We start from the raw sequence: 72,089 nt of genomic DNA, 5'->3' as shown, positions 1-72,089 counted from the left end.
GCCAAGATCTCCTTCAGCTTCTGCTAGTGCATGTGCAGCTCGATGGTGAAGGGGACACCTTCTCTTGTACGTCTCCCACCACACTGAGGTTGGGGTTGTGAGAAAACAGACTCAGATGCTAGTTTGCCTTTCCTGTTGTCCATATCCATCTTTCTTTCCCAACAGCTAGACTGGCTGACCTAAAGCAATTTTAGGTCTAACACTAGATCCAGAAACATTGGCCTGCATAGACTACTCCATTAGCTTCCAGAATTGCATGAGGTCTAACCTCCATAGTAAGTCACTCATAATGGCTCTGCTTCTCTGGCAAGCCCAAAACGGTATGCCCTATCTGCCTGGGCATTTTTTTTTTTTTAAAAACCCAGAAAATATTTAGGATCATACAATGTCATGTGTCTTGTCTCATTAAGTTTAAGGTAGTTCATTGTCCTCCTCCTCCTCCTCCTCTTCCTTCTTTTGTCTTTCATGACATTGACATTTTTGAATTTGACCTTTTGAAGATCCTGGGTCAATTGTTTTATAAATCCTCAACGTAGATAAGTTGTTTCCTCGCAATTAGATTCTGGTTAAGGTTTTTGGCAGCAGTACTGTGGAAGAGGTGATGTTTTCCCCTCAGTGTTCACCTCAGAACACACTCGATTCAGAGTCTCATTATTGCTGATGTCAAGTTTGATTTCTTCATTAAGGTGATGTCTGCCAGATTTCACCTTTGAAAAGGTAACTTTTTCCTTTGAAATTAATAAAAAACCTACTGGATGACATTATAAAATTGTATACATATCTTGTTCCCTGGTAGTCTTTCACCTAATGATTTTGGCATCCACTGATGATCAATTATTACTATGGAGGTTACAAAACAGTGACTTGAAATTCCATCATTTTTTTTTTATTAGGTGGTGTTCTTTTGTAAAGAAGAGCTTTCCATGCTTCTCACACTTCTTTGTTAACATTTTTGCTATCAGCATGTCATTTGTCATTTTGTGTTCAAAATTGTTGTAACTGTAACCAGAAGGTATTCCTTCCAACAAGCAACTGTGCTCAATAATATTCTATAAATTTGCTGGAGGGAGTGTATACGTCTTTTAATATATTTAATTCTAAGTTCTTACTCTTTTGTATTATTTAAATCATATCTTTTAATTTCACTTCATATGATTATTGCAGATATGTAGTAGTATACCATACAGTTTTGTATATTTAGATTATATTCATCAATCTTGTTAGATTCTCTTATTAATTTTAATAAATTATAACTAGATTATTTTGGACTTTGTGTTTACTCAACTACATTGTCTGAAAATATGACAGTGGTGTTAGTTCTTTTTAATATATATATGGATATATATATATATATATATATATATATATATATATATATCTTCTTTTTCTCTCTACTTGTACTGGTTAAAATCTCCAATAAAATGTTACATAAAAGTAGTGCTAGCAGGCATTCTCATCTCATTCCCAATTTTAAAGAGAAAGATATTAATATTTCATCATTAGAAATTTTTGCTGTAGGGTTCGGTAGATACCTTCTACCGGATTAATGAATTCCACTTTTATTACTAGCTTGTCAAGTGGTATTTAAAAAAATATATATATATATACATATATATATATGAATGCCGAATGTAATTAAACATTTTTAATCAAATGAAATACTCATGTGATTATACTTCAATTTGTTACTTCTGATAACTTGCATTTGTTTATTTCCTAGTGTTAGATAAATATAACTTTAGTGGGTTAAACTTCAATTCTTTATGCTCTATATTCTTTTTAAAGATTTTTCTTACTATGTTCATAAGTTGAATTGACCTTTTTCTTTCTGGTAGTGTGCTGATCTGTTTTCTCAATGAATGTTATGTTAGCCTACTAAATGGATTTGGGGGATCTTTTTCATATGTAAAACTATGCGTAAGATGAAAATGATTTATTCTTGAACATTTGATAGAACACACCATAAAAGTCATATGGGTGTGGGATTTTTTGTGTGTATGTGGAAAAGTCTTCACTGATTACAATTTCTTAGAAGAACTGTATAAGAGAACTGTTTAAGTTTTCTATTTCTTCTATAGTCAATTTTAGTAAGATGCATTTTTTCCTAGTAATTGTCTATTTGTCTAAAATGTTAAATGTATTGGCATAATTCGTTTCTAATTTTTTCTTATTAACTTTTTAAAACGTCTAGTAATGCCTCCCTCTTCATTCCTGATGTAATAATTTCTGAATTCTGCCTCTCTCTCTCTCACTCTCATGCACACACACACACACACACACACACACACACACATATACACACACACTCACACATTCACATTCAGCAGTACTAGAATTCTGACTATTTAAACTTTTCGAAGAACCAGTTTTTGGTTAAGTTGATCCTCTTCATTATACATTTTCTATTTAATTCATCTCTGTTCTTATCCTTGTTATTTTCATCCTTCTCCCTTTTTGAAATTATTTTACTTGGATTGTGTCTAACATCTTTTTTTTTTTTAAAGATATTATTTATTTATTTGACAGAGAGAGATCACAAGTAGATGGAGAGGCAGGCAGAGAGAGAGAGGGAAGCAGGCTTCCTGCTGAGCAGAGAGCCCAATGTGGGACTCGATCCCAGGACCCCGAGATCACGACCTGAGCCGAAGGCAGCGGCTTAACCCACTGAGCCACCCAGGCGCCCCTGTGTCTAACATCTTATAAGAGATACTTAGGTCATTAAATTTTAGCTTGTATTTTGTTAGCATACACACTTAAGGTTATAAATTTTCTTCTAAGAACAAGTTTAATTACATTCTACAAGACTTAGAAGTGACCCATTGGTTGGTAAAAGGATATTTCTTAATTTATAAGCATGGGACTATTTTAGATACACATTTTAAAAAATGACATCTAGTTTGTATGATCAGAAAATATTAGAAAAATACATTTAAGATTATTTCTATAGTCTTTTGAAATGTGATGAAATATTTTTATGGCTCCATATATGATCAATTTTTGAAAATGGTTCATTTGTGCTTAAGAAGACTGTATATTCAGTAGTATTTGAATTTGTCCCCTAGGTCAATTTTACTAGTCTTATTTTTCAAATCTTATACTCACTCATTTCGTTTTTCCATTATTGAGAAGTATACTAAAATCATGCCTTATAATTATTGATTTTCTTTTTATTTCATTTAATTATTGTTTTGAAAAATGGAGTTTGATGTTCTATTATTAGTTGAAGACAAATACAAAATTTTTATATCATCCTGGCAAGTGAAATTTTATAATAAATATGAAGTAATCATCTTTTCTCTAATAATGCACTTTGCTTTAAAGTTTGAAGTGTAAGTACTTCCATTTCTTTTCTTGTATCTCTTCATTTTCAAACTTTTGTATATATATATCTGAGTTATATTCATTACAAATATCATGCAGTTGTATTTCTTATTTTTCTGACAATCTTTGTCCTTTGGTTCATTCTGTCTAGTTTTGTTTAACAGAATTGTTGCTGGTATACCTGGTGTAAATTTAGCATCTTCTTTTGTACTTTCTACTTGTCCCACCTATTCTGTTTATTTTTTCTTTTTCCCAGTTTGCCTTGGGATTGATTGTGTGAGAGTGTGTGTATCTAAATTACTATGCATTCTTTTTGATTACTTGTTTGGAATTTATTCACTCTTTCCCTCTTCCTTTAGTGGTTGCCTGAGAAATTTTAAAATGTGTACATGAAATCAACAAAAAAGGTAATGATTACTTTTACCTTGCTTTCAGACAATCCACAATTTTTAGAACATTTTAACTCACTTTACCCCATCCTGATTCACGTATTTTAGCTGTCATTTTTTTTTACTTTTATCTTTTAAAAAGTCCATTATTATTATTATCATTATTACTTTACATTGTCACTGTTCATATAGACTTACACACTTACCTTTATCTACATTCTTCATTCTTTCCAGGACATAGGCCTATTTCCCTTCTGCCTGAAGTGTACCCTTCATAATTTAATTTGGCGAATGTCTCCTGGTAGTAAATTTGCCCAACATCTGTCTGAAAACGAATCTTTTTGCCTTTGTTCTTAAAATATATTTTCACTGCGCTTAGGTTGAAAATCACTTTCTTTCAGCATAGTGAAAATATAATTTCATATTTTTAACTTCTGTTATTACTATAGGAAAATCAGTCTACCATTTTTCTTTTGAAGGTAACCTAACTATATTGGGTTGAATGGTGGCTCTCAAAATCTCATGTCTATCTAGAACCTCAGAATGTGACCATACTTGGAAATATGGTCTTTGCAGATGTAATAAATTCAGAATCTCAAGACGAGATTTAGGGTAGATCCTGGATTTAGGGTAGATCCTAAATTGAATGTCTTGTTCTTAGAAAAAGAGGGGAGGACACATGGAGACACAGGATGCTGTCTTGTGAAGTAGGAGGCAAAGTTTGGAGTGATGCAGCTGCAGGCCAAGGAATGCAAAGGACTTCCAGCAACCACTGGAAGCTGGAAGAGAGGCAGGGAACAGATTCTCCTGTGGTGCCCCAGGGGGAATTAACCCTGCCAACACATTGATTTCAGACTTCTGGTCTCCAGAATAGGAGAGACTAAATTTCTGTTGTTTTAAGCCACCCAATTTGTGTCAATTTGTTATGGCAGCCCTAAGAAAACTAGCATGTGTTAATTTTCCTGATTGCTTTAAGAATATTTTTCCCTTGTTTTTGGTGCTCTACAGCTTCAGCAGGATATGTCTAACTATGGGCTTCTTTTAATTTATCCGGCTTGGAATTCACTGGGTTCCTTGAACATTCAGGCTTCCCATTTTTTATTGGTTTTGGTTTCCAAGTTCTTTACCCATTTATTGTCTTTTCAGTGTTTTAAAGACATTTTTAAAAATTTTTCCAGAAGTTTTGGCTGTTTTTAGTGGCAGAGTTGTATAATTATCCCAGCTTGGCTTTTTTTTTTTTTTTTTTTTTTTTAAACCCGGAAAAGATAGCTGCCTGAGAAATCTTCTAATAACCAAATCAGATCATGTCAATATTCTGTTTAATATTCTCTGATGGCTATTTACCATCCTTAGGATCAAATCCCAAATCTCATCTCTGACCTTGCTGGTCATGGGTGTGTCCAGCTCTTTGTTCTCCTAGAACATTCTCTCTCCACCATGTTGTTACAGACATGGTTCCCACTATAGGAAGTAATTTCTCTCCTCTCTGTTATGATTTTCTCAGCTAAATCTTCATCAGATTTCATTTTTTAGTATTAGGATTCTAGGACATGCAAGAGGCTTTATCAGAGGAATTAAGAATAACTGGGAAAGGGGCACCTGGGTGGCTCAGTGGGTTAAGCCTCTGCCTTTGGCTCAGGTTATGATCTCAGGCTCCTGGAATCAAGCCCCACATCGGGCTCTCTGCTCAGCGGGGAGCCTGTTTCCTCCCCCTCTTCCTGCCTCTCTTCCTGCCTCTCTGCCTACTTGTGATCTCTCTCTTTGTCAAATAAATAAATAAAATCTTAAAAAAAAAAAAGAATAACTGGTAGAGTTACTATTTCAGGGCAGAAAAGTTTTATCTGTATCTCACATACACCATGTAAATAAATTTTTTCTACCTCATTCAGTGCGGTTCTTTTCAATATGTATTTATTGAGAACTTCTATATAACAAGTACTGTGCAGGAATGGTGGTTCAAAAATGAATATGACATCCTTTTACCCCAAGGATTTCACAATTTGGTGGGGAAACAGATAATAAGAAAATGATTTTAATATCTTTTTTTAGATAAAGGTCTGCAGAAAGTGTTATGGATACCCAGAACAGGGGTCCTTAGTCAAGCCTGAGATTTCAGGGAAGGCTTTCTCAGTACCTTTCCACCTGTTTCTGTGTGGTTCAGCGTCCCTAGAATCTAGAGAAAAGTTTTCTCTGATTAAACAGCCTAGCAGGAAAGGTAGTTTTAGAATTAAAGATGGCTTTGTCTTTTGGCAAGACCATGATCATTTATGTGACTTAATTTAGCCAAGAGCTTTCTCTTTACACACAATAACTAATGAGTTGTCCGTTCTGTCTCAAAATAGCAACTTGTAAAATAATGATATTAAGTCTATTGACTGGAAAGTGGACTTTGATCAACTTACAAAGCAAAGCCCTCTTCATCTATCTCAGGAAAGAACACTCTCCTGACAATAGAGCAATAATCTTCAAACTGGAGCTTGTGTACACCTGGGAGCACCTGGAAACTTTCCAAGGCCTATATAAAATCCTGTGATTTTTAAGGAAATCAATTTCCAGATCTTCAACTTTATATATATGCTCCCTTAAAACTGCTAAAAATTTCTTCTGTGCTTTCCCATTTTCCAATATGCTTTTATAATCCCCCATGACCCACCTCTCCTGAACTGAATTGATTGTTTTATATTTTCCCTGGTTGAAAAAACTTCAGCAATTAAAAAAAAAAAGGACAATTTCAAATATTGGTTAGTGGTGTTGAGAAGGTGAATAATTCAAATGATTGGTTAACAAATCCTTCTAAATGAGAGGTTCCCTTTTAATTTTTTTAAAATCAGAATTCAATGAGAACCTGAGTTCTTAATCAATAGATCATTATAAATGAATTTTTGATGATAGACCAGTATGGATTTTTGTTATGTAACTCAAAGGGAGTTCAAAGAATTGAATAACAGGGCCATAACAAATTCTTTCACAGTTCCATCTACTTATTCAGGCAAACTGTTTCTCAGTGCTTACATCTATAACAATGAATACTGGAAATATATATTTTTAATAATAAGTAATATTCATACATAAATAAAGTCTCATTTATTTCATTACAAGATTTATTTCCAGAATTTTGTTAATGTTTATGCATATTTATCAAGATTTATAACAAATGCTGTTTGGCTCAATTATACACTAAAAATCATAATTTTAAACAAAGCCTCTGTTCATAGCATTTTAAAATTTAAGTTATATACATAAAGTGTTAGAGACTAATACAAGATTTTCAAGAATAAGTATCCATTGTAAATATATATGTTAAAATTCTCAAGAATTAGAAGTACATTTTATTTTATTTTATTTTTTATTTTTATTTTTTTTTAATTTGTCAGAGAGAGAGGGAGAGAGAGCAAGCACAGGCAGACAGAATGGTAGGCAGAGACAGAGGGAGAAGCAGGCTCCCCGCCAAGCAAGGAGCCCGATGAGGGACTCGATCCCAGGACGCCGGGATCATGACCTGAGCCGAAGGCAGCCGCTCAACCAACTGAGCCACCCAGGCGTCCCAGAAGTACATTTTAAAAGAGAAAAAAGAAAGATTTAAAATATCTTACATTTGGGGCACACTGGGTGGCTCAGTGGGTTAAAGCCTCTACCTTCGGCTCAGGTCATGATCCCAAGGTCCTGGGATCGAGCACCGCATTGGGGTCTCTGCTTCGTGGGGAGCCTGCTTCCTCCTCTTTCTCTGCCTGCCTCTCTGCCTACTTGTGATCTCTCTCTGTCAAGTAAATAAATAAAATCTTAAAAAAACAAAATAAAATAAAATATCTTACATTTTATGGGTGCCTGGCTGGCTCAGTCAGTAGAGCACGTGATTTTTTTTTTTAAGGAACTGAATCATTTTGTTTATTTATGTATTTATTATTATATTATGTACTTATTGTTTAAAGTTTTTATTTAAATTCGAGTTGGTTAACATGTAGTGTAAAATTTGTTTCAAGAGTAGAATTTAGTGACTCTTCACTTACATATAACACCCAATGCTCATCACAAGTGTCCTCCTTAATACCCATCACCCATTTAGCCCATTCCCCTATCCGCCTCCTTCCCAGCAACCCTCAGTTTGTTCCCTATAGTTAAGAGTGTGTTTTAGGGTTTCCTGCTCTCTTTTTTTTCCCCTTACGGTCATCTGTTTCATTTCTTAAATTCCACTTATAAGTGAAATCATATGGTATTTGTCCTTCTCTGCCTGACTTAGTTGGTTTAGCGTAATATACTCTAGCTCTAACACTGTTGTTGTAAATAGTAAGATTTCATTCCTTTTTATGGCTGAGTAATATTCTGTTATATGTTTTATATATATATGTATATTCTATAATAAATGTAAACAAAATATTCTGTTTATTCTGTTATATATATACATATATGTGTATGTATATATAATTCCACTTTTATATATGTAAATATATATACATTATATATATATACACATTTTGTGTATACACACACACACACACACACACACACACACCACATCTTCCTTACCCATTCATCAGGCGATGGGCATTTGAGCTTTTCCCATAATTTGTCTATTGCTGATAATGCTGCTATAAACATGGGGATGCATGTGTCCCTTCAAGTCAATGTTCTTGTACCCTTTGTGTAAATAACTGGTAGTGAAATTGTTGAACTGCAAGGTAGTCCTATTTTTAAGTTTTTGAGGAATGTCCATACTGTTTTCCAGAGTGGAAAGCATGTGATTCTTGATCATGGGGTTGTGAATTTGAGCTCCATATTGGGTGTGCAGTCTACTTTAAAAAAAAATGAAGGGGCACCTGGGTGACTCAGTGGGTTAAAGCCTCTGTCTTCAGCTCAGGTCATGATCCCAGGGTCCTGGGATCAAGCCCCGCATTAGGCTCTCTGCTCAGCGGGGAGTCTGCTTCCCCGCTTCTCTCTGCCTGCCTCTCTGCCTACTTGTGATCTCTGTCAAATAAATAAATAAAATCTTAAAAAGAAAAGAAATAAAGTAATCCAAGAAAAATAAAATAAAATGTCTTACATTTTAAGAAAGAGCTTGTTTATATTTTTTTACATTTATATGGGTAAGTGAAATTTCTTTGATAAAAACTTATATTGAATACAATTAAGAGAGCAAAGTAACTGTTTTATTTTAAAATGCCAATGTTCTCAATTTATGGATATTCTTTGCATTTAAAAAGACTCATAATATCCAATATAATAAAATGATTTTAAAATATTTAAAAGGATGATGTAATGGTGATTACAGTTAATAATGCTGTATGGTACATTTTAAAGGTACTAGGAGAGTAGATCTTAGAAGCTCTCATCTCAAAGAAAAAAAATCATAACCATGTATGGTCATGGATGTTACCTAGAATTAATTGTGGTGATCATTTCATCATATATACAAATAACAAATCACTATCCCCTACACATGAAACTAATAAAATGCTGTATATCTATCACATATCAATTTTAAAAACTGAAATAAAAACACAAATAGAATGACAATTTTTAAAAAGATAGGAGAAAACATTTGAGGGTGATCAATAGGTACGGTCTCTTTTTTATTTGTTGCTTTTTTTTTTTAAAGATTTATTTATTTATTTGACAGACAGAGATCACAAGTAGGCAGAGAGGCAGGAAGAGAGAGGGGAGGAAACAGGCTCCCTGTTGAGCGGAAAGCCCGACTCGGGGCTTGATCCCAGGACCCTGGGACCATGACCCGAGCTGAAGGCAGAGGCTTTAATCTACTGAGCCACTCATGTGCCCCTGTTGCTTTTTTTTTTTTAATTAAGCTTTTATTTTAAGTCCAGTATGGTTAACATAATATGCTCAGTCTCTTGAGAGTATTGCTGAATTTCAGTGAAGAAAGTCCAGAACAGTTTAGTTCTTGAAGTCACATGCTGAATCTTACATGTATTCACACTACATCAACTCAAAGATGCCTACTCATTGTCCCCAGGAGGACCTGGTTATGACATGGTATTTTCGGGTTAGTTTGTCAACCACAATCCAGAAGTGTTAAATGTAGAATTTTTTTATTTCATTAAAAAAATAATTTAAATTCAATTATATCATAGTCCCACCCTTATCTGCAGGGAAGAGGTTTCAAGACCCCCAGCAGATGCCTGAAACCACAGAAAATACCAAACCCTATATACACTACATTTTTTTCTTATACATACCCATCTATGATAAAACTAATTTGTAAAGTAGACACAGTAAGAGATTAACAATAATAACTAATAATAAAAGAGAACAATCACAACAATATGCTGTAATATGTTATGTGAATGTGGTCTCTCTCACTTTCTCTCTTGAAGTACCATTCTGGACTGTCCTCACCCTTGTGATGATGCGAGATGATAAAATGCCTACGTGAGGACATAGAGTGAGGCAAATGACATAGATATAATGAGGTAATGTTGGGCATCTGTTGACCTTCCAGCAGTTCATCTGAATGATGTAGGCATTGTGACGCAGCATTAGGCTTCTACTGACCTTCTGACAATTCGTCAGAAGGGAGATTCTCTGTGCCTAGACAGCGGTTGACGGGGTGGCTGAAACCACTGGAAGCAAAACTGCAGATAAGGGGCGGAGGAACTACCATAACTCTACAAGATACATTGTTGGATTTGCCTCCTGACAAAATATAAATTCTAAATATACTGCATCATTTGCTTCAATTTGATTAAAGTCAAAAATAAATATCCTGAAATTGCTTCAAAATTTCTTCTTCCATTGCCATCAAAACAGGTCTGTGAGACTTATGACTCGACTCTGAGTGTTATTAAAACAAAAGTAGATTAGATGAGCTAACAAATAAGGAGCAAGCTTATTTGTCATATTAGAAACTGTGTGTAGTTTAAAGTATGTATATTTAATTTGGGAAATTCCTTTTCATTCATAAGTTTTGTTTAGTTACAACTATGAAATGATAACAAAATTAGGAGTCAAATAGTGATTTTCCATGTTAGTCATTGATTTTCACTGAATAATGTGGCTAGTTTTTATAATTTTTAAAAATGCTGTTTTAATGATATTAATTAAAATGTAATTTCATATTTATTGAATCTAATAATAAAAATTGGAATTCTATTTTGTATGTCTTTTTAAATTCGTTAATTTCATTACATTTTCTAATAACTAATTTTTATTGTATTTTCCAAAAATATAAGTCTGTGACTGGGGAAAAGCACACCCCAAAATTAGTCCTTAGCCACAAATGAGTGGATAATCACTGAATTAAGAGGTCTTTTTGATTACCAGTGTCCTCTTCTATAAAGTAAGAAGGTCAATACCTTAGGGGAGCCTGGGTGGCTCAGGTGGTTAAGAGGCTAACTCTTGGTTTCACCTCAGGTCATGATCTCAGGGCCATGGGATGGAATGCCACATCAGGCTCTATGCTCAGCGCAGAGTCTGCTTGTCTCTCTCCCTCCACCCTTTGCCCCACCCCCTCGCTGCTACCCCTATCCCCTCCAACTCACATGCGCTCTCTCTCTCTCTCTAAAATAAATAAAATATTTTTATAGTGAATATTTATTTATAGTGAATATTTATTTAGTTAGTTTTTATTTTGTTATTTTATTTCTTTTCAGTGTTCCAGCATTCATTGTTTATGCACCACACCCAGTGCTCCATGCAATATGTGCCCTCCATACTACCCACCACCAGGGTCACGCAACCTCTCACCCCCACTAAGAATGCCAAAATTTTAGAAAGATATTGTATGATTAAATGAAATCATAAGCAAGACATTCCTAGACTATAAGTCATTCAATAAATGAGAGCTCTTATTGCATATACATTTAGACTATTTTAAAAAAGATATCAATCCACTATGATGCAATGTACTATTTTATATTCTTTATATGTATTAGCTCATTCACTCTTCCCACAAGACCTATGAGATGAAAAATATTATCAGCTCCATTTCATAGGTGAAGAAACTGAGGCCCAAAGTGATTGTAATAGTTTTCAGTAGGTAATGCTGTGATTAAAAAAAAAAAAAAAAACTAACTTCAAAATTCCAATAGCTTATAACAATGCATACTTATTTTTCACTCATATTATATTTTGGTACTTGCATGTCATTTTCCTTAGTTTTTCTTTATGACTCTTCTCAATGCAGACGCTAGGCTAAAGAAGTAGGCAACCCTTAGTAAGGACACACCATTTTTTTAGTAGAGGGAACGAGTAAGAGAGGTGATGGAAACCTATAACAACTCATAAAGCTGCTTGCTAGGTATGGTATACATTGTGTTTCCTCACAATCCACTGGCCAGAGCACACATATGGTCAAGCCCAAGAGCAATAGGATGAGAAACATATCATCATCCTCTCATCAGAAGAGAAAATTATTATTTGGGAAGAATAATGCAATCTACCACAGTTATGCAACTTGTCAGTAGTTGTGCTACTATTCAAACATGGCAGTCTAGCAAGAGTCTACATTCTTCACCAAAACTTCCTGTTTACCCCATTTCCAAGATGGTTGAATCAAATGGTGAAAGGAAAATCCTCATAGTACTCCTCTCCTACAAGCAACATGGTATAAAATCTGGTAACTATATAGAAACCCTGAAACTAAACAAGAGGCCTTAGGACAAGTTCAAGGTCATTCAGGGCTGCAGTGTTTCATCATCAATGTATCTTCAACCACAGGGAGATGCGTTACTTGGAAAGCACAGACAAGATAAATAATAAATGTTCACGTGCCAGTTCTACATTAAGGACAAATGTTAGATGTAAAGCTAACTGTCTGCTAGTCTCATTCTCTTAAAAAAATTTTTTTTCACTTAATTTTTCACCAAGAACATTTGTTACTATTTGTACCATCATGCTTATGTTTCCAGTAGTGATATTATTAACAATACCTAGAAGATACTGTATTAACTATATATTTTTTCACTGCCTAGAATAATATGCATATATGATAGTGTATTTATAATTTTCTCTTTTGTATAATTCTATGTGTAGATTGTTTGCCACCTAGTGGCAGTTGTTTTCAACTCAAACATTAATATTCATGACCAATTTTAATTAGTTTGACAATGTGTGTTTTTTTTTTTTAAGGAAAGATTCCAAAGTCATAAAATGTTTAAAAGTGTTGACAATCACATTATTCTGCTCTAGCAAACTTAAAAAAAAATACCTTGCAAATTTGGTTCATATTTAATCCTTGACAATGACAGATGAGGCAGTATATTCAGAAGTCATTTCCTGTTACAAGAAGAATGTAGATAATGATAAAACGAACATTTCAATTTTTAGCAAATAATACTAGGATGTTCTTTGAATGTGGTGGCTTTCTGTTTTTCATTCAGTATTGCTTAGCAAAATATACACACATAGTTGCAACACTCATAGATTTATCATATGCACATTTTGGCCTGTGTGACTTGAAGAATTTCATGGTTGTTCCTATTTGACTATTTAATACAGTCAAAATCTCATAAAATCCTGGGCAGTAGGGTTGGAATAATTCTCACAAAATTGCAAATAAAAGTGAGGTATTAATTTATGTCAATTAGACTTGCAAAAATTAGAATCTGGCCAATGAAAAGTTTGGCAAGAACGTGGTATTGGGGCGCCTGGCTGGCTGAGTCAGAAGAGCATGTGACTCTTGGTCTCTGGGCAGTGAGTTTGAGCCCCATGTTGGGAGGAGAGATGACTAAAAAAATAAATAAATAAAAACTTAAATAAAAGAGAATGTGGTATCATAAAAGCCTCACTCAGTACCGGTAGGATTGTAGACAAGTGCAGTCATTCACACCAGCAATATGACAACTCTTAAGAATATCCTTATCCTATGACCCAGTATATACCTCCTCCTTGGTATGCACTCCAAAATCTCCCATGGGTCCAAGGGGATATACACGATGATCATCACAGTGCTGTTTGTCGAGGTACGAAGCTGGAAGATTTCTAGATGTCTATCACTGGGGAAGTGAATAGACAAAAATGAATGAATTTTCATGATGAACTACAATGCAACAGTTAAAAGTAAAAAAACAGTGCAGAGTATAAAAGTTAAGACAGAAAAAAATTATGCAACATGTATCATTTTGTAAATTAAAATACTGTAATATAAAACAATCTACAATGTACACAAATGTAAAATCCCCCAAATTTGTATTCAGTGTATTTATATGCATCAGAATGACTGGATGAAGGAAAAGGAATTGGGGGATGGATACAAAAAGGAATAAGCGGAAGAACAAATTAATAACCAACGTCACCAGAAAGGGCCTTGTAAAGACCCTTGATGATGATGTCCTTTAACTGAGGACTCAGTGCTGTTGAAGGTCAGCTTCGTCTCTGAACACAAGACCCAAAGAATAATGTTGAATGTGCCAAATTTAAGAATCGAATGTAAAAGTGATTTTTTAAAAAAATAAAAATTTCTCTCCTAAGTAAAGGAGATATTTCTCCCAGCAAGAGGAGAGGACTTACTTTAGCGATGATTTTTGTTTGGAGCTCATTGTAAACACCCTGAAGTTATTTATATTTCGGGTTCACTGGGCACTGAGATTTTGAATATAGTTATTAAGTGGACAAAGTTTTGAGCTTAAGTGTAATAGTCTGATACAAATACTTGGTGGGGTGTAAGTGGAAAGAGAGTAAAAGCGAACAGAGATAAAAATAGAGATATTTAAAGAGAGAAATAGTTTAGGTCAGCATTTCTCAAATTTGGGGAGGTTCCTCTCCCAAGGAACACCAAATGCTCAGCTCATTCCATACAAAAAGATGGTGCTGTGAGTACCCATCTTTCACTATGCAGACACAGGGAACATGAGCACATGAGAGCCTTAAAGATTTCCCCGAATAAACAAATGAACCTATTGACTTCACCTAACTTAGTGCTTCTCTGACTTACTTGACTAGGCTCATCTTTGCATCTATCAAAAAAAAAAAAAAAAAGCCATCAACATCTGTCAAGTTTGCCATCCACAAGCACTTGGGAAAACACGAGATCAGGCAACTCCTTACCAACATTACTCCATTTTAATTTGTATTTTCTATCTCATCTGAGTCTTTGTAATGCCTGTAACTAATATCAATTTCTTTAAAAATACCCATACACAATGGTAAAAGTAGTACATGCTTATGAAAAATTTTTGAATAATAAAGTAGATTTTATTTAAAAAATGAGATCCTACCATGCAGCCTGAACTGTACCTCACTTTCTCCATTCAGTTAGAGATCTTAGACTGCTCCCCCTTGTCAGTATATTCATATTAGGTATCTTGTGTTTTTTAAAAAGCCATGGAGTATTCCTGAGTGGGGATATACATGAGACCTGAGAGCAGGTTTTCGTACTGGGATGGGGTAGCAGGGCAAACCCAGCCCACGCAGCTAGCCTATTAGGGGAGGGACCAAAGCTGCTCTAGGCTAAGGGACGTGTGGATCTGGCTAGTGTGAGGGAGTCAAGAGGCAGTTTCAAACACAAGTAGGGTGAGGGTCAGGTTGCAGAAAAGGAAAGAAAATGAGAAGCCATGACTATTAGGAAAAGATCAGGCAGGAAGATGACATGTGTGTGGAAGTAAAGCAACATTAAATACAATGTTTGATCATGTGCCATATGCCAGGAACTAGGCTAAATGTTTTACGTATATTTTTTCTTTAATTCTCACTGCCCCTACACACAAATCTTGTGAAATGGGTATTAATATCTCCATTACAGTGATGCAAAAGGCAAAGATTGGACAATTCAAACAAACAGGCAGAGGCCACAACTCCAGCAAATGGCAGGCAGAGCTGATTGCCCCCTCCATCTGGCTGGAATGACAGGCCTCCACTGACCACCACATAGCTCAAGGCTCCGTGCACACACTAGGCAAAACAAGGCAATGCAATGAATCTTACCTGGGGGGGCCAGGCAGCATGGCTTGGGACAAGCTATTCTGGCATGTTGATGGATATTTTCAGTAACATGGCGACGGGGGACCTCAATATCAAGATGGGGAGGATGCCTTCATGCCCTGGCTTTTCTACCTGAAGGTGAGGCTTGTTTTCCAATCTCTGTCCTGCTAAAGCCCACCAAAGAAAGCCACGAAACCATGTGGCTTGCAACCCTTTGAAAGCTTACATTCTTCTGGTACCTTCTCTCCGCTTCCTGAGGAGCCTTCTCATCCTTTCTCAAAAAGTAATCACTGACCCTCCCCGCGGACACCATCTTCAGAAAGAACTTTCTATTCTTCACTTCCTCATCATTGCAGTTCTCTTGGGTCACCGACACCACACCCCAACGTATCTCATCTCATTCCACTGGCGAGTGCCTGGAGTGGAAGTGACTTCACGTCTGCCTGGGTGGTGTTCCCCTTGCCCGGCCTGGCCCGGCGACTGGCATGAGGATAGAGCTCAGAAATGTTTGCAGAATGGACGCTGAGGCATTTTACTGCCTTCAAGGGGGAAGAGGAGACAGGTGTGCGAGATGTGCTTCCTTGGTTTCCATGGTGATAACACGACTGGGAAGGCAAAATAACATGAATGGATATAATGCGAAGATGATCTCCAGGAAAGTAGCTGGAAGATGTACAGCTCACTTGACAAAAGTCTTAGCTGTTAGTAGGTCAGGTATGAAGAGTCCAACCATATATATAAGTATATAGATATATGTAAATATATGTGTATATATGTCTAGTATAGAATACATGTACATATTATCCTACATATGTAATATCCATATATAAATATCTATCTAAAATATACTTTATACACCTCTCAGAAAGTTAATCCTTTGTGTCGAAAAATCCAGCTATTGCTGGCATACGCAGTTATAGTCATTGACATATCATGGTTTTATTTTATGAAACACTTCATCATAAATTAGTCCTTTCCATATCGAGGGAAGATTTCCAGAACAAGAAGTTCTCACAATAGAGATGTTGGTGAGTCACCCCATTTGGGTGACTCACACTCCTTTGGTTTTATAACCTTTTTAGTAATATGATAATAGTAATGCTTAATTTGTATGTGCCTCTACAGACGTCTGAAGATCACATAGGCAGCGCGGAGCAAATAGAAGCTTTAGAATTGTAATGCCAGCTATGCTCCTCCTGAGGTGTGTGCACTTGGGCAAGCTCTAAACTTTTATCTTTCTATGTGTAAAGTACCTAACTTAAACAGCTATTTTGAGGATGAAAGGGAGTAATCCACCAAAGAACCTAACTCAAACTATGTTCTCAAAAATGTGAAATGTATTTTTATCTTTTTGACTCTCTTCCCAATGATGATGAAAGTGTTAGGCAGTAGGCACAATAGGTCTTAACATTCAATTATTTATTTTTTTTTCTTTCAAATATTTTATTTATTTATTTGACAGAGAGAGAGAGAGAGAGAGAGATCCCAAGTAGGCAGAGAGGCAGGCGGGAGGGGGGCGGCGGGGGGAGCAGGCTCCCTGTGGAGCAGAGAGCCGGATGTGGGGCTCCATCCCAGCACCCTGGAATCATGACCTGAGCCGAAGGCAGAGGCTTAACCCACTGAGCCACCCAGGTGCCCCTTAACATTCAATTAAGTTAAACGATAAATTTATATATCTTAGCCTATGCATATTGATTAGCAAAGCGATGTTCAGTTGCCCACCTAGGTGGTATGGGTTAAAGGCAAGATTTGAATTCATGTTCAGTGCCAAGGGATTGAAATGCTGTCTCTTCTGACATCCATCCTTCCCTGTGAGCCGGGCTCAGGAAAGGATGAGAGCAAGAAGCAGAGAACTGCGTATCGTGGGAAATGGCTTCTCATGACATCTTTGCAGGGTAGACCATTTTGTGTAGCGAACAGTGAGGCACAGAGACCCTGAGTGAACTTGCCCAAGGTTATAACAAAGCTAAAAAGCATGAGTGGACAAAATTAGAAAGCTAGTATTTTATATTCCAGAAGTCTCTGTTGTTTCCTGTTATTGTTGTGACTTGTTTGACTTCCCAAGGTTCATATGCGGTAGTGATTTGCAACAATAAAGGGAAGAAGGGAAGACAGAGTGAAGGCCTGTTTGAGCCAGGCTCTGAATATTCCAATTCAACCAACATTTACTGAGTCCAAACTGCTAATGGCAGCTCTAAATGTTTCCTCCATTCCACTCAATCCTTCCCTTACTCTTCTTGCTGATTACTGAAAATCTACCACTGAAATTAAATCTTTGGATTAATGGTTTGTTCCTTGTTAAAATGCAGAGTTGTGGGGTTTGGTTTTTTTTTTTTTTTTCTCCTATTGGTATCAGTTTTTTTTCCACCATTCTAGTAATTTGTGCCTTACAGTGAATGAGCTTGCCAGATCCTTGCTGCATTTTTATAATGATGAGGAAGAAAATGTCAAGGACAGTAAAAAAAATGAAAAAAGAAGGCTGCATAGATGCTTCGTGCAGGTCACAGGACACCCTGACTTGATTCTCTGCTTAACGAGGCTGATTTAGTTCCTTAAAGCCATTCAGGAAAGGATGTGGTACACGTATGTGGTAGAAGATGGTGCAATTGCTAAAATCCCATTTTTGAAGAAAATTTAATATCGTTAATTTAAAATAGGAACAAAAATTGTGCTTATTTCTAATTTTGTAACACATGTGCACATGCGTGCTTTTGTGTGAGTTTGCATGCGTGAGTGTGTGTAAATGTGTGTGTGCGTGTGTGAGAGAAAAGATAGTATTTTGGCCAAGTCCGTGTATGTGTCTGTGTATGTGTATGTGTGTGTGTGTGTGCCCATGTGTGTGAGAGAGAACGATAGAGATAGAGGGAGAGATAGGAAGACTGAGACGGTATTTTGGCTGAGTCAGAGGCGAGATGTGAGCCTGGCTGGTGGCATTCAACCTACCCCCTGCAGAGGTCCTTTGCGAGCTTGGGGCAAACAAGCCTCTGTCTCTCAAAATCTTCCAGGAGCTGTTACTGCTGTTTCTTTTATTTCCTGACAAAATAGAAATAGAAGCACTTCAAAGTGTACAGAGGTTGAAAATAAAAGGGCTCTGAGATCATCTACTTCCTGTCTATATCACAGGAGTAAACTTAACATTTCTGGCTGTGGTTTCCTGAAATGTTGCGTTCTTGTGCGAACATGTAACCCACCTCCATCATTTTTTTAAAAGATATATGGAATTATGGGGCACCTAGGTGGCTCAGCGGGTTAAACCTCTGCCTTCCGCTCAGATCATGATCCCAGGGTCCTGGGATCGAGCCCTGCATCGGGCTCTCTCCTCAGCAGGGAGCCTACTCCCCCCACCCCTGCCTGCCTCTCTGCTACTTGTGATCTCTCTCTCTGTCAAATAAATAAATAAAATCTTAAAAAAATATATGGAATTATACTGTTCTGTCTCATTTCATTTTCTACTTCATATACTTTAAACAACTTTCCATATCAGTATTTATTTTATTTTTTTAAAAATGGTATAATGCTCTCTACTCTGTAAGGGCCAAGCCCTCCTCCAAGCACTTTGCAAACACTGCCTTGTTTAATCCTCATCACAACCTAAGGGATGAGGATTGTTCTTGTGTCTACTTTGCAGATAAGCAAAGTGAGTCATATAGAGATTACGATACTTGCTATAGAAAATCCCAGCTCTAAGTGGTGGGGCCAGAATTCAAATTCAGGTATGGTTCCAGAGTCTGCACTAAGGCACTAAGCCTCTGGGAACTACTCATAATCACTAAGCTAAGCTGCTGCTTGGCATGCATAGTGTATCTAAATCTTGTCATATATATACATGCATAGTGTATCTAAATCTTGTCACATATATATAAGAAGGATATATCATCCTTCTTAACCACTGAGCGATATTTCATTGTATGAATGACCACAATCTGTAAATCTAATCTCCTACATATAAGTAGCTAGGTTGTTTACAGATTTTTATTATACAAATTGTTACAAAAATAATTTATCCTCTATCTCTGTGCAAATGTGCAATATAGCCTCAGTGTAAGTGCTTAACAGTGATGTTGCAAGATCAAAAGGCAAATCCTTTAAATATTTAATAAATAATGCCAAATTATTTCACAAAAGTTTGCGCCAAAGTTTCTCTTGTTAACGGTTTCTGAGAATGCTTATTTCCCTTACACCCTTTTACTTGCCAATTTATCAATAGGGGAAGGAGGAAGCTGAGCTCAGATTCTCACTATTTTAAAAATCAAAAGTGAGACTGGGTGTATTTTTGTATGTTTATGGAACAGTAGTATTTTCTATTTTATTTTATGCTTTTTATCCCTTACCAATTTTTCTAGTGAGTTTGTTTTTTTCTTATTGATTACCATGTGCTTTTTGTTTTTTAAGGTTATTAGCCCTTGTCTGTCATATGTAGTGAATATATATTTCCCTAGATGGGAAGAAGCCAGGGTCAGCTAAGTGAGCATTATGGAATCAGTGGTCCGGAAACTTTTGGCAACTAGGCATCCATATGAGCAGTAAGACATAACGAGGGAGTTAGTCATGGTAACCTTAGAGTATAGAACACAGTTGATGGTGGGAACTCGGAGTATGCGCAATAATGCATCTTGGTGAATCTTCCTAGAGGGACCATGTCATGAGGTTCATCTCAGGAAAAACTGAGCTTCCAACCAATCAAGTGCATTGTAGGAGGCTCAGCACACTCAATTTTGAAGTAATTTTTACTTTTTAAGTAGGCTCCACACCCACCATGGAACCCAAGGCAGGGCATGAACCTACAATTCTGAGATCCAGGCCTGAGCTGAAATCAAGAGTTCGATGCTTAACTGACTGAGCCACACAAGTGCCCCTCAACTTGGAAGGATTTTTAATAAAAATGACACTTATTCTCAGTGACAGCCCAGAACAGTAGTGAGGCACACACTTCCGGGTTAGTTGGCCTGGACCCAAACTGGGATGTTAATATAATTAACTCTGAGCCAATTATATAGTCTCTGCGTGTCTCAGTTTCTTCATTTGTGGTTGGTGGGAGGAGGGTAGCACCTGCCCCCGAGATGTGAGGATGATGTGATGTTGTGTGTGAACTGCCTACGTCGAGAGCTTGCCCAGAGTGAGTGCTCATCTGCGGCATATCCTGTGTGGAGACCACATACTGAGGAGAACTACACCAAAGCATTAGCAGCAGATGTCTCTCGCAGGTGACATAGTGGGAATTTTATTTTTGTTTTTAACTCGTCTGCATTTTCATTAACGAATGTATACTTTTGCCATCTGCATAAAATATTACTTTTAAGAACCCATTCCCTCCTTGTTTATAAACCTCAGCCAACTAAGATTCCTCTCATGTTCCTCAGATCTATCAATTATATCTGGCTGGCTAGCTATCCAGCCATGACCTTTTTCCTCAAAGAATTTAAAGCAGCATACAGCAAATATTTAGAGGAAATTAGGAATTATAAATACTGAAGTAAAAACGGGTCCAGGAGAAAAGGACATGACGTGAAAACACATGTAAGCATATCCTAAAATCCAACAGAGCTGTCATATTTTATTTTGCCTCTGAGCTTCCAGGAAGACAAAGCAAAAAATGAAATAAAAATCTCGTTTTCTTTAGAAGGGGGGAAAAAAAAGATGCCTGAGGGAGAAGAGCTTTCCTCACATGAAGAGCCAGTTGGAGAGAAGGCCAGCAGTACTCTCTGAAATGGTGCCTCATACTAGTATTTCTTGAAATGGCTCTTAGTGAAAAGCAAGGTAATAACATGGGTCAGTGAAATAACATGGCCCAAGCCCCTGACTTTAGGACAGTCAGACATGATTGGAATTAGAATATATAGTGAAATGGAGACATTGCTCATTCTTGAAACGAACCCCTTTGTTGCGGGAAGTTCAGAAATGCTTCGCCATCAAAAACTGGGATTGAAAGGTAATTTATGGCTCCCAATCACTTTGCATATTTAGAAAACACTTCAAATTGATGAGGTGCTATCCTCATCAGACTGATGTTAAAATTTAGTTATTGCTCTGATTTCCCTATATTGCGTGTTTTACATCTGAAATTTAAAATAATCCCCAAGTTTACTTAGGTATGTTAAAAAGCGAGCTAAAATACACGAAGTCCCCCACTTTTAACATTTGGATTGAAACAAATAATCATAAATTGCAACCACTTCAATAACTCATCTTAAAAATGAGCATCACAATATTTTGGAGAAAAATCTCTTCTCTAAAAAGTGGGGGCAAGGAGGATTGATTTTTTTCCAAGAATGGTTTTGTTTCTTTATCTTATTAATATAAATCCAAGAAAAACTGCAACTCCCTAAACTATCACAAATTTGAGATAGTGATTGATTAATCTTTGCATCTTTGGTATGGTGGATGATAGATGGATACATAGATAGGGAACATAGATAGAGTTTTTTTGCATATATTTTATTGCTTGTCACCCTTTCATGAACTGAAATAATGGAGTGTTGTAACATCTTGTATGCTTTACGTATTTTCCGTTGACATGGAAGACTCTTCCACAATGAAAATACCATAGCCTGTGCAAGGCCATATCTGAATTTATGTTGATCGCTTATTTAACTTTGTTTTTTTTGCTTTTATCACATGAGAACTAAAGTAATTGCATATTTGGTAATAAACTTTGGATACTAATAAAAATTCTTTTTACACAAAAGGCTTGCTTGTTAGTCTAGTTCACCGCTGGGAACAACTGAAGGACCTTTCCAGGCTAAATCACATTGTCATGAGGTTTTTCTGCCTCTCTAATAACTAAGCTCCCTTAGAGGAGGACCCAAATGGAGACACATAATGATAAATTTCAACACTGTAGTCGATCGCCTCATCTGAATTTTCATTCAACAGAATGACTGATGTGACTTAAAATAACTTTGAAAGACCAAGATAACAAATTTGAGGCTCTCATGACATTTGCAGCGTATTTTAACAGCTAACTGAATATAATTAAATCATCAATAAAAACAGCTCTTTTCGTGTTTTTCTGAAAGCAGATCCCAAATGAGAAGATAAAGAGGAAATGAAGGCCTCTGTAAGTAGAAAAAAGTTATTCAGAAAATAAAGATCAAGCCATGAGAATGAAAAAAAATCATTACTGCTAGAAAGACACTGAGTTACAATAGTGCACAAAGAGATGCAATAAAAAGATTAATCTCCAAACGATTCCTAAACCGAGTGAATGGAAGGGTCTTATGTAATAAATTTCTGCCACGTTATGATGAGTATGTATTATTGGCAGCCGACAGGTAGTGGGTGTTTACCATAGGACAGGCAAGAACTCTATAACTGAATTCTCACACGAACTGTCAAGAGGTAGGAGCTGTTATTATTCATGTTTTATGGATGAGGACCCTGACACACAGAGAGGTTAGGCAAATTTCCTGAAGTTACGTGGTTATTAAGTGGTAGGCAGATGGGATTTGAACCTGCAATCAGGCTTCATAGTCAAATACCTTAATCACCATATAGGCTCAGCTGGCTCATATCTACATTCATTAGTGGTCTTTGCTTATCATAAATATAAGTTGCTACATGACAGTTAAGGAACTGCGGACCAGAAAGGGTAAGGGAATTATCCCAAGTCTTTGAGTTAGTTAGTAGTCAAGCCAAGAATCCTGGTTTTCCCGTCCACTGTGCTCCTCAAACTGTGCTGCCTCGCAGTTATGTGATATATGAAGAAAGCCAGAAAGTAAATTTAGAAAGATAATCTGTGGCAAAATGACCACAGAATAATTAAACATGACCAAAGTGATTTAATCATTTCAATTTACATTTCCTGTGTGAAGGCTTCTGCCCTGCCATGGTGCCTACCCCCCCCACCCCCAGTTTTCTATTCATCGGGGCATTTAAAAAAGTCTCAAGATACTGACTTAAGTTTCTTAGACACATATAATTCTGCCATAGTTCTGAGTTATGACCACAGAGAGGACACAATTTTAGCTCACTTGTGAATGATGTTATTAGAAGCATGCTATTGTTTGGATCATAGATTAAGAAGGTAGGAATCTTCTGAGCTATTCATCTGACATCTTTTATTAATTTTAAATTAACCTAGAAATTAAACTGAGTTACTTTTATTAGAAAAAAATTGGTTTGATAATTATCTGAATAGTCACTAGTCTGTGTTTTATTCTTAGGTCATGTCTTGAGTTGCTTGTATAACCTTCAAAAAGTCCATAAATCTCTCCCAGTCTTAAGATAAAAATTATGAAGCTTAATTTTATCCTGCTTTCTGCTACTTAGCACTGCCCAATGATGCTCTTATGTGTAACGTGTTCTCCTAAGATAAAAAGCTTTTGCACAGCAAAGGAAGCAGTCGGCAAAAGCAGAAGACAACTGAGAGAATGGGAGAAGATATCTGCAAATGTCTTATCAGATAAAGGGCTAGTATCCAAAAATCTATAAAAAAAACTTATCGAACTCAACACCCACAAAACAAATAATTCAATCAGTAAAGGGGCAGAAGACATGAACAGACATTTCTCCAAAGAAGACATCCAAATGACCAATAGATGCATGAAAAAATGTTTAACATCACTTAGCATCAGGGAAATACAAATCAAAACTACAATGAGATACCACCTCACACCAATCAGAATAGCTAAAATTAACAACTTAGGAAAGGACATGTCGGTAAGGATGCAGTGAAAGGGGAACCCTTTTGTACTGTTGGTGAGAATGCAAACTGGTGTAGCCACTCTGGAAAACAGTATGGAGGTTCCTCAAAAAGTTGAAAACAGAGCTACCCTATGACCCAGCAATTGCACCACTAGGTTACTTACCTGGGGCATCTGCACCTGAATGTTTATAGTAGCAACGTCCACAATAGCCAAACTATGGAAAGAGCCTAGATGTCCATCAACCTATCAAAAGATGAATGGATGAAGCAGATGTGGTATACACACACACACACACACACACACACACACACACACACACACACACAGTGGAATACTACCCAGCCATCAAAAAATGAAATCTTGCCATTTGCTATGAGTGGATGGAACTAGAGGATATTATGCTAAGCGAAATAAGTCTCAATCAGGGAAAGATAACTATCATATGATCTCATTCATATGCAGAATTTAAGAAACAAAAGAGAGGATCATAGGGGAAGGAAGGGAAAACTCAAACAAGATGAAATCAGAGAGGGAGGCAAACCATAAGAGACTCTTAATCATAGGAAACAAACTGAAGGTTGCTGGAGGGGAGGGGAGTGGGGGTATGGGGTAACTGGGTGATGGACATTAAGGGAGGCACGTGATGTAATGAGCACTGGGTGTTATATACAATTGATGAATCACTAACTCTACCTCTGAAACCAATAATACACTCTATGTTAATTAACTGAATTTAAATTTTTTAAAAAGAAGAAAAAGATGGTATGAAATAAGCAGAGAAAACGGACAAAACATGGCTGCACACAATGCAATTTTAACTGGGCTTTTCCCTCTTTCTCCCAAATTCTAGGCCCCAGGTATTGTCCCTATAAGACCCACTGAGGCAAGAACTGGGTCTAAAGGTTTGAAAACAGCCTCACCTTGCCTGTACTGCTGGTTATCAGTTTTACAGTCTTTCTAGAGGAACACTCAGTACCTCATGGATGTCAGGAAAATGTGCAAACTCATGGGCCCAGAAATTCCACTTTTAGTTATCTACCATATGCAAAGATTTATTCATAAACACAAAAGAATCCATATCACAGCATCATTTAAAATAGTACAAGAGCAACCGTTCCAGCCACATTCTTATGTGGTCAATCCAACAATTAGGGATTTGTTAAGGAGAATGAGACTTCCATACCATGTGGTAATTCATAGCCCTCTAAACACAGATTAGTTCTTGGAACATGGAAATGTTAATAAGAATTTACAGAATTGGGGTTCAGGTACAAACCAGTTATAAAATAAATAACTTGTGGGGATGTAATGTACATTTGTGATGACTATATGTTAATGTAATGTATTGCAATTTGGAAAGCTGCTAAGATGGTAGATCTTAAGAGTCCTCATCACAAGAAAAAAAATTTTTTTGTAGTTGTGTGTGTGATGGATGTCAATTAGACTTATTGTAGTGATCATTTCACAATATGTACAAATATCAACTCCTTATGTTGTACACCTGAAACTAATGTAGTGCATCAGTTATACCTTAGTAAAAGAGAAGTTACAAAATATAATCTCTATTGTTACAAAACAACAACCAAAACCATTACATTAATACTCTGAAATTTAACCAAGATTATATCTGAGGGGTGAAATTTTGCGTAGATTTTTACATTCTTTGTGAATTTCCAAATTCCCCTAACTTCCTAAATGAATTTGACACATTTCCTGGTCTTATTTCTTTCTAAGTCCTGACTCTAAGTTACCATTAAATTTGGCTTCTATGTCCTCTGGATTCCCACCCCAGCCAGGCACTGTTGCCCTTGTACCTGTCCTAGGCAATGAGGACCCATCCCTCTCTCGCCTGTTCTCAGTGTGACCTGTTTGGTTTGGGTTTGGTTTTGGTTTCTGTTGTTTCATCATTCTTCTGTTGGTAAGGCCAAGGGGAAATCCTGAAAGAAGTCTTTTTTTCTTTTCAGTAGTCTCTGAGCGTCTTACTCATCGCTGTGAGTTAAGTGATTAATAATTTATTCAAAGCAAAACCTTGGAGCAACTGAAAAATAAGAAAAATCTTTCTCAAATCATTTTTACTAGCACTATATATGTCAGGTGCAGTAAGTCATGGGGCTGACCAAGTCCGTGAATGACCATTTACATTAACATTGACTAAGAGACTGGTGAATATAATAATAAAACTTTCTCCAAAATCTCTTTCTTACATAAGAAATGTGCTGCCCCAAATGAGCAGGCATGAAGATCAAAGTGATCTTGCAATTGAAGGAAGGGACAAAAATTCTTGTAAACCAAGTACTTATTTTTAAATTTTCTGATGGGTAAGTTTAAATCTCAAAGGTACTATTAAACATTTAATGTCGTAGAGAAGGGCACTGTCGTGCTTCTTGGAGGAAATTTTGTTTATCTGAATAGCTTCAGTTTTGCGTGGGTTCAGTTTCATGCAATCAGGTTTCACTTCCTGGAATAGATCATTATTTTTTTACCCCATGATGAAGAAACTATGTGAATTTATACCATAGCAATTAGTTCAAGCTGGCTCAATTTCATTAGTATATCAAGTGTTATCTCACCTGAGGTTTTTATGCAAAACTTCATATTTTCCAGGAATGTCATTGCTATCTTCAAACATAAATATCCTGTGTTGGCACAAAACGTTCTATGTAAATTTGTATCTGTTCAACTATGCTCTGCTGAGTTGTTGGATTCAAGAGCCATTACGGTTGAATTTCACAAGAACACCAGGCTAGAAATGTAAATACAGAGCTTACGGACTTGTTTATGGAACACCTGTCTGCAACACGGCAGTCTCAAAGGGTGTGGTTGAATGGTTCTTTTCATGAATTTTGAATATGCCCAACTCTGTAACAGAGTATCTGTTATAAATCCAGGGGTAGTTTGGTCTCATTTATTTCCAGGTACCTTTCAAATGCTTTGGGTTTGGTAAAACTCAAAAGAAACATCCTCCTTCTCCCACCTGTTTGGAGCTATTCAGACATTAAAGGGTAACCGAATCCTTCGGTATCTGGGAGTGAAGTCAACAGTCAAGTTCTCAGGGTGGTGTTTTATCGTCCCTGTTCAATTTCTAAGAAGTTGCAGAACTTATTTCAGGAACCACTGCTGCTGTTTCTCCTCCTCTCCTTCTTCTTTTAAGTTACTGGAAGGGCCCACTAATGCTCAGCAAAGCAAAACCCAGAGAAATTTGGAAAACTTGGTTTATTTAAACGTGGATTCCATGAGGCTTTGAGTGGTTCTAAATTTGGTAAAACCTGTTCTCTCATTCTTATGGTTAGCTTTTTTTTAGAGTCATCTGGACTTGATTTTCAGAAGGAAGAACCTGAAGTTCAAAATTCAGCTGCACGACTTAACGTCAGCCCAGCACTTTGTGGGAATGTGTGTGTGTGTGTGTGTGTGTGTGTGTGTGCATGCCAGTATGTGTGTACATAAAAATATATGTCTCTAAACGAAAAACAAACTATATGTCAAGCCTAGTGATTATTGAAACCTAGTTTTCAGGATCCCACCCCACACTGACTGTGGGTTTGCACTGGAAGGAATAGTGGAAAATTATCAGGAAAATGGATTCAAATGTTCCAAACTTTTTTGGGGGGGGGGATTTTTTTTTTTTTTTTTAAGGCAGCGATCTATGTAGAGAATCATTCCTTTCTGAAATTTCTTGGTCAAAGCACCAATATCTTTATTGGCCTAAGTTGCTTTAAAAGAAATCCTTCTTTCATTGCTGCTTTTACAAGACTGTATATATAGCAGTTATTCAATAAATTTGAGTAAAATGAGTATTTGGATGAATGAATGGATTAATAATAATTTTGTCTACAAAGATATTTGGAATTTTCTAGGATTAATACAATTTTGTATTCTCATATACAATCATATGTTTTCATTTTAAAAAATAAAATCCTACCTTAAATTTTTTTATTTTAAAACTTAAAAGTATACACAATAGTTACAAATTATATTACCAATTGCTACAATTGATTAATTTTTCTTAACTTTAGTCATGGAAAAAATCTTTTTTTCTTTTGGTCCTTGGGCATTCTGTAGTCGTATTATTTACCCCAAATGTTAGTATTCCATGATATGTGCATTAGCCAGCTTCCAAAATGACCCCATATGATTCTCACCCTTGGTATCCACACCCCAGTAGCTTCTACTCCCCTACTGAATCCAAGCTGACTGGGTGTGACCAATAGAGTACAGAAGTGACAGTGGTGACAGTCAAAGTCATGAAAGGTGTTGTACCTTCCATCCCGATCTCTTCCATCCCCATCTCTGGAGGATGAAGCCCTCTTGGAAGTACATTCTCAAGCCCCAGTCAAGACCTTGGACCATCACCCCAACCAAAATTTGACTGTAACTACAAGAGAGTCCTAAGTGAGAACCACTAACCAACGGTGCCCTTCTTGAATTGCTGACCCAGAATTTGTAAGCATAGTAATTTAGTATTTTATAGCATGAATTTTTAGAGTTCTTCATACACAATCACAGTAAGTAAAGTGATATCTAACTGTCAATGTATTTGGCAAATTTGTAGATTTAACTCTTACCTGTAAGGACATAAAAGTCTACAGCGATTCTAAGATCAAGTACAAACTGAGATCCTCCAACAGTGTTTTATCAAATTCATCTTCTTAGGAAAGTTTCTCTGTTGAGCCTGTTCAGTTCCAGGCCGTTAAGTTCCTTGCCGCCTTTGATATTCCCTAATACTGAAAGCTGCAAAGCAGCCAGTTGCAGGCCCAACTTCTCTACCTTTTTAACTGCTTTAGTGGATTTACTTCTTATCCCTGTCTGAAGACAGGTCCCTTTTACAATCAGTCGCTGCTCGTGCCCCCCGGGGTGTGGTGAACCGCATCTAGCAATGAAATGAATAAAGGGATTAGGGACTAATAGGTGAAAAATACATGAGCCCATGAACATTTGCTGCCTACCATGTATCAGGTACCATGTCGAATGTTTCCGGCTTGTGTTCTGGGCCTCCAATCCCACCACCTCCCCCCTTGAGGGTGTGCAGCACATTTGCTAGTACTTCCCATGCATCTGATCTTCCCAAGAACTCCTGTACTCGGGAAGAAGGTCATCTCAGGGACAAAGGGAGTTTGTTAGCATTTAGAATCTTCCTGACATGATTTTCTTTTTAAAGATGTAATCAGCTTCTGGTGTGGGGAAAGAAAATCTGAGAACTACCCATTAACCAATAGCTTCAGCTTCCCCAGGAGACGTAAGCTCCTGCTCTCAAAAGAGCTTCATTCTTGAGAGGAAACTGATAATCACCAAAAAAAAAAAAAAGAAAAAAGAAAAAAAAGAAAACAAAAGAGAGAAAATTGCCACAGAGCAGTGACTTCTACACAAAGATGCAAAATGGGTCGTCAGATGGCTGCTTTAAAGGACACATAGCCTGAGATCTGGAGGAAAAAAAGAAAAAGCACAAATGAAAGGAAACACAGGTGGAAGGAACAAACTATAAAGGCCATGAGGTGGGGGAGAGCTTGGTGTATTGAAGATGAAATGAAGGCCAGTGGGCAGGTAAGAGTCCACGGGGTGGTACAAGATGGGGTCAGAGAGATAGACCAGCCCAGTCCGGGAGGCCTTTGTGCACTAGAATAAGAAATCAGAACCTTGTGCTAAAAGCGACGAGAAGCCAAAGGAGGATTTTAAACCAGTGATTTGAGTTCTATTTCTAAAGAATCCTTCCTGCTGCTCTGTGAAAACTGGGGTACTGTCTGGGGCCAAAGTCAGAGCAAGGAGTTGTTAGGAAATTGGTACAGTAGGAGAGGGAGGGGCGCTGGCTGTCAACTGCCGAGTGGTCCCAGGGAGGGAGGGAAGTTGATATATGCAAGCACACTCTTGTGGATGGACTGACCGCAGGTGGGGGGGCTCTCAGAGGTCTGGCATCCCAGACCTCAGCTCTTCTGGCCTGGAGATTTTCTGGCCTGTCCACCACTGTTGGAATAGTCATTTTAATCATCACTGGCCTACCCCTTATTATTTCATAAAACGATGCAAATGGAAAAAGTGAAAATGTTGGTATTGGTGACAAAAAGGACGGGTCTCTTGAATGGAGCATCTTAAAACAGAGATGGATATCATTAGGCATTTGGAAAGCAACAAGTTTCAGTGTCCATTGGTTTCTCAATGACATCTAAAGCGGCCAACAGGGTATTCGATGTTCGAGAACAGAAGAAAATGAAAGCTTGTGTAAGATATATTGTTGCATTGTTGAAAATTCTTTCTAAAAGAAAAGGTACACTTTAAAGTAGTTTTTAAAATATCTTTAGTCTGGAAATCTTTGTATCATGTTTAAGTCTATTGGTCAACTTTTGCACATTCTTGATCTTATTTGTGCTTTCAAATGTACATAGTCCTTTAGCAAATACCACATTTTATTGAAGGACTGTACAAATCTGAATGGAACTCAGTATGTAATGTGGACATATTGAGTTCCTGCTATGTTCTGGGAACCTTTCTATGTGCCTTGGTGATAGAAATAAACAAACTAGGTCAGACACAGTACTTGCCTTCCTAGGGCTTACAATCTAATGGGTATAAAAATAAGCAACCAGGTAATCACAATGGACAGCGACAAGATCACGGGCAATGTTCAGGGTACCAGAGAAACACACAGGTAGAAATAATAACTAAGAAGTTGGGTAACTTAGGGTAGGCCTTGGAAGCCTCCCTGGAGGAGGGGACCTCCAGGCTGAGGCGCCCAACTTAAGTTGCAGATGCTCTGGAGTTCATCTGTAAGCATTGGCCACTTTGCTAAGGGGGCAACCAGCCATTCATGCAGCAGCCACACCTCAGCGCAGCATCTTTTCTTTCTCTAACATGGCACATGTAGGAAGTCTGATAAAAAGAGAGAAACTGGGGGCGCCTGGGTGGCTCAGTGGGTTAAGCCTCTGCCTTCGGTCCTGGGATCGAGCCCCGCATTGGGATCTCTGCTCCGCAGGGAGCCTGCCTCCACCTCTCTCTCTGCCTGCCTCTCTGCCTACTTGTGATCTCTGTCTGTCAAATAAATAAATAAATAAAATCTTCAAAAAAAAAAAAAAAGAGAGAGAGAGAGAGAAACTGTGTCTGTTTCTTTAAAAAGGTCCCGGGGGGAGAAAAAGTCAATTGTGAAGGCCAATGATGAAAGAAGTGAAAATGAAGTAAGCTGATATGAGAAATTAATGACTTTGAGCCAAAAAAATAGAAATCTCTGATATATTGAAAAGTGGTGTATTAGGGTTCACAATGGCTTAGCTCTGTGAGGCAACTGAGTTTCCCTGTAGGTTCTATGTGGAAACAAGTAAAAGCAAATTGTAAAACTGATTCAGAAAGTCCCAGAAATAGTAAAAATGTGCTCATTTAATGAGAAAAATAAATCATGTGTCTGAAGAGGTACATACATGTTCCCTTGTGGTTTTATTTTGTTTGCAGGAAAATAGTATATTATGGTGGAATTCATGAATTTGGACATTCACGAAGGGTTCAGGACCTCCTCTCTGGAAACATAAATGTCCCAATCCCCTTTGAATGGATAGATATTTTCTGTACAGAAAGACTTAAACAAACCCAACATTTGCGTCTTGGGTCTCTCTTAACATCTCCTGAGTAGATGCCCCCATTTTTGCATTGCTGTTGGCCCTTTCAAACTCCCCTTCCATGCATATGATATTGCTCAAGTTAAGATGCCAGACGGAGGGACTGTCATCTATTTCAAAAATTATTTCCACAAGCAGTGTACTTTACTCAAGTAATAATGGACACCCCAGCAAGACCTGCTCTATGGATGATTCTCTAGCTCATCTTGCGTTTCACTTCAAAGTTGCCCTTACTATTAGCTTGTTCGTCAGGAAATGAGGTGCTTATGATAGCTCTATAGTCATAAGGACTATGGAAACCTCCCTTCCAGGAAGCAAGAGCCCATCTGCAAAGTAAGGAAATCAGGAACCCCCTTACCCTGAGTTGTTAGCAAATCGGGAGTAGGTCTATGTCTCAAATATCTTTGCATGTGTCTGTGGTATAAGCTTAAATGTTAGGTCTGTGGATTAAATACTACCAAGATGCTCATACTTTCCGATCTGTCTCTACAGAAGCACTCACTGTGCCTTGTGTTCCTCTTCTTTACCTCTTTTTTTTTTTTTTCAGCTAAACAGTGAATATTTGGAAAATGTCTTTATCTACATGGCCACTCTCTAAGCTATTACATGAAAGTAGTTAATAAATAAGATCTTACATGACTGTTATGTTTTCATTTGATCCACCAGAGAAAGGCACTGGGGGGAAAAAAAAAAAACCTTATCCTGAGAACTCTTCTAAGACCCAAAAATATTTAGCACAATGAAGACAATAGAACTGAGTTTTTTTAAAAACATATTTTTCCCATAAATCATTTGTAAATGCTTATAAAGCAACTTGAAGCTTATTTGGACTGCTGAAGTGCCAAAGTTTGTATAAATCTGGCTGTCTTACCTGATATTAGATGTACCAGAAGGCCTTTACAGCACTCTCAGCCCAAGGCTGTCAGCGACTGACATGCTGTGTACTTAAAAAAAAAAAAAAAAATGCTAATAATACATACAGATAAGCACTACCATGTGTTTTTCTTCCAACCATGCTTCAATTACTGTCCTCATCATTGATTTTAATTTCACATAGGTGAGGGAGAAAAATGGCCTGCCAATAAAACCGTCTCAGCAGCATCAGGTGTATTTTCTCGGTATCCATGGGCAGAGAACATATGTATTTCACACAACTACTTGTCCCCGTTTGACTGAGATTTGCTCTTGAACTCCCTGAGCCTAATCCCTTGGAAAGCGGGTGATTATCTGTAGAACTTGCTCGCTGCTCTACAGACAGTCTTCCATGTCTTCATTAAATTACAATTAGGTCATTTTTATTCCTTTTTTTTTTTTCTTATGGTAGTGCAGTTTATAAAAATGAAAGAATTTGGCACAGCTTTGCATCCACCAAAGCACCTCGCATTATTTCCCAAATGTTTTTGGTTGGGTAAAATCTCAAACGCATCTTGCCAAGTGCCCTTTTCTCCATGACTTCCAAATCCATGCAAATTCTGGGAAAATTTAATCCGTATGTTTCTGATTCATTCACTCTTACTCATCATATTGTTGTTTTCAAAAAACAATTTTATATCCAAGAAACCCTAGGGGCACTTTTTTTTTTTTTTTTTTTAGTATAATCTGTCTTCAGTCCAATTTTTTCCCAGTTGGAGGATGGAAGTTGTGCATTTTCAAGGACTAAGCATTGAATTTGAACTTCCTCCCACCCCCATTTTAACTTCAAATTATTCCTCTAAGAGGTAAGTTCCAGTCAGAAGACAACATGTAAAATGCCTGCACACTTCTGCCAGCAGCTGCCTTGCCAGGACAGAGGCTGAGTCAGCCTGAGCCTGCTGAACAAAGCCAAGGGCGCCCCTTAATAGCCCTCAGCGCTCTTAGGTCTCAAGAGAACTTCCCTCAGCTGAGTCACCATTAAAAAAAAAGTTGCACTTGTGGATCACAATCTGCCATTTTGCAAACAGTGCAAGCTGATGCACGTCTGAACTCTTTTGGAACAATGGAGTATCACACTTTGTAATCATTACCTCTGAAATGCACGTTTGTTGGGGGGGCTCTCTGTAGTCCCCTGCATCTACTATAATATTGTTTGCTTAGTTCTTTCTACTTCATTTTAGGGTCATCAAATCACATTACAGAGGACTTCAGATTTCTGCAGAAAGACCAAAATACGTAAAGATGCCAAACACATTAACAAGTAAATAACAAATACATGTTTATGCATTGACTTCTAGTTGAAGCAATCTGGTTGGCATTTTCTCAAGGGAGTTATTTAAATTTTAAATGGAACAACATCTCATTTAGATTTCTGCAAATATGCTAGGGCACAGAAGTAATTTATATGTACACGAAACTCTTCACTGAAGCACCTGGGTACTTGACAATAATTAAAATACAAAGTAGACTTATTAACTTTCCTTCTTTCAAACTTTCTGCCTTTCTGCTTTTTCACAGAGAGGGAGAGGACATTTCTCCAGTAGACTGTCAAGCACCTGGAGGTCCTTCTTCCTACCTCCATGACACGTCTGATTGCAATTTGCTGCCGAATCTCTTTCTGTCGCCTCCTTCAAAAGCTATGCTCGAATCTTCCCTTCTGCGCTCCTTGTCTATTTTCAGAACAAGTGGTTTTATTTCTTAAACATTCAGTCCCTTTTATTCCAGCTGCCAGAGACCCAACACTTATTTCACTTTAATGCGTGCAGTATAATTAAGGAAACAGATGATAGAGAGCATAAAAATGATGGAAGGTGCTGTAAATCAGAAATCCCCACAACATAGTTTCACCAATGACTTGGGTGTGGATAATTCCCACATTTGTGTCGTTGGCCCCAGCCCTCCCTCCTTGCCTCCATCATCGCTGCCTTTGAGTACATGACTGATTGATGGATTTTTAAAGATTTATTTATTTATTTTAGAGTGCAGGATCCCACACAGCAAGGGGATGCACACAGAGAGAGGGAGAGAATCTCCAGCAGACTCCCCACCCAGTCCCATCTCAGGACTCTGAGAGCACGACCTGAGAGTCCGATGTTTAACCCACTGAGCCACCCAGTGCCCCTGAGTATGTGGTTTAAAGTAATGGTTCTCAACATGTGGTACCCAGAAATGCAAGCCCTGGGGCCATCCGAGACCTATTGAATGGGAAACTCCAAGGGCGACTTTCTGCACCTATACTTCAATAAGCACTTTAGGTGACTCTGACGCCCCCTGGAGCCTGCCCAGGCCCTGAAACGTCACCTGTTGACTCCCAACACGTTGCTAGGTTGTTTCTAATTTCATATTTCCTTAATTTCTCCCTCCTTTTTTAAATGCTCAGTTAACAAGCGTATAGTACATCATGAGTTTTTGATGTAATGTTCAACGATTCATTAGTTGTGTTTAACACCCAGTGCTCATCCCCACACGCCCTCCTTTAATGCCCATCCCCCAGTCACCTTATTCCCCCACCCCCTCACTCCCTCCCATAATCCTCAGTTTAGTTCCTGGAGTCCAGAGTCTCTCATGGTGTGTCTTCCTCTCTGATTCCTTCCCATTCGATTTTCCCTCCCTTCCCCTGTGGTCTGCTGCTATTCCTTATGTCCCACATAGGACTGAAATCATATGATAATTGTCTTTCTCTGCTTGACTTATTTCACTCAGCATTCTTATCAACAGCATCACAACCACCTTGGTTTCTTGTCAAAACCTGGAAGCCATTTTTCCTCTTCTTTGTTTTGCCTTCTTCTTCAGCCCCTCTCACTGGGGCTGTCATTTTGTCACCAACGTGTGTTTAGAAATCGAATCTTCTTCACGTATTGTAGATCTAAACAAACTTAAATCCCAGGCCTTTTCCAATAAACCAACCATTATCCTCTCTGTAAGTCTTTGATTCCACACTGCAATTAGAATAATTTTTCCTTCTGTGCTGACTTTATCGACCATGCCGCTGCTCCAGAACAGTGCTATTTTATTTTGAACCAAAATACAATTCTCTGGCTCATCCTTTGAGGCCTCCAGCAACCAACATTCCTCGGTGGCCTCGAGCTCTTTCCCTTTCGGGCAAAGACGCTGTCATTGGCTTGCTTTCACTTCCTCTGTATTTTCCATTTTTCTTTTCTGAATGGCCTCCCTCTCCTTCTCTTTGCTCCAGAGCCCCTTCCTACTGAAGATCCAGTTCACATTCTTTGAGTCAGGGCTCTAAGTTTATCAATTCAGTATTTATTTTAACTCTGTAATCACTGTAATGAATTTGCCCTAAGTTGTAGGTGTCTTTTCCAGGCATTATTTCAAGTTGATACAATGTATCTTCTCTCCAGATGTTTTCCCTTCATCCTCCCAATGTTCTTCCACTCTTTAATGTCCTGTAGGGCCAGATCTGTGGTCAACCAGCTTAAAAGTAGGGAATCGAGAGATAGTGAAACTCATGTGTCCACGTTTACAGTTACTAGTAGCCCTGGCTTAGGTCTACGGGAGGAAATATGGACATAACAACTTGCTGGTGCCAACTGTTTTTGGATTCTGTGCCATAACTATTTAGAGTTGCTGTCCCTTATTGTGACTTTACCTTTCAAACACAGTTGATTACCTAGTAAATCTGAAACAATGAAATCAGTGTGTACTTATGCATGTATCCATATATCTTCTCTTTAACATGGGCCCAAACCTAAAGGAAACTCCATGAAGGCTATAAACAGAAAGAAATTTACCTCAACTTGGGTTGGTATTTCCATGGCTCCCTGAAAGAAAATAGAGCCTATTTGTTCTTAATATGTTTTTATGATTTAGAGATATCCTGTAGAGTACTTTATTTTAATTTCAAGAACACGCTGAACAACAGATGTGGTAGGAGGCCGTGAAAGGGAGAAATGGGTTAGAGAAAATCAGTCAAACTAAAAATATACAACACCAGGCTTCCAAAGCCAAGCTGGCTAAAATAGAAGGAGCAGGAAGCATTAGCGGGAACCAGTTTCATTTAATTCTGGCACTGGGAGCAAAGGAATTGTACTTTTTTTTTTTACTTCCTATGGATAATGTGATGGTGTTAAAGCAGCATCTTCAGCTTCATCATATCATTTAAAATTGTATTTGCAATTCTGTCATCAACAGCAGTCTTTGGATTTTTTTTTCTTTTTGATGATCTTATTTTTAAGTAATCTCTATACCCAGTGTGGGACTTGAACACATGACCCTGAGATCAAGAGTCACATGGTCCACTTCCACTGATTGAGCCAGACAGGCAACCTTCAGTCTTCAGATTCTTATGATTTAATTGGTACTTGTCTATAATTTGTTATCTATCAACCTTAAATTTAAAATTTCTGAAAACTATACTTTAGCATTCTTAGGGTGGTAGAATATTACTTGACCTGAACTAATTTGGTGTCAAAACCTGACATAAACCAACATAAAATCATTTACAGTTTTTGTTTATCCCATGTGGGATGAATATTCATACATTGAGCTGCTCAAACAACGTGTTTGAACACAGAAGGAAGTTCCAGACCCCTTGGGCATATGATGTAATATATTATATGGATTCTATTATCTGCTTAAAATTTTAGATTTTCTGAATTTGGAAACATATCTGGCCCAGAAGATTCAGGATCATGGACCTGAACATATTTTCTCCTCTAACTTTATCAGAAAGCAGCTCTCAATTATGTACCATTGTCTTGAAAATATCTACTTAATACCTTGACTTTTCTGAATGTCTCTACTAGGAAGGAAATCGCTAAGTCGGGTTTCAGCAAAGAACCCTGAGTACAAGTTACACAAAGGGACACGAAGATTACTTTCAAACATGAAAAAATAACAAGGGGCACAAGTCAGAATACAAGAATGTGAAAAGATTTCCACATTTTATTCCTTACCTTCCGCATGGATGTAATGCAATGAATGAATGAGAAGGAATGCACACACACATATACTTATAACACTACACATGGATATATTTTATCCATCTAATGGCAAACTTGGAAAACAGAGTTAGAGCTATTGAGTGTGTGTGTGTCTCTATATCATACTCTCTGCTTATAAGAGATCATAGTAGTGGTTCAAATAAAAGATATTTGTTGTTGTAGGTGTAACCACACACACACACACACACACGCCATCTCCACACAGTATGTTTCATTGGCCACTTACTTTTCCTAGTGTCATTATAGAAGATTAGTACGTTTCAATATTTTAATCCAATGGAGTGGTTATTATTGAAATTCGTGTTGGCTCCCAGTATACAAGGCCAATTTGTGAGAGGATAGGTTTGCCGTAATTACCACAGAACTGAATAATTCTGATGGAATAGCATTGTATACAAAACACTGAAAGTGTTGGAGGCACAGGTCCTTTACTCTGTACTGGGCTGTGACTCCCAGGAAGCTCTCTCTGGGCTTATCAGGAAGAAAGCCTCACTCATTGTTGTCGCAAGCCCGGCAAAGCACAGGACTGGAATAGTCAACCCATGACTGAGGGTTCCCCATTTGCCAAAATCTGAAAGCAGACCCTGGGAGCTGTTACGAACCTACTGGCAGGCAAAAGGGACTTTCTTCTGTAAGAACTCATAATGCAAATAGACGTGCAGGGCACCCATGGACCAAAGGAATTATCTAAGTCCTATTAATACAAGAGCATTGATAATATTAATAATATGTTTTATGACAGTCAAATTTATTTTTTATTTTATTTTTTAAAGATTTTATTTATTTATTTAACAGAGTGAGAGAGACAGCGAGACAGGGAACACAAGGAGGGGGAACAGTAGAGGAAGAGCGAGAAGCAGACTTTCTGCTGAGCAGGGCTCAATCCCAGGACCCTGGGATCAGGACCTCAGCCGAAGGCCAACGACTAAGGACTGAGCAACTCAGGCTTTCCATAAGAAAGGTACAAACCCTGGGCTTGCTAAGACAATCTTTTCCCTTTTACCAGAGCCCACGCTCTTCTGAATGGGGGTATGTACTGCAGAATGTGATTGATTGAGAAGAGGCGAAGAAGGTGTTGGAAAAGGACCCCAAAACAAATAAATCCCCATCTGTAAGTTGGAAGCTGGTGCCAGTCAGAAGATGTGGTGATGGAAGTGAAGGGCTCTTTCCGGAGCCTCAGGGCACAGAGAGGCAGAGCTCCAGTATCACATGTATCCTGGCAATTCGTGAAAACCTGTTACTGATGGCTACAGGCCTTTATCTTACAGCACGAGGCTCACTCTCTTTCTCAACCCCAAACCAGAACTCCTGTATTGCTTTGCCCTGACGTGAAGGGGCAAATGATTTCTTTCCTTAGCAGGCCCAACGCGCGAGAGAACGGGCCATGTTTTAACACGAATGCCAGCAGCATTCTTTGGAGACCATCTCAGGACCTCCTAACCGAAAATCCATGTTTCTAATTTAAGTAGGAGACAGTCATTACTCCTACAGCCAGGGAGTATTTCAAATCCCTGCCTATTTGCAATGCCGTCTAAAAGCAATCAACTCATCTTTCAAACTTGACCAAACTACGAATGGAATGAGGACTCGGTTGTCTCCGAAGGGTGCTTGTCCTGGCACTCAGCAGCTTACGTGTGGCTCACAGATGGCTTCTGTCTCATTCTGTGTAATCCAATCATCCTGCACGGCTGCGTCTCACACTTCGTCTCTGGGAGTAATTGAAAAGCTCACAGCGGCAATTGTCTCTTCTTCCAGATGTCCTCAGTAGGAAGAGCGTGCCTTTCGCCACTTTTCTGACAGAGGATGAGTCCATGGCTCTCCAGACCAGAGTCACTCCGAGCAAGGTAAAGAGGAATGACTTCTTGGCGTTGGCTTCCCGTAACCACCTCGCACTGGTGTAAGCAAATACGTTCTATAAATGGTGTCTCTGTCAGGAGGCAACTCGTTTCACTTTTGGCTGGGAGCTAAGGCAGAAAACATTCTGCAGCCCTCCTGGCATCCTGGGGTGACGGTGACAATCTAGAGATACTGGTGCCCAAGAAAAGATTCTAAAGCATTCAGATAAGGGGCGTTTAGCAGACCTTGTGTCACTCACAGGCAAACCTTCTAGAATGAACACCTGCACCTCAACCTCTCGGGTTCCGAACTCATGACAGTTTGTCTTTCCTCTTTTTGGGGCAGGGGATGGCTTTAATTTTTCCAACTTCTAAAAGATGTGCAAGATTTTAAAGGAGAAGTATTGAAACATTTTAAGCTGGTCGTTTGTTAGTTTCTTTTTCCCTTGAGGCTAGTGTTAATAGTTGTGTTCTGTTTCAGTATAAAAATACCCCTTTAAAAAAATCAAAGCACCTAAAACAAGAAAATTTGCAAAGCCTCAAAGCAGCTGTGTAAATTCATACAGGCTTTGGGCCTATAAAGATCTAGCCTTAAGGGAATGACACTCTGGAAAGTCAGATTTTTACTTAAAAATTAGATTACGTTTTATGAATTAGTGTTCCATTCATTTTAGTAAAATATCAGCTTTGTGTGTGTTTCCTCAAGCTTTTTCTGCTCACTGCCATCATCACAACATACATCATCAGTTAGAAATGTTAAGTATGGCAACAGCTAAGAAAAATTTTCTAGGTCAGTGAAAACATTATTTCAGGGAAAATATTTTTAAAAATTTATTTTTAAGAGTGTTTTAGACTATTCATAATTTATATAGAATTTGGGAATTAAACAAGCAATAATAACTTTTACTGAAGAGAAAAAAAATTAAAAGGTAATACCCTTTTCCTTAAGTAGCTTACATAAAGAATCAGGACTCTATATTTAGTTTGGGCTTAAACACACACACATACACACACACGCTCATACACACACTCTCCTTCCAGTGTAAACATTCAGGTAATTGTCTTCAATTTTTTAGAATCCCAGAGCTTTTTGTGTCGAATCACAGCTATAGAACATTAGGCCAACGGTGAATTCATTCAAAGTTGGTGAGTTACTGAAAAGTCGATCTCATGATACATCCCTGTAAGTTATGGGTTAACTTTCCTTAAGTCCTTGTTCATTGTCAGTATCATCATCTCAGGAACTATCCAGATACTCATAAATTAGTAGTAATAGCAAAGTGACCTTTATCCAAAGAGAATTCCAAGACTTAACAAACATTTATTGAGCGTATGCAATGTGCCAGGCATTGGGCTAATTAAATCCCCCCGTCCATATACTTTAAATGAGAGAAAAGCTGACTCAAGGGAAAGAGCCATGGCCAAAGGCCATTTAATTAATTTGCTGCCTGGGGAAACAGCACAGGAACTGGGAAGAAAGCCCAGGTATGAGGACTGCTAAATTGTTGTTGAGAATACAATGTATTGTTGTTCAGAACTCCAGTAGGATACATTATTTCATAACTACGTTGAACTAAATGTAAAGTTACAACTGTAAAGCAAATGTTGAATTTAAAAATGGCAGAGAAACACTGTGTTCCTGCATGTGACTGTTGACATGAACTAGAGAATTTCATCCATACAGATACTTTCGAAGGGAACAACTATCAGAAGTCTGGATCAGGTACTGTGGGCCTACAAGTGAGAGAGCTGTATTTCATGATTTCTCTGGAATTGCCCAAAGAACTAAAAAGTAAACTTTCACATGGGGAGTAATAGGGCAAGTTATTACCTGTTGAGTACATACAGTAGTCAATGCTAGGAGTTTTACACATGTTCTGAATACAAAACCTCCATGAGATTTTACCTGTGTTTTATGGATGAGTAAAACAAAACACAGAGTAATTGACCAATGTCGTAGACCTGCCAATGAGAAACTGGGAAAGAAACCCTAGTGTTTCTGACCCTGGAATCTACCTGTTTTACAAATAGACTATAGTTCATACTGAAGTGAAATTTCATTATTATTTTTACTTCTTTTCACTCAACATTACTCAAAATATATTTATTGCCCACTAACCAAGAACTGAACAATAATTTTGAGGCTGAAGAATTAAACATGATTAAATCCATGTCTCTCTCTTTGAAAATCTGGAGAAAGGGGAACCTCTCTAAATAGGAATGCTACAAACAATGTGATTAGACCTGTAAAAAATATGCACAATGCTGTGGATGCAGAAGAAATAAGAAAGGATTGATTCTCTCCTACAGTAAGGGATGGAGTCGTGATATGATATATGAACTAGACCTTGAAGAATATACATATATTTGCTCTGTAGAGAAGGGTAAAGCTCTTCTACTTAATGGTAGCATTCTGCTCTGCAAAATCACATAAGGGTTTCCGGTTTTCACAGAATAAATAGAGAAAGTTATTATAAAAGGACTAGACCCAGAATTCCCATAGGTGAATTCCATAACTCCAAAGATCATATGCCCCAATGCTACTTAAATTATTTCTGAGTATAGAAAAAAAAAAAAAAAAAGAGGGGCACCTGGGTGGCTCAGTGGGTTAAAGCCTCTCCCTTAGGCTCAGGTCATGATCCCAGGGTCCCGGGATCGAGCCCTGCATCGGACTCTCTGCTCAACGGGGAGACTGCTTCCTCCTCTCTCTCTGCCTGCCTCTGCCTACTTGTGATTTCTGTCAAATTAAAAAAAAAAAAATCTTAAAAAAAAAAGAAAAGCCACAGATATTTTATGAAACAAGAATTACTATGTCATCTAAACCTTATAAAGATCATACAAAAAATAAACTATAGCTCAATCTTACTTAGGAATATAAAAGTAAAAATCTAAATAACATACAATATGAGCAAGTAATATTTATTCCAAAAATGTAAAGGTGGTTCAGTATTAGATAATCCATTCACATAATTTACTATGTTTGTAAATCTAAGTAGAAAATTGTAGAATCATCTTTATAGATGCTGAAATGGCCTTTGACAAAAGTTGACAACCATTACTGATTAAAACACTGAATAAAATAGGAACTGATTATTTCTTCTTTGGTAACAATATATGTCTATAACAACATACACACAAACACACACGTTGCAGTCCTAAAACCAGTGTATTTCTTGATGGAGGATGTTAGTAGCATTCACAGTAAGGCCAAGAACGAGGAGGCAAGGATACTCACTAACTCCACTACTATTTGAAAATAAAGTATTATTTTTAATAATAAATTTTATTAGAATGTTTAATTTAAAACATTTTTTATTTAAATTCAATTAATTAACATAATGTATTATTGGTTTCAGAGGTACAGGCCTGTGATTCATCAGTCTTATATAATACAGTGCTCATTACATCATGTGCCCTCCTTAATGTCCATCCCCCCGTTACCCCATCCCCCCCACCCCTCTCCTCTCCAGCAACCCTCAGTTTGTTTCCTATGATGAAGAGTCTCATGATATAGAGGTTCTAGCCAATGCAATCAGTTTGCAATAAACAATGGGACCGTAAGAATTGGAGTAGAAGAAGTGAAACTATATTTACAGATGATATTGTAGTGTATTTGGGCAATAGAAGAGGATCACTAAAAACACTAACATAATAAAAAAATTATGTAAATTCTGTAAAGTGATGCAATGTTAAAAACACAAACCAGAAGTCTTTATGTACATAAGCAATAGCTAGTTAGATGATACCACAAGATATATCTTCTGTTAACACTAGTAATAAAAGCAGGATTTATATAAGAACAGACTTAACAGGAAGTGTGTTAAAGGTGTGTGAAGAAAAATTAAAATGCTTTTGAAAGATACAAAAGTAAATTTGAATAAATTGGGAGATCTTGTTTATTTTTGAATAGCAGGAGTGAACATTATAAAGCTATCATTTATTCCCATATTACTAATAAATTTAATATTATCCCCATAAAAATAGCATAAAGTTGTTTTACGGAGCTATTCAAGTAGATTTGAAGCTTATTTGGAAACAAACATAAACATAAAACATAGCTATAGTATCCCTAACAAAGGACCATGGGGGCACCTATATTAAAACATACTACAAAGCTTCTATAATTAAAACAGTGTGATATTGATCTCTGAATAGATAGAAAGAGAAGTCATTGGAAGAGAATAGAAAGCTCACAGATAGGCAAAAATACATATAGAAATATAGTTTAAAGAGGTGCCTGGGTGGCTCAGTGGGTTAAAGCCTCTGCCTTTATGCTCAGGTCATGATCCCAGGGTCCTGGGATCGAGCTCTGCATAGGGCTCTCTGCTCAGTGGGGTCCCTGCTTCCTCCTCTCTCTCTGCCTGCCTCTCTGCCTACTTGTGATCTCTGTCTGTCAAATAAATAAATAAAATCTTAAAAAAAAAGAAATATAGTTTAAAAAGGCACTATCTCATTGGAACATCAGGTTGTGTGACAGAAGACATACAAGGGCAAGGGCATACAAAGAAAATGATGGGGATGTCTGAAAAGAACAGAGGAAATATAAATGCTCAAATTTGGGACAATCTTAGCATCATCAACAAGAAGCATGACATTAGTGTGTTATAACACATGGAAAATAAAGAAACCCCACAAGTTACCAAAAAATAGATGAATAAATAATAAATACACAAATTCAAGGTAAGAAAGAAAATCTCTCTATGAAAGAACGTTTACTAATATGTAGAAGAAAAAAATTTGAGAAAATTACCATTTTATAACACCAACATAAATAATTGATTCAGACAAAGTCTATCTATGGATGCTAAAGTCAGTAAATAGAAAAGTTTGGGGAGAACAGGACATTCACATAATCTCAAGTGTCACCACACAGATTACTTATTAATAACAAAGGATAAAGACTGCAATTAAAATAGATCAGAGCAAAATAAGTCAATCAGAGAAAAACAATTATCATATGATCTCTCCAATATGAGGAATTTGAGAGTCCTGGGGTATTGGGAAAGCAAAAATGAAACAAGATGGGATCAAGGAGGAGACATACTGCATACTGCAAGACTGTTAATCTCACAAAACAAACTAAGGGTTGCTGGGGGGTAAGGGGTAGGGTGAGGGTGGCTGGGTTATGGACATTGGAGAGGGTATGTGATATGTGTAAGCCTGATGATTCACAGACCTGTACCCCTGGGGAAAATAGTACATTATATGTTAATAAAAATAAAAAATAAATAAAATAAATTTAAAAAATAAAATAAAATAGATCAGCAAGCATCACCTTTACCTAGTGATCAAACTGACCATCACCCATGATGAGACAAAATAATACTATGTGTCTCCTCATGAGATACAGTGGGAAATATACAAGATTACCAATTAGAATTCTTCCCCAGAGATTCTTTTTTTTCTTTTATTATGTTCGGTTAGCCACTGAGTAATACATCATTAGTTTTTGATGTACTGTTCAATGTTTCATTAGTATCATGAGGAAATCATCAGACAAATCTCGTGTATGGCACTAAAGAGATATGACAATTGAACTTAACGTGAAAATTTAATTGATTCTAGATTTTGAGGACAATTGGGGAAATTTGAATATGAACTCCATAAATAATATTGTGTATCCATGTAAAATTTCTTGTGCATAATAATAGTTTTGTAATTATATAGGAACTGTCCTTGCTCTTTTTGAGAGTTTGGGGGAAAAAATACCTGAGGTCACTGAAAATTTTGTTTTCACTTTCGGTCCTTGAGAAATAAATATGTTACAATTTCACATTACCTTTTCAGAGCATCCCTATTCAACATTTTTGCAAAGGCTGTAGTTAAATTTTAAGCCACTGAAAGGGGCAAAAATGTGAATATTAATATAAAAAGACTTATTTTGAAAATGTGTATTTCATGTAAAATACTTCGGTATAATGCAGTGTGAGAGATGTGTGTGTAGATTAACGCCAATCTGCATTCTATTAGCTGTTGATTAGCATCTGAAATATCCTTATCAGGAATCCACACTTGAAGCGCTTCTCAGGCAGTAGAAAATTTATTAATGAAACCCATACCAGAGACTTTGTCAGTGAGCATAAGAAAGAACTTATTTTTTTACTGATGAAATGAGCATTGTTCAAAGTATGCAAAATTGAACACGTGTCACTATCCTTACGTGAACAAAATATCCGAATCTGGGAAGCTCGGCCACCTAAATACTATCACAGGAGCACCCCAGATCTAGAACCCATATTCTTGTTCTGTCCCTGCCCTCACCCTCCCACCCCCCCACCTATCCCTTCCCTCAACACACACACACTTCATGAAGAAATTTGTCGACTGATTTGGTCGACATGACTGATCCTGACTTCGGGATATCATTGCGATAGCCTCCAAGTAAATCTGACAAACACGAAGTATTTATTAAAGTGCTGATAGAGAGTGGGAACTCCCTAAATTTTTCAAAAGCAGGTTGTATAAATACCCTGAGGTTTATTGGCTAATACATTTTTGTATATTTGGCATAATTTTAAGAATGAATGACTTGCTATGATTGTAGCATACAATGTAGAATCCTGGTCTTTTATTTTTCATTAGAAATTTATAAATTGTAGAAAAGGAAGAAGGAAATATCCGTGATTTCAGCATCTAAAGACAAACACTCTTAAGATGTTTATAGTTCCTATCAGATTTGCAGGTTTTAGAAACTGAGTCGAGGGTATGGGAGGGAAATGTAAAAGCCTCCACTTACTTTTAATCTCTGGAAGCTACAGATGTTGACAAAAAGAACCTGACAGCTCCGAATAGCAATTTAACTGAGATTTGTTTGAATAATGGATTATGGGTGATTTTCACTTTTTTTGTGCTTCATGTTTTTATGTATTCCAAAATTTCCACAATGACCATTAGGTTCAAAGTCAGATTTGTTTATATTTTTATCTTTTGCACTGAATACTTTGGGGACTGAATTAATGAATGTGTATTATTTTAATAATAGCTAGGATTTAGAAAACCAAAAAGGCAACTGAGGTCCGAGAGTATTTGCGATCCTTTTGAACTTCAGAGATTAGAGAAGTATTGAAGACCGAACTGACTGAAAACTGTTAACCAGTACCTGGAAACCGTTAACCAGTACCTGGAAACAAGAGAATTTGTTTCATCTTCCCCCACCCCCAGAACTACCCCAATCCTCATAACCAACTCTATGGTACTAGTTTTAATAGAGCCTACATCTGAACTTGGCTGCCCCATGTTTATCTTATTCATAGTTTAATAACAGGAAATAAGCCAGCAGCCTTCTCCTTCTGAGAAGTTTTTGGGTGTACTGACCCTTCCCTCAACCCAATTTGTGGGATGCCTTTTACATAGGTCACCATGTTTTGTGCGCGGTGGAATCTCTAATGGGACATCCCTGGTGCTTTAGAGAAGTTCAGCTGACTCAAAGACAGCCACCCATGGTGAAGTCATTGGTGGAATAGCCCCCATTCATTGGGGCTCTATCCAACTCAGGTGCCATATATCAGATAGTGATTGTTTTATCAAATCAGGTTCTTTTTTTGTGTGTTTGCCTATGAGAAAGAAGTAGTTAATTGGGAGAAGAGTTGAAAGAAGAAATAAAGAGAGAAACGGAGACTGGAAGAGGTTCGTCCCGACGGGAAAATCGGTGTTAAGTCTCCAGCACCACAGTGTACCTAACTACCGAGTTCCTGTGGCTCCTGTATGTTGGGTGGTGAAGTGCAGCTGAACAGCTGTTGAGACAGTTCCCTTAATTGATTCCGACACTGTTTCCATTATCACCATTAAGAGAGTGAGCTTTTCTGATCCCTTCAACTAGAGGAGTCTAATGAACATATAGAAATTTGAAATATGACTTAGAGTACTAATGCTACAGAAAATATTTTTAGAGTTTTCAGCATCTGCCCTAGCTGCAGATACGATGACTAGACTGATGGTCTGTAGTTCTTCTAATGGGAATGGGGATACTCTCTCCCCGCTAGGATTTGAAGTGCACTTAGTTAGACTTGGAATTATCCTTCAAGATTACAGATTCTTTTTTTTTTTTTAAGATTTTATTTATTTATTTGACAGACAAAGATCACAAGTAGGCAGAGAGGCAGGCAGAGAGAGAGGAGGAAGCAGGCTCCCCGCCGAGCAGAGAGCCCAATGTGGGGCTCGATCCCAGGACCCTGGGATCATGACCTGAGCCAAAGGCAGAGGTTTTAACCCGCTGAGCCACCCAGGCGCCCCAAGATTAGAGATTCTTAACCTGGGATCCATGCATGGACTTCAGAGGTTCTGTGAGAACACTGACATTGCACACCACATCTTGTGTATTTGTGAGCATATCTATTTTTCTGCATAGTTCATAGTTTACATTAGACATTCCACAGAATAATGAGCCCCCAAGGGTTAAAGACACCATTGCCTTATTTTACAGATAAAAACATTACTCGGAGTAACTTTCCTGTAATCGTATAAGTTGTGACTGCTAGAAACTAGGTCTCCGTCTTCCATTAAAAATTTATAAAATACAGAAAAAAGGGGGAGAGATCATCAATGATTTCACCATGTAAAGACAGACACCTTTAAGACTTTTCTATTTCCTACCAGAAATATGTGTTTAGGTTCGGAATCATACTTTTGAAAACCACATATTGATATATTGCTTCCCATTAGACTTGTACTAAATTCCACTCACACCAGCAGTCTAGAACAAAGTCTATTATATTCACCAGAACAAGTGATTCTTTAAAAAATATATATATCTTGCCGACAGGAGAACAATGGTGTCTTATTGTTGTTTCAGTGTGCATTTCCTTATTATCTGTGAAGTAGAAGATTGTATTGGTTCATTCCTGTTGGAAATCTCTCTCTCATCCATCTTGCCCATTTTGCTCAGGAATCCGGGTCTCCCAGATATTTGTCCAATTCCCGTTTAGAAATTCTACCTGAGGAGGAGACTATAGGAGAAACCCACGTTCTGTTTATCACCTGGACTTGTCCCTACGTCCTCAGTAGTTGTTTGCACTGGAATCATCTGAGAGGATCATTAAAATCCAGTTACCTGAGCTCTACCCAATATCTACAGAATGCTAATATCAGACATGGAGTGTGAGGAATTCGTATTTTCACAAGCAAACACTGGGTGTTTCTTAAGAATAATGACATTTGAAAACCACTCACATACAGGTCGTGTGAACTGATTTAAATATGAAGAGTGTGGACTGTTGTGATTCTTACTAACAGCTCTGTGTCATTGCGCAGCCAAGGTTATCTCCCTTCTGTGAAGTAGTTTTGCCCTCATGACCAGAACCAAAAAACTTACTTTCTGACTTGGAGTTAATAAACATGATGCCAAATTGCAACCTTTCCACCGACAGCTTTGCGAACATCACTTTGTTTCTCTGAACCTCTGTTTCTTCATCTGAAAAGAGGCGATTATTATCCTAGGTCAATCTTACCGTTTATTTTGAGGGGTAAGCTAATCTATACATGTATACTTTAAACAGTCATGTAAATATTGGATATATTTATTTGTTCTAATTGTTTGCTGTGTGTTAACTTTGGCATGATGTCAACACTCCGTAACTATCTGGTGACTGATTACCATCTTATTGTTCAGCCAAGACTGCTCTTATATGACGTGTTGTTCCGTGTTGCCTGATCTGTCATAATGGATACTCCTTAACTCGTCTTCAGGCTGAAAATCAGCCATGCTTCCCTCAACCCTTAATACTGTAATGAGTCAGTCAACTGTGTGCCAGGAACCAGACCATACACTGTGAATACATTAGTGAGCATACGGTATACACCCCGTTCCTCCAGATAAAATGGGGTAAGTATCATAGAACAATTAGACTCCATATCTTTTAGCTAATTCCTTGAAGAAACACCATGAGATATGTGGAAGAGATCCCTCTGGGGTGTTATGAAATGACATAACAAGAAAATTTCAAAAGATAATAATGAAGAGAAGGATGAGAGGTAGCTATTGACTCCAGAAGAATGGAACGAATATGAAATTTTCCTTTTTTTCCTCTTAAAGATTTTCTTTACTTATTTGAGGCAGAGAGGATGGTGGTGTAGAGAGAATCTGAAGCAGATTCTGCATTGAGCACGGAGCCGGATGTGGGGCTCGATTCCACAGCCGCAAGATCATGACCTGAGCTGAAACCAAGAGTCTGACATTTAACTGAGTCACCCTCAGGTTTTCCTTTTCTGAATTAAGCCTAGAGTTAGAAGGTGGAGAAGGAATAGCAAAGTCTCTTCCAGACCAGGCAGGTTCCTTGAGACCGACAATGAAAGAAGCCGCTCTATAACATTCACACTGAGTGTTATGCCGGGTAACCTACGGACAATGGGGATCAGGTGAGTAGCAATCCAGGTGCTACACTGCTATGCGCCACCGAGGCCAGACCTTCACCCACAGACTTTATAGAGCAAAGGGTAGTTATCTAACATGGTGCCATTTGTGCACCAGAGAGGAGATCCAAACAAGCCTTCCCACATTTTGGTCCGAGCACGCTTTAACCTCCACTCCACAGGGCCTGGAACTCATAGCCCTGAGGGAGGTCATTGGGTGGACACGAACAAGACACTGACCCAAAGATGGAGTCAGTATTGTCAGCACTCCTATACCAGTCAAACCAGTTTGGAAACTGGCAGGAGAGTCGAATGAGGTACGCAGCTGGGGCACTCAGGCTCCATGGAAGCTCTGAAACCCGGGAGTCACCACCCGGATCTACTAGTCCTGGTTTGGGCCATTCAGAGACCTCAAACTAAAAGAGTTTTATTCTTTTTTAGTAGGTATAGTCCTTCCTTAATTTCAACTCCTTAAAAACATGCTTTGTCTTTAGGGCAATGGCAGGAAAGCTGGCATCACAATATTTTGCATCAAAAAAGATGGCAGTGTAAAGATGACTTTTAGCAGACAGTGTTTTTGAAAGCAACTTATAAAGTATTTACCATATCCTAAATTTGCACATTTTGCAGACTTATGCATATATATTCTATTCTCAAAATAGTTTTGTTATTATGCATAAATAAAACAACATGGGAGCTCTTTAATAAAGTAATTGCATTTATAATGATCTGTATTTACATATGATAAACCTCCAATCATTGTAACACCCTAAAATATTAACATCATCAGATATTCAGTCAAGTTCAAAGAGCCAAATGTCATATTTTTTATACTTTATTTGGTTCAGGACCCAAATATGTTTTTTGAAGGAAGATTTTGGCACTTGCTAAATATCTAGACTTCTATGAACTCTGATTCTTGTATATTAGTTTTTCCTGAAGTACACAAATAATTGTATCATAATGAAGTTATATATTCAGTCATTTGGGTAGCATTATCTTTCCTTTGGTAGTTGAATACAATTATTTTTCTGTCTCTGTCACTAAATAAATGTATGATGTTGGGCCATTCACTCAACCTAGTCAAGAATCAGTTTCCATCATTTTAAAAAGAAAGTGTTGAAGTAGAATTGCCTATTCAAAATTCTTTTATCAAGAACCTAGCAGGTGAGAGGCAGGACAGTACAGGGCAAAGAAGAGCTTTGACATCCAGCTGCTCTGAGCTGGAGCCCTGCCACAGACAGGCCATTGAGCTGAGATAAGTTTAACCTCTCTTGCCTCAGTTTCCAAATCTGTGAAATGCAGATGATAGTTCCACATATTCAGAAAGGTTTTCATGTGTGCACATAATGGTGGGGGATGGGGAAGGGTGGATGAATTGAGAAATTATGGTGATAGGGCTTGAGACATAGTAATCCAACAATAAATAGCAAATAGAGTTACACTATCAACCATTTGGGACAGGGTTGAGGGGATGAGGTTGGAAGGAAAGGCAATGGCAGTGGTTAGAACTGCCTTGTCTAAAAAAGTGGCTGTTAGCCACACGTGGCTACTGAGCACTTGAAAGGTGGCTAGTCAAAATTGAGTTGTGTTGTAAGAAGTACTCCGAGTTTCTAAATGTAGTATGAACAAAAGCCATAAAATATCTCATTAATAATTTTTAATCTTTAGTATGAGTTGACAGTATAATATGTTGGTTATACTGGCCTAAATACAATATTAAAGCAGCACTCTGTAAATTCCCCCAACCAGAGCTCTCTCTGTAGGTAGCTATCTGTTAACTCATCATTCTTGCCGTTAGATCAGTGGTTCTCAAAGTGTGGTCATAGAAACAGAGCACCCAGCATCCCCTGGGAACTTGTCAGAAACACAAATTTCTGGGTCCCATCTCAGACCTACTGCATCAGAAACTCCAGAACTGGGGCCCAGAAATCTGTGTCCTAGCAGGCCTCAAGGTGAGTCTGATACTTATCTATTTGAAAAACTGCTAGGCTGAGTTTCTATGCTTGGGACCACATCCCATTCACTCTGCATTGCCACTCAGCCCAGTGACTATTTGTCAAATGAAAGAATGGATGAATGAATCCTGATGATGTGGGGCCATCGGAGGATATCCAGCAGGGGAATGTCATGGTCTGATTACCTTTTAGAAAGTTACGTTTGTAAGCTGCATAGAGTATAGATTATAGGAAGAAGTTACTAGAGGCAACTGAATTTGCTCATAGGAAAATTATTATTTGAAAATCTAAATATAGTATTCAGGTGGGAAATAAAGTAATTATTTAAAAAATTAGGCCTTGCTTTTCAAAGTGTTTCTTTTAAAATAACTTTATAATGTGTAATTTTATTTATGTATAGTGTTTTGTAAATTTGGGGGGAAAGTAGACACACCTATATGTAAAATTTGTCAATAAATATGTTTTCCCACAAATTATGATTTCATTTTTAAAAGAATAACTACAAATGTCTTATACATATGTATCACAATTGTCTGTTTGGATTACAAAAGTAAAATTTTAAAGCAAGTGAGTATATTTAAAAATATTTAAATTTTGATATTAACATAGAAATAAAAATAATTTCATGTTTGTATATTAGTATAGAAACTATATATTATTTATCTTATTTTAGATTGAATTAAAATATAGGAATCACCTAGAAATATTTCAACTAGAGGCTATTAATGCTCAAATTAAAAGAAAAACAAATTGATGTTAATATGTAGAATAAAGAGTAAAGCAATCCCAAAGACACATTACCCTTAAGAAACTTTTAAGGCTGTAGAAGCACCAATGTTGTTCCCTATCACATACCCATTTTCTATTGGCAGATTCTTATCCCTACAGTTGGGAATGTGGGCACATTAAATGTGGGCATGGTAGTTGAACCTTCAACTAGGTAAAACTTTCACATATTCTCTTGACCTTTAAATAATCTTCTCTACAAATCAATGTTTCCATATTGATTCCACCTCCTGGAAGACATTATGAGTTGCCTACCTTGTAGTAGACCCCACTCCCCTTTTTCCTTCCTTGCTAATAATCGCTAATAATTTTTATTTTATAGCAGTCGGTGCCAAGCCCCGGGAGCAAAGTCCCAACGTTCTAAACCCGTCATGGTAGACCCCTTTACTCTTTGTCTGTGATTGTTAAGGATGTGAGCACATGACCCCAAGTCATGGTCAATGAGACATATTGGGACATCTGATGGGGGTTTCTAGGAAAGATTTTTATTCTCTAATAAAAGAAAGAGAGCTATGAGAAGATCTCATCCTTTTACTTATTCCCTTAAAAAGGATTGTGTCAGCCATCATGAAACGACAAGGCTATGCAGGTCTTAAGGACAGATTGAGGTGTTAAGGGTTCAAATTTGCAACCAGTAATAAGTCCTAGAAACTGAGTGCACAGAATAAGAAAATATAGACAATATTGTATTATAATCATCAAATTTGCTAACAGACTAGATCTTAATTGTTCTAACCGCAAAAAGAAATAATTATGAGACAGGGTGAAGTGCAAACTACTACTACAATGGCACCCAATTATAGTATATAAATGTATCAAATCAGCATGTGGTACACATTAAATTTACACAATATTATATGTCAAATATATTTCAACTAAAAAAAATAAAATAAAATAAATGGATAAATAAAAGAATAAGGCTAGGAAGAGACAAAGGGTCATGAGGGAGGGAACCTGGAGTGGGAGATACTGAAGGGCAAAAGGGGGATGAGAATGATGGGCACAAGGAGAAGAGACTTGGCCAAGGGAAGACTACAGGCAAAGAGTAGGAGGGTCTAGGGACGACAGGGGTGTGTGGGGGTTGGGGGGCTGGAATCCTGAAGGTGTTAGAACATTTTAGTCCAGATCTCCTCTGGTTCGCTTAGGCCAGACAGTTCACCCATTTTAAATAGTTGAAAAAAGTAGGTTTGTTTCCTGGAGTCCATAGTCTCTCATGGTTCGTCTGATCTGAGGGTTTTAGAGGGGAAGGGGCATGGGGTGTTAGGTGAGCCTGGTGATGGGTATTAAGAAGGGCACGTATTACATGGAGCACTGGGTGTTATAGCAAACCGTGGATCATGGAACACTACATCAAAAACTAATGATGTACTATATGGTGACTAACATAACATAATAAATTTTTTTTTTAAATAAGAGAAAAAAATATAAACTCCACAAGGACAAAAAAAAAAAAGAAGTAGTAAGTTTTGGTAAGTCTGTAAACTTGGTCCATTCAGCCAAATGGTTGTGGTGTGCTCTGTGCTAACTCTCTTCTCTTCTTGCATCTAGTGGAGGGCTCCTCTGTACCCAGGTCAATTAAAAGATTTGATAAATTTGGTGAATTGGTCATTCAGAGAAAACGAATAATGCTAAAGTGTTTAAGTATTGACCAAACAAGAAGACTTTTGAAAAGATAAAAAGAGAAAAGAATACACTGGAAAATTTCCATGTGAAATGCTGACATTTTTATTATATTCATAAGAATATATTTCAGAAGATTAATAGTGAGGTTCAGACATTTTCAATTGTTTATTGGCTTTTTAAATGTTTATTCATGTGAACTGCTTATTTATATACTTTGTCCATTTTTCTCTTGGTTTGTGAGTCTTTTTTTATTTGTATGTGTTTATGTATTGTGGATATCAATCCTTTGCTCCTAATATATATTGCAAATATTTTATCCCATTTTACTTCTTGGCATTTAAACCTTTAATCCATTTCAAGTTTATTTTGGTGTCTGGTACAAGACTGGAATCTAATGGGGTTTTTCTATCTAGAAGTTAGACAATTTTCACAAGACTGTTTGTTAAGTAATCCATCTGGTCCCCATTAATCTGCAATGCTTCCTTCCAAAGTCTCATATGTGGCAGAGGCCATTTTAGGACCATCTATTGTGTTTTAGTCAATAGCTCTGTAAACTCTTGCACATAGGTTCCGTTATTACTGTGTTATTATGTACTTTTTTGTTCATACTTTTCAAAATTTCTCAGCTGTTCTCCTATTTTGACTATTATGATAGCTGTAATTATGATCATTTTGTCAAATTAAATTGTAAATGTTAGCATGTAGGAAGTGTGTTGTGGGAGAGGGAAGGCAAGTGATACGGATTTTTCTACTGCATTAATCCTTGGTGCAAATGTGGACCATGCTAGCCTTTCCAGTCAGAGAAACTTTCCTTGTGGAATTTGAAGTCCTTCCAACCCCATGGGTCTCCAAGCAAAACAAAGCTAGCCAACACCATGGACTGGGCAGCCATCGTCTCTTGTTTGTCAGACTCATTACCAACAACAGTACGAGAAAGCCTAGGCTCTTGGAGCTCACGCTTGTGTTCTCTGCAGCTTGTTTTGCAGAATCTTCTTGTGTGTGTGATCCTTTTCTACACCATGTACTACGCAGTTCTGGGCACATGTGGCATGATGCTCAAGTAAGTTGCCTTCCAACAGAACTAAAAAGCTAAGAGTGAATCTGAAAGGAGTTTATATTTGACCACCTGATGTGCCTTGATGGAATAGAGGGTGCAATGTTTTTAAAATGGTATATTTTCACACCTTTTTAAAGGAAAGATAGCAAATGTGCCATCTTCAAAATGATAAAAGCCACAACCATGAAATGATGTGGTTGGATAGGACCAGACAGGACTGCTCCTCTTCTTTGGAAGATAGTGATGGAAAGAAAGTGAAGCTCTTACTCCCTGAGCTGGTATTGAAACAGAGCAGATTTGAATGAGAAGGGGATTTAGAGATAATCTACGTCCAATTTAAATATTTTCTGATATGTACTGGAAATACCTCTTGGACCCAAATCAGGAGACCTAACTTCTAGCCCATGTTCTTACTAACTTTCTGGAAACATCTTAACTAAGCCATAGAGCTTCTCTTAATTGTCTTCATTTGTCAAATGGAAGTAATTGATCAAAAGAGAGTTACTATGAAGACAAAGTAAAATGTGTATTTTCAGTGTTGTTTCTATGTAAATGTGAAGCATTTTTTAGGGCTTTTTTTTTTTGCCTTTTTTTTTTTTTTTTTTGTCTTGCTATGGTTGCATTTTGCCTCTACAAATTTAGGTCGCCAATAAATTGATCGTCTTGAAATACATTATGTAGATTTACAAATAATTTCTCAGAAGTCGAGTGTTTATATAGTTTAATTTTATGGTGCAAGAAAGGAGTTAGGACCCTTTGATTTCAATATGCAGATTAGTAACCAAAAATAATTATACCAAGTTTTGCAATGGGAATAATGTTTTTCAGCATGCTTGCAGGCAAACCCACTGAGGAAGCATCTGTGCTCACATACAGCCTCAGCTCTTCCCGGGACTGGAGACGGTGAAGCCATGCCTGGAGCAGGGAAGAGCTAAGACTCTTCAGGGCTCTCTGAGCCTGATTTCAGGGATTTGTAGTTAATGTGAGTCAGAGGAGAGGAATTTTAAGTTCTTGGGCCTTAAAGCTCCAGGAGGCAGCTAACTGATTGACCAGCTGCACACAACTACAAACAGGCACCATAGAGGGTGTATATTTATAGACTCAGATTTTACAACGAAAGAGATCTCGGAGATTAACCTTTTCAATTTACAGAGAAGACATGAAAGTTCAGCTTCTAATGGAACTGACTTGCCCGAATTCCCAGTTTCACAACACCATCAGGTTTAGAACCTGGGTCTGGTTGATTTCCGGGCTGATGCTCTTGCCACAGGATTAGGTTACATCCTCTTCCTGTGTTTGATGGAAAGGACTTTCAAGATGATAGCTAAGGGCTAACTACCCCCCCCCCCCACCCAGGGGACTTCACTAGACAAATAAGACAACAGAGTTAAAAAGATTATTTGGCTGCCAGCTTCTACATGTGCCACAATGTGGCTAAAGCTAATGACTTATCATGTGAAGAGCAATATTCAAAGCCTTAATGTGGGAAGTTATGAACTGCCTCCCCTGGAGTAAACTATTTTCATTTGTAACATCTTCAGGGTATATGAGCTGGATGTCCTGGCACCATTTGATTTCAAAACAAACCCCTCATGGCTCAACACAAATTATAAAGGTAATTGGTTTTAATTTCCAATCTTTGTCAATTAGCGAGTTAAATGCCTCAAAAAACAAAATATTTTTTGTTTTGTAAAAATTTACAACATATCAAGCCTTCTTCTCAGCCATCTGTATCTTATATCTGACTTCAAAAATTAATGTGGAAAAATGCCATCCCAAATTTTAAAGTGGCTATTCCTGAAAGATGGGATAGAATGGAGTAGTGGAATAATTGAATAGAATTATTATAGGAATTTTTGTTTGGTGATCTTGTAGGTAAATTTTTTGTACATTAAATATTTTTCAAAGAAGACTGATTTAATATATTGATATAGAGAAATGCTCATGAGATATGGCATGGAAAATGAAGATGACAATAGTGTTTGTGTAGTGTAATTATTCATTTTTGTAGAACAGAGTAAAATACATGGTGTCAGTGGTAAGAAATCTGGAGAATTATGCAACAAACTGTTATCTCCCAGCTGGGATGACAGAGGACTTTCATTTTCTGCTTTGTACATTTCTGCTTAGTTTGATTTTTCTTTCCAAAGTAGGGGGGAAATGTTCCAAAGGAAAAGTAATATGTGAGAGTACACTAAGAAAAAATTTATCTCTTTAAAATTCATAATATTGGTTAAAAATAATTATTAATTAATACCTACTGTATTCATAAGCCTTATATATGTTAATAATAACAGCTACTTGCATTGAATATATGTCAAACTTACTTCTTTGAGGGATTCATGGTGAGTTCGTCCCATCTTTAGAAAAATGAGATTTTAATGTTATTTCTATTATAAAATAATACACATAAATTAATGAAAGCTTATAAAATACCTACAAATAGAGAGTAGAAAAAGAGGAAATTCAATCACAAACTTACTTTCTAAACAAAATTATTCTTAACAGTCTATCAAATTTCTTCCTACTCTTTTTTTTTAATGAATTGTGGATTTTTTAAACATTACAATTCTTTAGAAAACCACTGGACATTTTTTTTTTGGAACAAATATGCAAATGTACAAATATTGCCTCAAGCCAGAGAAACCAGATTTTTTAATATGATTTGCACAAGAAACTTGGTCAGTTAAAATTACTGAATTCAAATTAAAAAGCTTTAAAAGAACCTCCTCAAATGGGTAACCTTGTTTGGTACTATTATCAATTGAATTTTAGATAGACAAGGAATATGTTAGGAAAAAGAGACTTTCATTCTAATGAGACACAAAAGGTCTAACAGTCCATCTTAAGTTTCTCTTTATGTGCTTTCCTATTGAAGATAGAATTACCTTATTTTCTATCAAAACTGTCCACAATTGATAAGGGAATAGTCACAGTAAAGAGTTAAGTAAGAGCTATATGTGTGTTTTTTGGGAGGGGATTGAAAACTCAACTGTTAGTATTTAATTCTTGCCTTTGGGTCAGTCCATGAAGATAGGAATGACATAGCTTATTGGAAAGGCTGTGTTTTTACATAGTGGAGATTAGTGAAGATCCCAGGATGTCTGGCACAGTTTATATTCTTCTCTCCTCTCACAAAACACTAACATTTGTACAAAGATATCAATAAAGCCTTAGCCTATTAGATCTTTAATTTTGGGCTTGGGGAGATAACTGCCATAACTCTTCAAAGTTGTTACTTTGAGAATTTAGACTTTAATCTCAGAGATAAAGTGTAAGAGTAATCTCAGAGCCTTGGGCATGTAGTTAGGGTCAAGTTTCTTGTCTGTTTCAACGATTTTCATCACCCAGGAGAGTAGGTTTAGCAAGGACACTGGAAAGTTTAAGTCTAGTTAAAACATTTTGATTACTAATATCTTTCTTTTGCATAGCAGAAAATAGGCTACAAATTGCTTTCATTTCAAGTTAAAATCCTCCCAACAATTTCTTGAGGTAGATAAGAAAGCACTCCACTTCCCAATTATAGAGAAGAAAACAAGACTGACCCAGAGGTTAAAATTGTACTCAAGGTTTTATAACTCCTAAGCTCAAAGGCAAGACTATAACACTGGTATCCTGACTTTAAATTTTGTATTACTTCTTTTAAATCATGCTTTCTTTCATATTATAAACAAAGCATAAGACTTTTTCATCAATATATGCAAATACAGCTTGTTCAAGACTAAAATCAATGTCTTCAAGCAGCTGCGAGTTAACCTATAAAATCTGTCAATGCTGATAAAAGAGGCATCTCCATTTCCCTATAATAATCTGGAGGCTCTATGAGCCACTGATAGAGGTAGAAGTGGAAACGTGGTGGGAAGAGGTGGTGTCAGTATGATACAGGAATGGAGTTCCTCCCACAGCTTCAATTTTAGGGAACAGGACATGCTGAACCGAACTTTCTTCCCATATGATAAAAAAGGAGTTGGTATGAATTCTCCCTCCAACTTTTTGAAACCCGGTAAGTAAAATTAAATCAAATTGAGGAGGAGTAACTGTAAGGCTTTTCAAAAGGATGGCACTTGGGACTTGGTCACTTGGTTAGTGCCTAGCTCAGCACAAAACAATCCTGGTTTGCTGGTTAATAAAATTATTTATGCACAAAAGGATAGAATATTATTATTTTACCTCTTGCTTTGAAAAATGGAGAGTTTGCCTGTCTAGATTCGTTGATCCCTGAATTATAAGAACATACTAATCATTTGCTGCATTATTATTTTTAAAAGAAAGGTTATTTTTACAGAAAGTCAAGTCATTACAAAGGGACCTTGATAGTATGCCACACATATCTTGCACATGTTTGATGGGTCTCTCCTTCGAAACCACGATAGTCTTAAAGATCCGTATCAAAGCCAAGACGTAAAACATTGACCCTTCTTCACATGTTCAAGGCTCTTAGAGATTTGTGGTCCTGACCTGTAAGTTACTAGCTCTTGATACATGTTGTGGAGACCACTCTGAGACAACTGAGTGGATTTAGAAGAGTGTCTCCATCCATACAACTCATTTTTGAGGCTTCCTTTCATCCAGGGTTATTGGTTATGTGTCCCAGATTACTATCTGAAGGTGCCATTTTGTTATAAAGACATGAAGGAACTCGTTTCCAAGAAAGGCAATAATTGGGACCAAAGAAATGTTATAAGTCATTGAATTCTTACATTTCTTTTTTCATTTCTGAAAACTCAGAACTGAATTTTTCATTAGTTTTTAATATAGCTTAAATAGAGAGTTGCAAATCCAATTACAGACCAGCATTATTGGTTATATAGCAACTTTTCTTTATTGTATTTTACCTTTAAAATGATAAGTACATAAACAATGAATCTTGGAACACTGAAAAAATAAAATTTTTTAAAAATGGTAAGTACAGAGAATGTGAAACAAATTATATACTGTAATTTTTCTATGAGTCAAAGGATTATTAAGGGACAGAATATGTTAAAAAGTTCTTATCCAAATTTGGGGATTGTTAAGAGATGGGATATTTTGGAAATTCTTACCAAAATTTCTTTGCACAATCTTACTAATTGTGTTTCAGAACTGTTAGTTTCTCTAAGTTCCAAATAATTATATTCTTCATTCTATTTGCAGTTCTTCTAGTCTCAACACAGGTCACCTACTTTGTTTGCGGATTGCTCTTCGTTCTAGTTGTAGAAGAATGGGTCTGGGATTATGCTGTTTCAGTAACTATTCTCCATGTTGTCATCACTTCCGCTAGTAAGCAAAATAAAATAAACAAAGAAAATATGTTAAATCTGATTTGGTACCTAAACTGCTTCACAAGAGTAAAACTTTGTTAGCATGGTGTCCTCTGATGGCTTAATCATCAAAACTGATGCTAGTTCTTCCCTCCCTCCCCACACTTCTCCCCAACTAAGTTCTATACTTCCTGGGAGAGGTTTTCATTGGCTGCATCTTCCGATTCAAAACTGTACTGAATGTAGATGTTTCCTATTCTCCTCTCATGTTCAACTTGTCATCAGCTTGTACACAGTTTGCCTCCGTTCGGAATACTTTTCTTCCAGAACCTTCCTTGAGGCAGAAATTGACCAAAGACTGGGAACTGGATCCCAAGGAAACCCATACTGTCAGGCTTGCGAACTTCCCAACAATAGTTATTTTACCAAGAATACTATGTTCTTAAACAAGGGGTTTTATTTCTACCTGCGATCTTTGAAGTCAAAGGAAAATGGATTCAAATTCCAATCCTACCTTTTTATGAAGTGTGTAGTCTTAAGGGAAGTCACAACAGCATTCACATTAGTTGCCTCCTCTATGGAGCAGGGAGACCTAGGGACATTTCCATGAGAATGAGAAATTGTCTGACGTAGTGTCTAAGCGGATCATAATTACTCAGTAAATGACAGTTTAATCCATTCTTTCATTCATCTATTCAAAACTTACTCTTCTGTCATAACTTTTCTCCCTTCTTATCTTCCATTATTTAAAAAAAAAAGGTACTAGTCAAAAGATGGGTGGGAATCAACCATTCAGCTAAAATTCAATGTTATTTTTATTTATTAGCAACTTAAATTACTTTTTTTTTTCAGTGCTGTGGTCTACTTAATGGCTTCATCAGTCTCCAATTTAAGAATACACAATTTCCCAGTGAATTATTACATCCTAGCATCACTATTATTAGAGAATTCTTGTACATCAATCTCCTTGTCCCCAGACACACACTCCCCTTTAGTAACTTTCAGAACTAGTAAACCCCATATCTCAATTTCTCTATTTTACTTTGGGGCTAAGTTTACATGAAAGACGGCCATGGGATATTTGCAAAAGGGCTCTGAGGCATAGGGTGGCTGAATCTTCAAGGTTGAGACAAGGTATAGGTTCCAGACCCAGAAAAGTTACAAGGTAATTGTCTAACACATGGCACATAGAAAATACTTAATAAATACAGCTAAATAGAGTTCAGAGTGAAGTGGCTCAGAACTCCAGAGAAAGTCAGGTGTTGAGAATTCGGGATGACCTTAGGATTATCTGTTATATAACACTCAAATCAATTCTGTGAGCTGACCCAAGAACCTGACGATTCATAACATCCTAACATCTCCTAGAGGAGGAGTTTCAGGTATCTTATTTAATAAATGACTTTGTAAACTATGATCCAAGTATAGCTTTGGGGCTAGCTGATTTCATGAATGTGAAAAAAATTTCTCTTTGTCATGTGGATATGATCTGACGAAACAAATATTTCTTCATGTGTAAAAATTAATGCATTTTAAAAAATGAACAACACCTTCTTTTTTTTTTTCTTTTCCAGTTATGTTGGAATTCCCCTTGACATCACATTGGTGGGCTGCTTTAGGTATATATGCATGATATCCAAATATATTATACACGTGTGTGTATATATTATGTTCAGCATAAAATTTATACGTAAAGTGGGAGCATCAAAATATTTTTACGTGAGTCAGGTAATTGGACTAGAAGACTGCTCAAATAAATAAAAATAAAATAAAATAAAATAAAATATATTTTAATTCTACAATTATAGGCAATAAAACACAATATATATTTGTGACATATTCTTTTGGTTCTCTTTCAACATGAACAGTGTTTCTATTTTTATGGTAGCACATCTCATTTCATTTACTTTTTTCTCCCCACAAGTGGAACAACTGAATTCATCAATTATACATCTAGTAACAAAACTAACCAAGTTGAAGTGGACATTTCTAAAGCTTTTTCTTTAGCTTAAGCTAGTATTGACCACAGATATTTTTACATTTCCCCTTTTCAGTAAATTTAGCAATAGTTTTTATTTAAATATTGTCAAGCTTAATGATGAGAAATGGAAAGGCAACATTTCACAACATTGTTTACCTGAAAGTTAAGTTTTCTGTTTAATAGGTCAGTATTATTTATATTACTCATTAGTTCCCTTCACTACAGGTTAATGTTCTACTTCCCTTACACAGACATAAGTCTTAGTGTGTACTCTTTTCTAATATTGTTTGGTTCTTATAGAAAACACATGTAGAATGTACTGATATTTTATTTTGCATGATGCTTTCAAAAATGCACATTTTTAATGAATCAGAAAGAAGATACCTGAAAGACAGGTTACCAGTATAAGTAGAAATGAAAACAACAACTTATCCCTTGGATTTTCCTCACAATACCACAAAATGTACTAAGCCCTAGGCAATTCAGTCACCTAGCACATGCCACCTTGATGACAAGGAGAGTTGGTGTTGGCATACTGGAGTGGCCAATACAATTTGCTAAAATAGTTTGGTCACTATTTTGGCTTTAAGAACTAGGGTTAGATTACACAGAGAACGGGTTGCCAAATGATGTTTGAGGTAAATTTCTTTGATTTTCTTTGAGTCAAAAAATTTAGATACAAAATAATAGTGACTAAACATATTGGAAATTTTATCTCCTGGTTTCACACTGGATGTACACGTTTATGTGAGGAGATTGTGCAGTCCTGCTAAGCCTCTGATCCACTAGGGGCTCTTACCTCAGGGACTTTTACCTTTCATGGGAGTTATACTGTTACTGCCACACAAGGAATAACAGATTTATGAAAGCCCTGTTAGGCTGGATTAATATTTTAAAAAAAGAAGAATCATTGGGCCAATGAAGTCAGAGCTAAAGGTGTTCTCATACAACCAAACAGCCCAGGTAGGTAGACTTCTGTATTCAAAATCTTTTCTACACTAAAAAATATTTTCCAAGTTAGAGGAGAGCATATCTTCCTTTTATAATTAGAGAGAAAATACTTTATGAAATATTTTTAAATACAACAACACAAACAAATGACAGGTCTGAAGAGCTAAAAGAATTGAGAATTGTAAAACTGTTGGCATGTGCTTTGACTCCATTGCCTTTGAATTCTGAGTTTTAAGAGCTCCTTACTATTAATTTGACAGAACCACACATCTATTCCCTGAAGGAAGTTTTGAATTTCAACAATTTATCGGCACAGAATATATACCTACTGTCTCTTAGCTGAATCTATAAACTACCTTCTTTCAAATGCTGTGTCAGTTTCAGGAACATTATTTTAGTCATGACAATTGTTCTTATTCATAATCTCACCAATGAATTATTCATTATTGGTAGTTAACCAAAACTCCCCTTTCATTACTTGCAGGATCCGGCTTAATTTCAATGATATGTGGAGGCCAGGCTTTTGCATACTGTTTGTTCAAAGACAACTTTATCTATCCAGATCTGGATGAGTTTTAACAGAACAGCTGAATTAATTTGCCTCAGAATTTCTATATTATTATATACATTGTGTTGGAGTTAAATTGTATTTTTTGTTCACACCTATATTCAAGATTGAATTTATTCTAGATCCTTGATAAGTATAAAAAGAAAAAGAGATGTTAATGGAGAGCAGAAGAATCCCAGTAAGGTATTCATGAGCCAAATGTTGCCAATACATAAAAGGCAGTGTTTACCAAAGTGTTCTCCATAGAACACTAGTTCTGTAGTATGTTAATAGTACCACTCAAGGAAAAGAAACTTGCTTGTTTAAGTATATTTGTGGATTCCTGGGTTTACGTAAAACAGACGTTTATTTTGGGACTTCTCAGGATCTTTAACATACTATTATGAACAGGGCATCTCAAAGCTGTGCACCATTTCTCAGATGTATTTGACCCAGGGACACACTTAGAAAATGCTGATGTATCCTGTGGAAGGTATAACATAGAAGAGAGTGGAGTTAAAACGATTACAAATCTTTATAAGCAGAATTAGATTCTATTACTGTCGCACAGTATTTGTTTCTCTGGTAGCACATTGCTTGTAAAATTATTACCTTTTAAAAAATATTCGTGTCTATTTCTTTCCTCAGATTGTGTTCTTATGACAAAGTGCTTCTCAGAATTTAGTATGCATTTGAATCACCTGGAAATCTTGTTACTATGCAGCTTTTGGTTTAGAAGGGCTGGGATGGAGCTGAAAATTCTGTATATCTTTTTTTTTTTTAAGATTTATTTATTTATTTTAGAAAGACAGAGAGAGAGAGAGTGGGAGAGCTCACAGAGGGAGAGACAGAGGAAAAGGGAGAAAATCCTCAAGCTGAGCATGGAGCCCAGTGCAGGGCTGGATCCCAGGATCCTGAGATCATGGACCTGAGCCAAAATGAAGAGCCGGGCACTTAACTGACTGAGCCACCCAGGTGCCCCTAAAATTCTATATATCTAACAATTCCTGGAAAATGCCTGTGCTGTGGGTCCATGGACCACAGTTGAAGTAAAAGGTCTAAGTGGTTGGACCAGATATTTTTTAAGGTTATATAGCTCTGTACTGCCAGTCCTATGTTTATTCAATAAATGTTTGTTGAATTAGATTAAAACTGAGGTGAGTTACACTTACTTAATTGCTTTAAATATTTACCACTTTTAAATGTAGTTAAAATACCTTTTGATATAGAAGAAGTGCATACCATGTTTACAACTAAAATATAAATATAGGAAAAAGGATAGGAAAATAACATACACCACTTCCCCTCCATCCATATATTTCCACATACTAACATTTTGGGAAACAATTAAAAACTAAATTAAACCAGCTCTGGAATTTTTTCCTAGATGACTCTTTTTACTCTAAAATCTGTTTCTCTTGGGTTGCCTAGCTGGTTCATTTGGAGAGCATGTGACTCTTGATCTTGGGGTTGTGGTTGTGAGCTCCACGTTGCGTGTAGGATTACTTAAAAATAAAATCTTTTAAAAAAAGATCTATGTCTTCCATAAAGATTTGCATCCAACCAATAAAAAATGTCAAGCTAATTATATATATTCCAGACAACCTTCTAAAAACAACTTTGTGTTGATCAGTTACTGGTTAGATAATTCAAACTTCTCATGCATATTTAAATATGAATATGATACTTTCTTCCTTGCTTCTTTCTCATATTTACTTATTTCCACAAACTTTTGTCTTACATCCATTATTCTCAATCTTCCCATTATTCTCTTCCAAAATATTTAGTCATAGAAGTAACAAAATATGTAGCTCATCTAAATCAGTCAAAGGATTATAAATTCCTATTATTAATAGGGACTTTCATCTTTAAAGGAAGGCAGCATAGGATAGCTATGAACAGGTCAGCATTATGATCTTTGATTCTCCAATTAAAACCCCACCAACAGCATACAGAAAAGACTGTCTTGTTATATATAAAACAAAACTCAATCCTGCTCTATGAAAAATACAAATATCAAACAGTGAATCACTGATGAGAAAGTCTGACCCTATAGGAACTCACACATGGAAGAAATTTGCAGAAACATTAAAACTGCCTAAGTAAATTTGATAATTAAAAAAAGATTTGGTTGATTAAGTACTTTTTAATATATTGAGAATTAAGTTACACTAGTAAATTAGAATAACAATCTCTCCAGACTCCGAAGACCATAATATCTTGTCATTCTGTAGTGTAGCTTAATTAGCATGTTTATTTCTAGGATTAGGAATCCATCTGCTCAGGTAATTACTATTGTGTGAATCCTTCTCTTTATTTTTTTTCCTCCTGATCACAAGAATAATCTGTGGTTTTCTTCTCTTACTCATTAAAATGATTATTGCTATCTATTTGATGACACAACTTGACACACAAAAATTAAAAATATAATTAGAGTACATATTTTAGCTTAAATATATTGTATATCAGACACAGCAACTAAATATCCACTTTAGCTTTTATTGCTTTGAACTGTATATTAATTCAAAGACCAAGAGTCATGCCCACGTAACATTTCCAGTGTCCCTCACAGAATCATAAGAAGGTGAAATCCTACCCAGAAATTACTTAAATATTTTTTAAAAGGTAATACTTTTATGTCATGCATAACCTTTCCATGAACATCCTTTACAGTTATTACACCACTGTGGTATAATGTAAATCAATTTGCATATTCCTTTAATAACGTTTTACTTAAAAGAATTATTTTCCAAATGAATGAACAATATCTTTACCTTTGCTGATAAAGATTCCAAAATATATATAAATAAGGATTGGTGTAAAGATTACTCTGATCTACAATTTAATGGGCTTTGTTAAGCCAGTGTACCCTAGCAGCTGAATTGATAATTTCAAAAGCTGTTTGCTATCACTCTAAATCTATAGGACTAACATAACACAATAAAAAAATAAATCTATGAGGATTATTCTACAGAAATGCAAACAGGGGCACCTGCGTGGCTCAGCTGGTTAAACATCTGACTCTTGATTTCAGCTCAGGTCATGAATTCAGGGTCATGATCTCAGTCAGGGTCAGGGTTTCAAGGTCATGAGATTGAGCTCCATGTCAGGCTCTGCACTGGCCATGGAGCCTGCTTAAGATTCTCTCTCTCCCTCTGCCCTTCCCCTCCTCTCTCCCTCACCATAAGTAAGTAAGTAAGTAAATAAATAAATAAATTCATTTATTTAAAGAAATACAAACATATACTATGAGATAGAGAATTTTATGACAAACATCTTAAGGAAAAACAAAGGCATTTCCTGAAGTTCTTGCTCCGTAAACCTTGGAAACCTGAATTGCTAGGTAGATAAATCTGTAACAAGAGCATCATAGATATGGTTGTGGTAAAATCTCAGAAAAGGGAGGAAATACTCAGAAAAGGGAGGAAAGTTTGGTTCATATGAAGATAATGTAATTCTTCTATGGAAATTTTCTACTACAGAAAAAGGCTTCATAAAAGATGTAAAAATGTGAGAATGTTTCACATTTTTAATAGAGGACAATAAAGTTACAAATTTTCCAAGTATTATGGTTTACTTATCTTAGTGGTTTCTTTTAGATTTTCTTTTATCCTATCTAAATATTCTGGTACTTCAGTAACAAGAGGACCAAAGCATCCTTAAAAACACAGTTAATTATGAACTGTGTCTCCTCTTGATGAAGAATATTCACTCTCTCCCATATGACCAATAATTCAAACAGGAAGGAATTAAAAATATTACTCCAATAATTACCTTAAATTAAACCTGCACAAAGTATCAGTTTGTTAATCTAGCTGGTATCATAGTTATTTAAAACTGAGCTCATTATCTCTTACTATTCCTGTATATCTCTTATATATTAGCACTCTTAGAAATTATCACTGTAGTATATTATTTATTGTTAAAAATAGGAAAATATAAAAGGTTGAAGGAAGAAAATAAAGATAATTCATAATCTCAATTCAGAATTTGGTGTATGTGTGTGTAATATAAGTGAATAAAAACTTATATAGCCATTTTTTTTTAATTTTATTTATTTGAGTTAGAGAGAGAACATGAGTGGGGTGGAGGGAGAGAGAGAGAGAGAGAAGCAGACCCCCTGCCAAGAAGGGAGCCCAACACAGGGCTAGATCCAAAGACCCAGGGATCCTGAGCTGAGCTGAAGGCAGTCGCTTAACTGACTGAGCCACCCAGGTGCCCCAACAGCCATTTCTTTATTATCAATGCTTAAGTTCTTTTTTTTTTTTTTTGATGCTTAAGTTCTATATAATTCTCTCTCACATTGAGTAAATAGGTAGACCTTCACTTGCATTCACAGTATTTTGTTAAATTGGGTCACTAGAAGTGAAATTATTAGGTCATATGGTATAAATGTCTTTGAATTACTGAAAAATATCTCCAAATTGCCTTTCAGAAAGTCTGAACTTATTTATTCTCCCACCAAAAGCCCTATTTTACTAACTCCTCCAACTAACTCCTCCAACACAAAAATTGTCATTTTTATACTTTTAATATATGTCTATTTTCCTCTACTCCCACACAGTCCGTATTTGACTATAGTCCCAATTTTGTTGTACTCCTCCAACCCCAAAATTTTCATTTTTACACTATTTAGTATATGCCTATTAAAATGATATTTTTGCAATGCATATCAATGCCTCAGTTATTACAACAAAATTATTTCTGTCATTGAAACCTAAATTAAGACGATCAGTAAACCAATTCCAATTTAGAGGAATTTCATTCATCCTACTTTTGGAGTAGCCTTTAACAACCAATATAGATCAAATGCCTGCTGGGTACAGGACACCAGTTACACAACTATCTCTCCTTTCCTCTAACCAGACCACAAATATTTCGCTAGGTCTTGGGATTGTCATGCTTGGCACTAGAAGGGATCAAATGCAGCACAGGTAAAGCAACATACTTAGCACTTGTTATGTTTTTAACTGTTGTTGAGTAGATGACAGCCCAAAGAAGAGGAGATTTAAGCTGTTTGATGGCAGGGATAGGGTTGGTTCGATGTCCTATAGCCAGCAACTAGAATAGGGTTGGAGACGTATCAGACATATCATGTGCACATAAATATTTGTTAAATGAGAAGAAAAAAACAAGTTCATTTCAAATTAGTTGCATGTTGGAAGACTTTGGGAACGTGTCCAACACCGGCACACCTGCAGTGGGATTGATTGATGTACTGATCCAGCCAAAGTCAGTGTCAAAAGGAAAAGACGTCCACAGATTGTCCTTGGAGAAAGAGGATACCCAGGAGCAAGAGAATAAAATGTTTAAGCTGAACATAATTGGACACATTACACCCTCACCAGACTCATGTTAGAGCAGACTCAGAAAAACATTTTCAACTCCTAAGGTATTGGTGAGTAATGTGTATTTTATACAAGATTTTGGGAGGAGATGGAAAAGAGGGCTGAATGTCACTCACCACAGCACTCTTACTCATCCCCTTGTTGACATCTTGGCTCTTGTCCCTATTTGTTGCCAATGACTAGGTCTCTCTTTTCTTCCTCACCGTATCTCCACAGAGCCTTTAAAAATGCCCGATATACCAGTCAGGTTCTGATCACAGAGAATATATACCAGCAATCAAAATAAAATCCATGTTGTTACTTGGAGAACAATTATCCTTTGTTCTCCTCACATGTTCCTACTGGTTATCACCCTAAACTCTCCCAAATGGCTTTGCAAAATCTTCGCTTTGTCAGAAGACATCGAATCTTTCCTCATGGCCAAATTTTGCTGCTGGAAAGGAAATGCTGTATGTATGTTTTAGAGTGTTTGTTCCAACAACTTTCTGCAATGACAAAAATTTCCATTTCCATGTTCTATGAACATTTCTAGATCAGTGCTGAGCTGTACAATAGGCACTAGCTACATGTGGTTATTGAATAAACCTACAGAGATCTAGGCACTGAATATTTTTTTATTTAATTTTAATTATTTTAAATTTAAACTAATGGTGGCTGTACTAGACAATGTAGATCTCTCTCCTATCCATTTACAAGGGGAAAATAGTACCATCTGCAGATATTGTAACTCCCAATCAGGCTGAAGTTTTTTCTTTTTTTAAGATTTATTTATTTGTTTTAGAGAGAGAGAGAGAGAGAGAGAGATTGCACATGCAGGAGTGAGGGGAAGGGTAGAGGGAGAGGGAGAGAGGCAGGCTCCCCACTGAGCATGGAATCCCACGTGGGGATCGATCTCAGGACCCTGAAATCATGACCTGAGCCAAAACTGAGAGTCATGCCTAACCGACTGAGATATCCAGGTGCCCCAATCAGGCTGAGTTTTAAGTTATTATGAAGGATAGAAAGATCCATTCACAAAAAGAAGTGTTAGAAGTAAAGGACATGCTTCCCTCCATGGTTATCACTAGATCTGATGTCCACAATTCTCTGGTAATCAACTGTTTGATTGCACTGAGAATTCAGAGGATTAAAGTAACCCATCAGTTCCATAGTAACAGACAGAAATATACAAACCAGACCCTATCTTGATATCGGGGAGAATATGTTCTCTGCCATGGTCTGGTATGAACATACTGGTTGCCGAGCAATCTTAAAGTTGCTTGTGGAAAGTCATTTTCCATCATGTACTACATTTTTCAGAGCACTGTAAATGAGCAAAGCCTAAGTGGGAATAGGAATGGAACCCAGCCCAATTTGCTGGAACTCAGGATGAACCAAAGGAGAAAGTATATAGAAAGCCCAGGGTTTGTCATCCAGGCTAGTATACGCAAAGGCCATGTGTACATTGTTCAGTCATATACAATGTGTTGGTGTTTATATATTCTTTCATATAAAAAATGTAACTTCTGTCTTGGAGCTATGACTGAAATTTGATTTCTCTCTCTCTCTCTCTCTCTTTTTTTTTTTTTTTGTCCTTTCATGAGTGTCTAGTATCAACAACTGTTAAATGCAGAACTGTGCTGACAACGCTTTAAAAAAAAAATCACAGAAATGTGTAATCTGGAAACCTAGCTCCTCTTTCCCTTCCCTTTAAAGGCCTCTTGATCTTCCCCTGGATGACTAATACCATGTTTCAGACTGTGAGGAGCACTTTAGTAACAGTGTATTACGAGCTATCAGCTTCCAATTGGATTAACGGAGTCATGGAAAAAGCTGCATAGGAATTGGACGAGGGATGGCATACCATATTATGTAACTATTTTTATGGTCACAGTGGCTTTCACCACCGTGTATCATTCTATATCTTGAATGGTTTGAGGACTTAAATCAGCTTTGAGAATAATTTAGGTTTTAACTGGTTGTTTCTAGAGGAGACTGGCAAATGTATTTGATCCCATTGTAATAACTACCCTCTTTGCTTTCCTCCAAAATGTTTTATAACATTTTCTTAATTTGCTCTTACAGTCTTTTTAGATCAGATATTTTCAGTCTTTTATTTGACACTAAAAAAGAATTTTAGTGAATTAAGATTTATATCGGAGCTATCGAGTTGGACTTGCAGTTTCTTTTCTAGCAATCCGAAGTAGTCAGCAAGTCTTGTAATGAGGGTGTCTGTGGTACCTGGTTGTAAATTATAGGCATCTTTTTCTAGGAAAGTACTGTAATAAGATGACTAAGATACTAATAGAATGAGGGCTGGCACTAGGCAGAAAAATTAGTATTTGATGCTTTTTAAAACTTCCTGAAAAATACTACCAGAATGGTACAATATGGTAAGCACTGAATACAATATACCATTTTTGACATTGTTGATAAGTGTGCTGACACAAGTACTTGCTTCTAGACAGATACAAGGACCAAGGTGGGTTTTCTAACCCAAGGTGTGTCATTCTTCCACTGTGGAATTTATATTTATTTGATCCAGTGAGTGACTACTGCTCACCCCTTCTTTATTCTATCATTCGGTACCAGGTTTTTGGGCAACATTATTCTTTCCCAAGTAGATTAATGCCTGCTTCTGGTCTTGGAAAATGCCAGGAAGACTTTTGCCAAAGCCGGCAGTGGATCTCAGCCACCATGGAAAATTCCAGTCATAAAGGAGGATGTTAGCACCAAGAGCAGAACT

General features: G+C 37.0%; 1 protein-coding gene across 1 annotated transcript; it reads left to right on the top strand.

Moving 5' to 3' along the window:
• The first annotated feature begins 55,115 nt into the window (after window positions 1-55,115).
• LOC111147766 (transmembrane protein 244) lies at window positions 55,116-62,170 on the top strand. The gene is given in 4 exon segments (XM_022503994.1): window positions 55,116-55,271; window positions 56,810-56,912; window positions 60,431-60,556; window positions 62,112-62,170. Coding segments are annotated over 4 exon segments (444 nt in total).
• The last annotated feature ends 9,919 nt before the right edge of the window (window positions 62,171-72,089 follow it).

Source organism: Enhydra lutris, unplaced genomic scaffold (assembly GCF_002288905.1).
Source record: "Enhydra lutris kenyoni isolate GAN:26980312 unplaced genomic scaffold, ASM228890v2 scaffoldscaffold17, whole genome shotgun sequence".
NCBI classification, from domain to species: Eukaryota; Metazoa; Chordata; class Mammalia; order Carnivora; family Mustelidae; genus Enhydra; species Enhydra lutris.
The sequence above is the reverse complement of the archived record's forward strand: the minus strand, read 5'-3'. Positions and strand labels throughout refer to the sequence as shown.